The sequence below is a fragment of the Lynx rufus genome, unplaced genomic scaffold (genome assembly GCF_022079265.1).
Source record: "Lynx rufus isolate CCGP_SWC_20201006 ecotype Redwood Valley unplaced genomic scaffold, mLynRuf1.p SCAF_9, whole genome shotgun sequence".
NCBI classification, from domain to species: domain Eukaryota; kingdom Metazoa; phylum Chordata; class Mammalia; order Carnivora; family Felidae; genus Lynx; species Lynx rufus.
This window is the reverse complement of record NW_025814897.1, coordinates 91,056,756-91,128,844: the sequence shown is the minus strand read 5'-3', so window position 1 is coordinate 91,128,844 and position 72,089 is coordinate 91,056,756. Positions and strand designations below refer to the sequence as shown.

At 37.5% G+C, this 72,089-nt stretch overlaps 1 pseudogene; it reads right to left on the bottom strand.

Annotated features, from left to right (window-relative positions):
- Positions 1-25,646: 25,646 nt before the first annotated feature.
- On the bottom strand, positions 25,647-68,064 carry LOC124506013 (suppressor of SWI4 1 homolog; annotated as a pseudogene).
- Between the last annotated feature and the right edge of the window lie 4,025 nt (positions 68,065-72,089).

The window sequence follows — 72,089 nt, the reverse complement described above, 5'->3', positions numbered from 1 at the left end:
GCAGTATCTCCCTTTGTCTACAAGTGGAATTGAACCCATAGTGCACATATAGCATATTTCCTTTCACTTACAGAACTAACTTGCTCTCATTCATTTGGCTACAACTTCACTATTTACACTATTAAACACACCTATCCACCTCACCCTGCCAACTTCATTGATGGGCATGTGTTCCAGGCCTTCCAATCATACTACCTGTTCTCCCGCTTTAGCAATTCATACAAAGAGCGAACAGATGACCCCAAGGTATATACCTTTCTAGGGACTGATAGATGTCCAGGAGGAAGAAGCATTATCTTCCCTTATGAATTTGCAGTGAGATCATTGGGAACTTCCAGCAGCCATCTTTCCTAGCTGCATGGAGGAAGACCATTTACAGTAGGAGCGAATAAGACCAACAGGTGCACATGTATACATACACATGCACATGTGTACATACACATACACAACAAAGAAGCAGGGATATGAAGTGCTGAAAAAAGGACAAAGAGAGGGTACTCTAGAGGCATTAATAAATTTCCAATTCCTCTGAGGACTTTATTTCTTTGTAATTATTTCTTTGATTAGGTAAAGTGCATTTTTTCTAGATGAACATGTAATTTCCTTTTCACTCAAGCCATTTATTCTTTTTCACTTCCAGTACACATTCATTCAGTGCATATAATTTTCTTTGCCACTATTTTAGAAAATGAAAATAGAGCTACAAACAAAACAGACCAAGCCCTGACTTCATGGAGCTCATACTCTAGTGGAGAGATAGAGAGTGAAAAAATATATAAGTAATTATTTTAAATGTGTTAGGGCGTGATATATGTTAAGAAAAAGAAAATGAAGAATAGAAATATAGGTGCTGCTGATGGTAAGGAGGTGTTAAAAATGTATATAGTGTAGCCAGGAAAGAGAATTTTGAATTAAGGTTTTCTCATATATCACCACAAACATTTTATTACAAAGCCCAATATATTGTGTGGATCCATCATCCTATAAATTTTACTTATCACCTTTTATAATTTTAATCTTACATATTACCCTCATATTCCCATTAAAAGAGTCTATCCCACAAGATAATAGCATGGTCTTATATTGTAAAAATATGCAACCTTTTTAATGTTTTCATTTTATATGGTTTTTAACCCTGTAATCTTTATACTATTAGGCTCCTTCAAAACTCATTCATATTCTTCATCTGAAGCAACAATAACTATTTTCCAATAGTTTTTTAACAATGAGCACAGTTGCTTTATTAGCTTTTGCTGCAGTACCAATATATAAAAAACAATCCCAAGATCTCAATGGCTTACAACACTATATTTTATGTTCACAGTTTGGCAGACTTTTGATCTCTTGATGGATCAGAGCAGCTTACGAGACATGGGGGGCAACCTGCTAAGTAAGGACATGGCTCAGAAGTGACCATGTCCTTCCCTTCCAAATTCCATTGTTCAGTGCAAGTCATAAGGTCAAGTCCTACATAATGGGATGGATATTAATATTCTTTTTTTTTTTTAATTTTTTTTTTCAACGTTTATTTATTTTTGGGACAGAGAGAGACAGAGCATGAACGGGGGAGGGGCAGAGAGAGAGGGAGACACAGAATCGGAAACAGGCTCCAGGCTCTGAGCCATCAGCCCAGAGCCCGACGCGGGGCTCGAACCCACGGACCGCGAGATCGTGACCTGGCCGAAGCCGGACGCTTAACCGACTGCGCCACCCAGGCGCCCCTGGAGATTAATATTCTACTCATAATGAACCACTGCAAGGGCAGAGAGGAAAGGAAGAATTTTTAATAGATACTATAATCTACCATATTCACAAAGTAATTCTATAAACTGAGCACTAAAATACTAGGAGTGATCTAAATATGGTTACATAATGGAAATTCTAGAAATTTGGCCCTATTTGGGTGATACAGAAACAACTGCCAAAAGACAGAAAGGACTTTAAAAATATATGTAAAGGTGATATGCCCACCAATGGAATATCTCCGTACGGTTGCCTGAACATGCTATGTTATTGTATGCCTCCACTACCTTCTACCTAATTCTCTGCCCTTCACAATTGATATTCTCCTTTTGCAAAGCCCTGCCTTGCTCTCTCCAATGTAACTTTGTTTCCTATATTTACCCCTTATAATAGAATGTGTGGAGAATCATAATACATTTATTATTTAATATGTCAAAACTGTGCTATGATCAATAGCGTAAGAGTCTTAGGAGTTCTCTGAAAGAGAGCACTATACATTTACCTCTGTGCTCCCATGCCTAGCTCAGTCCCTGGCTATAGGGATATTCAAATATCATATAATCCATTTAACCTAAATGATCTTTAAAATTCCCTGCTCCTCTAATATTATAAACAAAGCACCATATTAACACAAGGATTTGAAATGTTGGTTTTTGTTTTTTTTTTTAATTTTTTTTTCAACGTTTATTTATTTTTGGGACAGAGAGAGACAGAGCATGAACGGGGGAGGGGCAGAGAGAGAGGGAGACACAGAATCGGAAACAGGCTCCAGGCTCTGAGCCATCAGCCCAGAGCCTGACGCGGGTCTCGAACTCACAGACCGCGAGATCGTGAGATCGTGACCTGGCTGAAGTCGGACGCTTAACCGACTGCGCCACCCAGGCGCCCCTGAAATGTTTTAATGAAGGGTCAATGATTCTCCAGTCCTACCAATGCCAAAAATCCTTAACAATAATCAAAACAGTTATTTTGTTTGCTGCATTTAAACAGCATTTGCTCCAACCTTTAGCTCCCAGCCCTGGGTTTCTCATCCTCAGGGTCCTCTTCTGCAGTTCAGTTGTGCTCGGTCTTTCGACTGCTGTTGGCGCTGCCGATCACTTCGCAGCAACGATTTTGGCAGACGAAGCAACCCCTATGCGCAGCCAGGTGTTCACTTTGGCACCCTCACCCCTGGAAGGGGTTGACTCAGATGTTTCCCACACCTGTGAATTGGCTGCCCAATCTTAGCCATCTCCCATGAACTTAATTATCATGCTCTATTTCAAAATTAAAAAAAAAAAAAAAAAAAAAAAAAACAGTGAAGAGAACGCACATAAAAATTCAGACATGGCTGCTTCCTGCCATCCCCGGCCACATCCTCCCCAACATAACACTACCGTAAACAAATCAGCATTTCCTCATCATCGTTTTAGTTTGACTTGTGGGATGTGGAAATGGATACAACTCATTTTCTCTGAAAAGCTGATTAATTCCACTGGTGAAAGCATCTCTGTGTTTGCCCACTGGATTGTGACTAAGGTGCTTAACATGTAATCCATGAATAAGTTAAGGGTCCATGATTAACCTTGACATTTGACATGTCTGTTTTTGAAGCCCACTACAGTTTAGACACCAAAAGGTGGAACTTTATACTAAAATAAAATTGTTGGGGTGCTTGGGTGGCTCAGTCAGTTAAGCATCCGACATCAGCTCAGGTCATCATCGCAGTTTGTGAGTTCGACCCCACATGCAATGGCAGTGCAGAGCCTGCTTTGGATCCTGTCTCCCTCTCTCTCTGCCCCTGCCCCACTCACACATGCGCACTCTTGCTCTCTCTCACTCTCTCTCTCTCAAAAATAAATAAGCATTTAAAAATCATATATAAAAATAAATAAATAATAATACAAAATAAAGTTGTAAATAGAATTAGACTTCAAACACATTCTCACAACTTTCTCTTTTCTGTCAGCAAACTATTTGCTTTATTTCCTCAAGGAAAAGTATTTTTGTATATTCTGAATAGCCATTCATTTGCTTCCTACTTTTCTTGCTGTTCCACTTATTTTATCTGTTGTACCAACCAACTGATCGCAATTCCACGTTTATTTTTCAGAATCGAAACTAGGGTACTGGGATAAGAACTGGCATACACATCAATGGAATAGGTTTGAGATTTCAGAAACAAACCCATATATGCACAGTTAAATGATTTTTGACAAGGGCCCTGAGACAATTTAATGAAGAAAGAATCGTGTTTTCAACAAAAAGTACTGGGATAACTGGATGTCCACAGACAAATTAAGTTGGACCTCTTCCCAAAATAATCAAAATTAACTCAAAATCAGTCAAAAACCTAAATGTAAAAGATAAAACTTAAAAACTCTTAGAACAAAACAGATGTAAATTTTCATAACTGAGAATTAGACAATGGTTTCTTAGAGACAGCACCTGAAGCACAAGCTAACCAAGGATAAAAACAGGTAAAGTACACTTCACCAAATTTAAAAACCTTTTGCCTCAAAGGATATTATCAAGAAAGTGAAAGGACAATCCCCAGTAAGTGGGAGTAAAAAATTTTCAAACCATGTATCTAGTAAGAGTCTTATATCCAGAGTATATAAAGAGCTCCAAAATAAAAAAAAAATAGTAACTCAAAAAATGGACAAAGGATTTGATACATTTCCCCCCAAGAATACATACATGGCCAATAAGCAAATGGAAAGATGTTCAACACTATTAGTAGTCATTAGGGAAATATAAGTTAAAAACAATAAGATACTACTTCACATCCACCAGGACAGCAATAATCAAAAAGACAATAACATGTTTTGACAAAGATGAACAGAAATTGAAACCCTTAGGTACTGGTGATGGGAATGTGAAAGGGGTAGAGCCCTCTGGAAAATAGTCTGATAGTTCAAAAGTTACACAGAGTTACATTATGACCAAGAAATTCCACTCCTAAATATATACCCAAGAGAACTGAAAACTTATTTTCATGTAAAAATTTATACCAGAATGTTCATGGTAGTATTATTCACAATAGCCCCAAACTGAAAACAACCCTAGTGACCTGACCATCAACTGATGAATGGATGATACATAATATATCCACACAACAGAATATTACACAGCCATAAGAAGGAATGAGACACTGATAAATCCAACCAGGATGAACCTTGCAAAGGTTATGCTAAGTGAAAGAAGCCACATACAAAGAACTACATATTGTGGGATCCATTTATATGAAATTTCTAGAATAGACAAGTCCATAAGACAAAGTAAATTAGTGGTTGCCAGAGACTTGGGGGAACAAGAATATAGGACTAACTGCTAATGCATATAGGATTTGTGGTGGGGTGAGGCAGATAAAGTTGTTCTGGAATTATACACTGGTGTTCTGGAATTAGAAGGTGTACAATCTTTTGGGGTGCCTGGGTGGCTCAGTCAGTTAAGCATCCGACTCTTGATTTTGGCTCAGGTCATGATCTCAGGGTCATGGGATCAGGCCGTGCATTGGCCTCTGCATTGAGCATTTAAGATTTTCTCTCTCTCTCTCTTTTGCTCTTTCTCCCTTTCTCCCTCTGCCCCTCTCCCTGTCTTGCATGCTCTCTCTCTTTCTAAAAAAAAAAAATTGTACAACCCTTTAAATATACTAAAAAAAAAAATCACTGAATTGTGTATTTTAAATGGGTGAATGGTATGTGAATTATATTTCAGTAATAAAAAATGAAAACCTATTGATACATTAAGCAATGTAATTCTGGACCTCAAAATAATTATGTTGAGTGAAAGAAGTTAGACCAAAAAAATGGTACATACTTATATAATTTTATTTATATATTCTAGAAAATGCAAACAAGTCTATAGTCATAGGAGGCAGATAGGTAGTGGTTGCCTGATGGGAAGCATGACGGGAGGGACTAATTTCAAAGGGGCATCAGTAAACTTTTGGGAAGGATGGATACATTATCTTGATGGTGGTGATGGTTCCACAGCTATATACCTATGACAGAACTTAGCAAATTGTTCACTTTATGTATGTGCAGTTTATTAAACATCCATTATTTCTTAACAAAGTGGATAGATTTTTAAAAATATATACTGAATCTATTGGTAGTGAGTAAATCATCATCTGGGAGGAGACAGGCCCAAACCTAGAAAATTACTATTAATATTTTAGCTTATACAATTTTTATGATGAGATAAATTGGACCTGATGAGTAGAAATCTTTTTGAGAACTTGTGTCTCTAGTACATGAGCTTCAAAATTAGATCTGTTCAATCATAAAAACCCCAGGTGCTGACTCGTCTCTTCTCCACAAACCTTCACCATTTTCACACAGATGGGATACAGGGAGAAGTAACAATAAAAAGTGAATTTCATCCCAAGAAGTCCTCATCAAGACCTCTGTTGCCTACGCCATGTCTGCAGTGTAGAGATACCATGTGTCCTGAGGAAGCTCTCCAATCACCACCAGTTGAGAGCTGTCGGCGTCTGTCTTCTACCTATGGATAGGGCAGGGCTGTGGCCTTTTCCATCTGGTTCTCCAAGCCAGGCTTCAGGTCTGGTCCTATTGTGGAAATGGAGGAACTTCCTCCAGACCACCAAATCCCAGGCTCCCTAGAGTTAACAGGTCATTTGTCACTGTTCTCTGTGCTAGTATGAAGTCCAGCTCTCACATGTGCTAGGATAGGTGATGTGGGCAAAGGACGAAAAAAGGAGAGAACTTCATGAAAACCATTTGGGAGTCACTAGTTGGTAGCCTCCATGATGAACTTGCTTCTTCTCAGAGGGACGAGGGACAAAAAGCAGACATTATTTTACTTCAGCAAACTCAAGGAGGGGGAATAACTCAGCTCCCTTAATTTGAATACCAGAATTACAGAGATGGGTACAACTTTCTTGTCAAGACAATAAAATAGCAAGATAACTGCTCAAAGTTAGAAGAACGCTGTATTTATGTCTCTTATTAGTAGGCTCCTGGAAGTGGGCAATTACTGAAATGTTTGGCCTGAAAAGAAGTGACAGCAGAAAACAAGGTCACAGGCGTTTGTAAAGTCACCTAAAAATTATGCCCTAGACAAAGCTCCATGAGAAGTAGGTCTTTGCATTTAACCTTAGTGCCTGAGAACAGTACCTAATAAAAAGTGGCATTCAATATATGACTGAATAAAATATTCTAGACTTCCAGTTATTAAATGACCTGTTGTCACTGAAGTCCAGAATTACTTTAAAAAGAGTAGATCTTGGGGCGCCTGGGTGGCGCAGTCGGTTAAGCGTCCGACTTCAGCCAGGTCACGATCTTGCGGTCTGTGAGTTCGAGCCCCGCGTCGGGCTCTGGGCTGATGGCTCAGAGCCTGGAGCCTGTTTCCGATTCTGTGTCTCCCTCTCTCTCTGCCCCTCGCCCGTTCATGCTCTGTCTCTCTCTGTCCCAAAAATAAATAAACGTTGAAAAAAAAATTTTTTTTTTAAATAAAAAAAAATAAAAAAAAAAAAAAGAGTAGATCTTGGGGCGCCTGGGTGGCTCAGTTGCTGGGTTGCTGACAGTGCGAGCCTGCTTTGGATCCTCTGTCTCCCTCTCTCTCTGCCTCTCCCCTGCTTGTTCTCTCTCTCTCAATCCCTCTCTATCTCGCTCTGGCTGTCATTCTCGCTCTCGCTCTGGCTCTCTAAAATTAATAAATATTTTTAAAAAGAGTATAGTGTGTGTGTGTGTGTGTGCGCACGCGTGTGTGTGTCACACATTTAATTAGAGACTCAAATGGATCTATGGCCTAAATACAGTGAAGAATCACTTGTTTAGACCTAGAAATTACCATTTGTAAAGCTTCCAATTTGAGAATCAGGAAAGAAGGAAAACTCTCCTACCTCACAGCTGATCCCAGCTTGATATAAGAGTTAAGATTTTATACGACTAGATATTTGTTCCCAATTCAAAATTCTTTCTCCACTTAAATCCTTCTTACCTGGAACGTTCTTTCTCTGGGATAGCAGGGTCTATTTCATATTCCAACAGAGACGAATTGCTAACCATGCTATACTAGTGCCTTTCCCCGCCCAAACTATACAGTATTGTATCTCTTTGCATCGTCCTATCAGCACTAACACATTCCACTAATATATTTTTAATTTGTTTTAAATCTGACTTCTCCAACTAGAATCTAAGCTCCATGAAGGGAGGAACCTTATCTATCTTATTCCCTGCTGAATCTCCAATACTCAGAGACCAGCACATTGTAAACATTTAATAAACATTCGTGAATGAATGATGAACGAATGAATGAATGAATGAATGAGTTTAAGTATAAGAACTTTAAAAGGGAAGCTAGTTGCATTCTTCGAATACCTTAAAACTCTGGCTGGTCTCACTCACAAAAATAAGTAAGGAATGTATCCCAGCTCAGGAATTACAAAGACCCTTTCACCCCACAATACCAAACTGTGACCATTTCATTCCAGGCTAACAGTTCAATATTTTTTGAACATCCACTATAATCCAAATCTGTTATTAGTTCTTGAAGATAGAAAGATTAAATAAGGATTTCTGTTGTTTTCCCTGTTTGGAGGACAAGTGACATGAAGAGATGAAACTGAAATCAAAAGACTTCATCTCCAGATAGTGTTTCCAACACACTTAGTGCAAGAGGAGAAGATGTAAGTGATTAAGCTCAAGTTTGGGGACAGTCTGTGAATTTTAATTCTCTCTACTATCCCTGTCTCTCATTGCCATGGATAATTGAAAGTTGGCCATATTGCTAGGTAACGCTTCATTCCCTGCATAACTTGGCACTTAGAAAACGTTTTGCAAGAGAAGCTATTACAGCAATTGTCCCATCTGGGGCGGGTGAAGGGTGGATATAAACTGACTCTTGATGGTATTTTTGCTCTTTCAATGTATTTATAAAATAGATTCTTCAAACTGGTTTTGAAAATCTTCAAACACACAGGCTTAGTTGCTACACCTACAAACCTGTGTGGGCAGAGAGGAATACAGCAAGAAGTTTGTATCACTCCAGGTAAAGCAACTTTCTTCAGTCCTTACATAAGGGCACTCTGAGCAGTAGCCACTATGGCCCCTCATTTCCCTCAACATATGTGTGCCAAGGTAGTTATGTTCAAGATATCATTAAACAAAGATCTGAAGACAAAAACAAACAAAACAAAATACAGAATGGTCTGAAAAGGTGCGGGAGTAGTTCTGTTTGCCCTGCAGACTTAGTGCTTTGGTGGAGAGGACTCACAGATTTTTCAAATTGTTTAAGCACCCCCACAGTTCATCTCATCAACTTTCTCTAACCACCTTGCCTCCCAGGTCACTGCTCTGTCACTGTGACACAATACGTTTAGACTTTTCTAAAGCATGGCGTTTGAGACAACCCTTCTGACGTGTGAATGCCTGGGAGGGTCTGCTGTGTTCTCCACTCCTATTATAACAGCCATTCCCACACAGTTTTTTTAGGAAGGGATCTGCAGAGCCTCTCAGATATCACTCTGACCCTCTGTGGCACAGGCAGAGAAAGATTTTTCAAGCAAGAGGGAGAAACAGGCATTTTAGTCCCGGACTAAGCAAGATCTATTTGGTGTTATCAATACAACCATCAGTGTTTACTAGCAAGTCAGTTGGGAAGAGGGTCTCTGCTGTACCTAAGGCATAGTTCACAAAGTATGATGAAAAATAAAATTCACTGATACCTGAAAACCCATCAGGATTTACAATTAAATAGGTCAGTATCTTCTGCTCATATTTATGTGTGCTGTTTCTGGTATCTGTATTTTTTTTTTATAATCCTTTTTCTTTGGGTAGTAGATTGAATTTTCAGGGTATATTTCAGTTCTCCTTCAAATGCTTTCACTTCTCATTAAAAATTTTAAAAAGAGGAAAAGCACTTTTATGTTTAAAGTTATCATTAGTTATGATATGGGTAAGATTCCTTGACATATCATTACCTAATGAGCTACTCTCAGGCAAGTGATTCCTACAAATTCATATGACATCTCCTGATTTCTTTCTTTTTTTTTATTTTTTTTTTAAAGAAGAGAAAACATCTAATATAATCACTGAAATCATTTTTCCTTACCATCCTCAGAAATTCACAGAAGTCTCCTACTACACTAAGGAATTCGTGGAAATGCTGGTGTGGATGGATGATTCAGAGTACTGGAAATATTTGCTGACCTTCCTGATCAGGTTCAAACCTGCTATATGCACCCATAGCATCTTATATATCTCCTTTGCAGAATTCAGGACAATGGCAATTGATTATTTGTGTGGCTTTTGCTGACTAAGCTCTACATGTATGTCATTATGCTAAGTGCTTTGCAAATGTTATATAATGTAATCTTTAAAGTAACCCTGTAAGCTCGATACTTTCATTAAGTCAGTATTATAGAAATGAAAAATGTGTCTGTGTGACGCTAGGTAGCCCAAGGTCACATGCTTTGTAATTGGCAGTGTTCTGAGTGACCAAGAGTTACTTGACCTCAATGGACATGATCTTAACCACTATGTAAAACTGGCTTTCCAGTTGATAAACTAATGCCGGGTTTTTAATTTTTTTAATGTTTATTCATTTTTGAGAGACAGAGTGTAAGCAGAGGAGGGGCAGAGAGAGGAGACAAAGAATCCGAAGCAGGCTCCAGGCTCTGAGCTGTCAGACGGAGCCTGACATGGAGCTCGAACCCATGAACCATGAGATCATGACCCAAGCCAAAGCTGGACACTTAACTGACTGAGCCACCCAGGCGCCCCAATGCCAGATTTTTTAAAATGCATTTTTAGTTGCTCTTTAGGGGTAGTAAATTGAAGAATGTAATCCAAGACAGCTGTCCATGTCTTGGTATGGACTCCTCAAGACTGAGTAAAGAAACTGCATAATGCAGCAAAGACAAGCAAAGTTCCAAAGAGTAATAGCCACAAGGCATGTGTGCAGTGTAGAGGATTTAGTTAGAAATGTATAATACAAACCTTCATCTAAGTTTGTTGTCATTTATAGATTTAGAAATAGATACGCTCTTGGGGGTGTGTGGGTGGCTCAGTCGGTTAAGGGTCAGACTTTGGCTCAAGTCATAATCTCACAGCTTGTGAATTCGAGCCTCGTGTGGGGCTCTGTGCTGACAGCTCAGAGCCTGGAGCCTGTTTTAGATTCTGTGTCTCCCTCTCTATGCCCCTCACCTGCTCACACTCTCTCTCTCTCTCTCAAAAATAAATTAACATTAAAAAAAAAAAAGGAAATAGATACGCTCTCAAGTTTTTAATAACAAAGGAATAAAGAAGGTATCAAATTACCCTAAATCTTACTACTGAAAAATAACAAGTTATATATATATATATATATATATATGATGATCTTGTATATATATGTATGATAATATATATATATATATGGTTATATATATATAGTGATCTTGTATGTGTATATATATATATGGTTATATGTATATATATATATGTGTGTATGTATATATATAAAGGTGATCTTGTAAATCATTCTATCAGGGTAACTAGACAGAATCAATCATAAGACTTCTATTTATAAAGACATTACTGAACATGGATTCATATTCTCCCTACTTTAAAAAATAAAATGTTGAGATTAATTTCAATTAAAATTAACATATGTAATAAAAATGTTGCCTTTTAGCTAAACTAAAATAGCTACTAAATTTAAAGAAGTGTTTCTTAACAGTAAAAGGTATTACTAAAGTATCTGGATACAAAATTTAATTAAGAACCGTGAGAAATATTGAGGTTGAAATAATTAGTTTTTAACTCCACTTTACAAGTTTAATCAAGTTTAAACTGTATCAACTGACTCTGCTATGAAAGATGAGGAGGAACAGTCTCCTTCCAATTTTCTTAACTATATTGAAATTTTAAACTGTCAGTGTTCTTAACATATATTATCTTGTGGAATCATTATTTTAAATTTACTTAAAATTGATTAAATGCTCACCACCAGTCCTTTCACATAGATTCAGTCCTAAGGTCTTTATTATGAATTAATTCCTCTGTGGGCTGGATTTCATTATCAAGATTTGTTATCCCCCAAGAAAAATGGATGGGTGCTATAATTGCTGAATTCCTGCCTTTTGAGAATGTCTGTCTCTTGGCTTTATTTAAATAATAAAGACAATTTGGCTGAGTTTAAATTATTTGTGATACTTTGTTTCATGCAAAAGATAATGTACATTGCTACAGTTTTTTGGTACATACTATTGCTGAAGAAAACTTAAGCTTAAAATTTTCCTCTTCCTTGGTAACTTCCTTTTTTCTGCCTAGACACTTTCTTCTTTGTCCCTGAAAATCAGCATCCCCAATATACGTCTTCATTTTTATCTTTCAGTTTTATTTCCACAACATGCACCAATAGATCACATGTACTTTTGAAATGGAGAATCATGATTGATTTCAAGAATATAGTTCTGGCATTATTAAACAAATACCATGGTCACTTTTGTTTTTAAGTATCTGTTTAGGTACAGTTTTTAAAATCTGAAGTAATTTTAATATTTCTAAGTATTTGTGACAATGTATTAAAATGGCAACTTTTTTTTAGATTCTCTCTACAAGACTCGAAGTGGTTTGATCACATCAATGGTACCATCAACTGAAAGATACAACATTGTTTTAAGTACAAGTAAGAATAAAGACATGTTGTCACCAATAAGGTGGTGTTTATAGTTAGATGTGTTCCAATTTAAAAGACGTGAAAATGGGGGTAGGGGGGCAGGCATTAGAGTTGATGAAATATGAAACTTTTCTCATTTTTCCAGTAAAAAAAAATCCAACCAGGTTCAGTAAAAAGACTTTACTGCACTGCAGTGACTGACCTAGTCACAGTTCCATCCAGAAGTCTCCACTCCCATGTCCTTTAATGCCCATCCTCATTTTTCATCCACCAAAATAGCTTCCTCCATCCTAAAGTATGTGAAGGTAGAGGGCATAGCTAGAAACCTAAGCTCACAATAACAACAACAAAACCAAATTACTTTCAAATAAAAATGTCCGCTTTCATGATTCCTAAAATGGGGCATTTTAATTTTTTTTAATGTTTATTTTTGAGAGAGAGAGAGAGAGAGAGAGGGAAAGAGAGAGCAAGCAGGAAAGGGGCAGAGAGAGAGGGAGACAGAAGATTGGAAGCCAGCTTTGTGCTGACAGCAGAGAGCCCAACGTGGAGCTAGAACTCACAAACCATGAGCATGACCTGGGCCAAAGTCAGACACTTAACTGACTGAGTCACCTAGGCACTCCAGATATTGGATCATCTTAAAGTTTATTTATTTATTTTAAGAGAGAGAGAGAGAGAGAGAGAGAGAACACTTGCAAGTGTGTATAAGTGGAGGAGGTGCAGAAAGGGAGGGAGAGAGAAAGTCCCAACACAGGGCACCATCCCACTAACCTGACCTGAGCTGAAATCAAGAGTCAGTCGCTTAGCCAACTGAGACACCCAGGCGCCCCGATATTGGATCATTGTAAACAACCCATAATTTTCTTCCTTTCATTTGTTGGTAAAACCGAACTAATGGTCTATTCAGTCTACTGTATACCCAGCATTTGGAATGACCCATTACACTGGGGTTGCACCTTCATTTTCTGTTATTCAATCTTAAGATTGATGGAATTAATATGACCTTTTGAATAGTGGGTCCTCTTTGGCCATTTGTAGATTATCATAATAACATCATCTGAATGTCAGGTTTAAACTATATAGGAATATAGGGTGCCTGGGTGGCTCAGTCAGTTAAGCATCCGACTTCAGCTCAGGTCATGATCTCATGGTCTGTGGGTTCAAGCTCCATGTTGGGCTCTGTGCTGACAGTTCAGAGCCTGGACCCTGCTTCAGATTCTGTGTCTCCCTCTCTCAGTCCTTCCCCTGCTCACACCTCTGTCTCTCTCTCTCTTTCTCTCAAAAGTAAATAAACATTAAAAGTAAAAAATAATAATAATAAAGTATATAGGAACAAACTCTCTTTATTGAGAATCGTTTTATTTTGTTCATAAACACCTAAAAGAAAAAAAAATTCTTAACATGAATAATAGGATCAGGGGCTATGAAGAATGAAATTCACATTAAGAGGAAACTGGCTAGGGGCATCTTCGTGTCTCAGCTCGTTAAAAGGCTGACTCTTGATCTCAGCTCAGGTCAGGTCATGATCAAGTTCAAGCCCAGGCGCCAGGCTCTGCACTGACAGTGTGGAACCTGTTTGGGATCCTCTCTCTCTCTCTCTCTCTCTCTCTCTTCCCCTCCACACTCTCACTCACTCACTCTCTCTCAAAATAAATACATAAACTTAAAAAAAAAAAAAAGAGGAAACTGGCTAATCTGGAGTGTAAACTATCCCTAAAGGATGGCTTAGGGAGTTATTTTAGCACCAAAAGATTTTATTAGATGCTAAAGATATGGTTTCATGTCCCAGCTCCACAAGAAATTAGTGTGTTAAGATATGGAATGTCAGTTAACCTCTCTGAGGCTGAGTTTTACATGGCCACTCCTGTATGCAGAGTAGATAGGAACAGTAGTTGATAGCTTCAGCAGGTATAAACCCAGGTAAAACTGAAGTGGTACTATTGCTAAAAGGAGGGTAAAAATTCATACCGAGATATAAGTAGAAGTGTCTGTCACAAAAATATTTAAATAAAAACAAAGCCTACAAATAAAAAAATACTTTAAAGGTACAATGCCTTTTTGGTAAACACTATATTTTTTTTTATCTGTTTTAAATTTTCAGGCAGGAAGTGATAGCTTGTTTTGTTTTTTTTGGTTTTATTGTGTGTTTGGTTGTTTTGTTACTGCTTCACAATCTTAATACCCTAGTTTAAGGAGGAAGCTCTGCCAAGCCAAGTTTAGTGACATACTTGAGTCAACCAGAACTGTAGAATAGTTCCATTTAAGCAACTTACAATGCCATTAGTGACACAGGTGAAGGCATTTAAAATGCATGTTAGTTTTTATCCTGCCCCATTCAATAAAGAGGCATTTTGTTGAAAAGCAAGGTGATTATCTCTAAGATATTGTTCTTTCATCAAATTTCCCAATTTAACCCACTTCTGAGTTCTCGAAGGGTTTGAGTAAAAAGTATCATAATTGAATTGCTTTAGCTAATGATATCCCCTGATGGGCAGGCAGGAAAGCAGAGCAAAGTTCTGCGCAGCTGAAGGTGCAATTTGGCCTGGCGTGAACACTCCTTTCTTGTAAGAGATGGAAGGGGAAACAAAACAAAACAAAAACAAATCGCTTCTTGAACTGATATGTATTAAAGATAAATTTAAAGATCTCCTTAATGGTAAATTTTCTTAGAATTTATGCTGTCATCGTATATGGTGCCAGCTTTGAGTTTATGATATATTAAACACGTTTTGCATTATACTTGAGCAAAAAAAAAAAATTGAGGGAAGATACAACTTTTCATCTCAAAATGTCCTACATGATAACCCTTTCACTTCACAAAGCAGTGTGTCATGCAGTATGAAGGAAAATTTTTTTGATAAACAGACCCACTGTAACCCAGTTAATTAACTGGTCCAAATAAAGTGGCGGGGGGTTGTTTTGGTTTTTTTATCTTGTTTTAAAGAGCGGCGGGAATTATGGCTATGATTGATTGAAGCGACTGGCAAATCCTCTCCCCAAAAAGCTATTATAAAGCTGAACAACATACCAAAAACATAACAAAACAAAAATGAGGAAAAAAAATTCAGTGCTCCAAAAATCAACCAAAAGCAAAACATAATCTTAGAAGTATTTATGGTTTAAAAACGGTTGGACATGAAATAAGAATAGTGGAGGTCTATGGCATTCTGGCCTGGGCAAGCTCCCATCTCCCCCACTCCCAACTCTGCACAGTGGTTCTGCTAGGATGGTCACGACACAAGGATTATCAGAGTCTTTGCAGCAAGAAGAAGGGGCTCACTTTATTTGGCTTGAGAGTTAACACCCATGCCCAGCAACAGTATCAGTGGATATGACTTCTCAGAGGTAGGAGAGTGGGGGTGGGTGGTCAGTATATCATGTCTACAAGCTTCATATTGTATACTATTGTGTACAATTGTACACAATATTGTGTATTCATATTGTGTACTAAGACTGATCACAGCAACAGGAAAGAAGCAGCAAAGTATTTCATAATATAGGACTAACAAAAAACTTCCAAATTTGATGAAAATAAAATTTACACAACCAAGAAACTCAACAAATCTAAGCAGGATAAATACAAAAAGATCCATATTTAAAGACATCATATTCAAACTATTGAAAAACAAGGTCAAAATCTTGAAATCGCAAGAAAAAACAATTCATCATATACAAAGGAGCATCGATATTACTGTTTCTCATCAGGAACAACTGAGGTAGTGGGATGGCACATTCAATGTGGTAGAAAAAAATGTGATTGACCAACAAAGACTCCTATACATTGCTAAACAATTCTAGAAAAATAAAGGTAAAATTAAAAAAGAAAATTTTCTGCTGGCAGATTTGCCTTACAAAAAATATTAAAGGAGTTTTTTCAGGCTGACAAAAAATGACACCAGATTGCAAACAAAAGCCACAGGAACAAATTAAGATTACAGGAAGTGGCAAAAACATGAGTTAACATAAACAATACAAAGTTGAATTTGTTTTCTATAGGTTTATATAAATATATAAATATGTTTTTCTCTCCTTTCTTAACTTTTATAGAAAGACAAAGATTATATAAAGTGTTAATAACACTGTATTGCTTGGGCTCATAATACATAAAAATATATTTTACAGTAATAGCAAAAAGGAAGGGAGAGGGAATGAACGTATTTTGGAATAAGGTTAGAGAATTTAACCAAAATTGGGTTAGTATTAATCTACAGTGGCTTATGATTAAGTTAATATGCATATTATAATCCTTAAAACAACCATCATAAAGTAACCAAATGAACGTACTGAAAAGTGGAAATTCTACATTAAAAAAAACTTATTTAGTACAAAAGAATGCAGTCTTGGAGTAACAGAGAAAAAATAAATGACAAGATACATTAGAAACTAGAAGGTAAATTACAAATGACAAAGATCAATTCAACCATATTAATAATTACATTGAATAGAAATAGTCTAAATACCCCAATCAATAGGCACTGGTTGTTAGACTGTATATGGAAAAAAAAAAAAAAAAAAAGCAAGGCCAACTGTAAGCTGTTTACAGGACATCTGTCTTAGATGAGGAAACAAGAAGAGATTTAAAATAAAATGATACAAAAAGATTTATCATGACAACAATAAACATAAGAGATCTAGAATGCTATATTAATAAAAAACAAAACAGACATTAAGGACAGAAATATTATATAATTTCATAATGATAAAAGGGTCAATACATCAAGAAGATACAACAATTATATAAGCACCAACAACACTGGCCCAAAATATGTAAAACAAAAAATGGACAGAATTGAAGGGAGAAATAGGTGATTCAACGATAGTTGTGAGAAAGTTTGATATTTTACTCAGTGATAGAACTGCTCAGAAAAATTAGAAAACTATATAGAAGACCTGAACAAAAGTATCAACCTAACCAATATCTATAGTTAATTCCACCCAACAGCAGAATCCACATTCTTTTCATGCACATTCTCCAGGATAAAACAAGTCATACTACATTTAAAAGTACTGAGGAGCACTTGTATGGCTCAGTTGGTTAAGCACCCAACTCTTTTTTTTTTTTTTAATGTTTATTTATTTTTGAGAGAGACAGAGACAGAATGTGAGTGGGTTAGGGGCAGAGAAAGAGGGAAACACAGAATCCGAAGCAGGCTCCAGGCCCCAAACTGTCAGCTCAGAGCCCGACATGGGGCTCAAATTCACGAGCTGTGAGATCATGACCTGAGCTGAAGTCGGACGCTCAACAGACTGAGTCACCCAAGCGCTCCAAGCACCCAACTCTTGATTTCAGCTCAGGTCATGATTTTGTGGGCATGAAATCGAGCCCCACATCAGGCTCTGCATCAACAGCTTGGAGCCTGTTTAGGATTCTCTCTCTCCCGCTCTCTCTGCCCCTCCCTTTCTCCCTCCCTCTCTCTCTCTCCCTCCCCCACCTCTGTCTCTGTCTCTCTCTCTGTCTCTGTCTCTCTCTCTCTCGTGCAAGATAAATATTTTTTTTAAAAAGAGAGAGAAAAGTACTGAAATCATACATAGTATGTTATCTGATGTGATACTGTGATTTATAGGAAATATGTATTTGGTCATTCAGATGACCAAAATATATTTTTCATATGTATTTGGTGTGCATCCATTGTTACTGGCTTACAGCTACCAAAACCCTTGGAATTTCCTAAGTGTTGAGAGTGAAACAGGTATCTTTTGTTATATTAATGAAGATTACTTTTGGACCCCACCCAAGGGCAGGGGCTGGTTGCCAGAAGGACCAACCATGTAATAAGAGGGTTGAAACCTTCAGTCCCACTTAAGGGGATACAGGTTGAACCAGCCAATGGCCAAGGACTTAGTCAATCATGACTATGCAATGAATCCCCCTTAAAAACTCAAGGGGACTTTGTTAAGAGAGCTTCTGGGTTGGTGAACATGTGGAGTTGAGGAGACAGTGACATACCTGGGGAGGGCACAGAAATTCCGTGCCCTTTCTCCACATGTCACCCTATGTATATCTCTTCTTTTGGCTACTGAAGTGTTTCCCTGAGTTCTGTGAGCCACTCTAGCAAACTGAAAGAACCTAAGGAGGAGGTCGTTGGAACCTCCAATCTGTAGTCAGTCTGTCAGTACATGGAACAGGCTGGGGCTTGCAACTGACATCTGAATTGGAGGGTGGTATAGAAAAAGTCTTGTAAAACCGAGCCCTTAACCCCTGAACCCGTGGAATCTGATGCTATCTTAGGGTAGGGTCACAACTGAGTTGAATTCTTAGACGCTTCACTGTTGTCCAAGAATTGCTTTGGTGTTATGTCAGAGGGGTGGAAACCATCATACACATATGGGAATTGGATCTGAGACCCCAAAAAGAGTTGGCAGGGGATCTGACCACAATAATACATTAGAAGCCAACAACAGGAAGAAATATGGGTAATCTCCTAGTATTATTAATTTAAACACTATTCTCACTAACTCATTGACCAAAGGAGAAATAACAGGCAAAATAGAAAACACCCTGAAATGAATGAAAATGAAAACACAATACACCGTAATTTATGTGATGCAGCTAAAACTTCAAATAGAAATTTACAGCCATATGGCCTGTATCAGAAAAAAAGAAAGGTCTCAATAATGACCTAAGCTTCCATCTTATGAAACTAGATACCCATGAGCAAACTAAACCCTAAACAATTGGACACAAAGAACTAAAATCTATTAGAGGAGGTATGAGTGAAAGAGAAAGCAGATAAATAATTGAGAAGTCAGTGAAACCTAAAGTTTGTTCTTTGAAGAGTTAAAAAAACACAAATTATCAAAATCCAGAAAGAAAACAGGAGGCATCATTAATGACCCTACCAAAATAAAAACCTGTAAGGGATTATGATAAATAACTTTGTACCAACAAATTATATAACTGAGATGAAGCAGAAAATTCAGAAAGAAATGACCAAAACTGATTTAGGAAGAAAAAGCAAGTCTTAATATACTTATAAAATATAAATAAATGTAAAGAAATTGGTAATTGAAAACATTCCCACAAAGAAAAGCTCAGGTCTGGGTGAATTCTATCAAAGGACAGAATTATTATAATTTTTTTTACAAACTTTTTTCTAACGTAAGAAGAAGAAACACTTACCAACCCATTTTCTAAGACTGGCATTACTTTGTTACTCAATACAAACAAGGATAACTCAACAAAATAGTACAAAACAATACCCACCTTGAATATATATACAAAATCCTTGATAAAGTGTTAGTAAAATAAATAAAACATTATGCACTAGAATTGTTTTAGTTAGCTCAGGTTGTTATAACAAGATACCACAGACTAAGTGGCTTAAACAACAGAAATTTATTACTCACGGTTCTGGAGGTTGGGAAGTCCAAAATCAAGGTGTTAGTCCATTTGGTTCCTGATGAGAGCACTTTTTATTTGGTTTGCAGACGGCATTTTTCTCCTTATATCCTGACATGGTAGAAAGCAGAGAAAGAAAAAATGATCTCGCCTGTCTCTTCTTATGAGGACACTAATGTTATCATGAGGGCTCCAATCTCATGACCTACTTACCTTCCAAAGACTCCATCTCTAAATACCATCATGTTGGGGGTTAGGATTTCAAGATATGAATTTGGAGTTGACACAAACATGCAGTCTATAACAATTAACCAGATGCTACTTAGGAATGTAAAATTGGTTTAACATATTAAAATGAAATAATGTCATATACCATAATAATAGAATGAAATACAAAAACAGATGACCATCTCATTAAACACAGAAAAAGCACTGGAAAAATTCAAAGCAAGGATCCATGATTTTTAACAAAATATTTTTTTAATATTTATTTATTTTTGAGAGAGACAGAGGAAAAAAAAGGAGAGACAAAGCATAAGCAGGGGAGGGGCAGACAGAAAGGAAGACACAGAATCTGAAGCAGACTCCAGGCTCTGAGCTGTTAGCACAGAGCCTGATGCAGTGCTCGAACTCATGAACTGTGAGATCATGACCTGAGCCAAGGTTGGACGCTTAACCGACTGAGCCACCAAGGCGCCACACCCCAAGGACCCATGAGTTAAAAAAAACAACAACAACAACAAAAAAAAGGATGAAGAATACCAACTGACTATGAATAATAGGAAACAACATCTTGAAGCTGATTTAATCTCTATGCATTCCCCATACCTAACATAACCCTTAGTGGTGAATATGAGCTTTCCTCCAAAAATAAGGAACAAGTCAAATATGTGCATTCTTGCCACATCTATTAACCTTGTACTGGAGGTTCCCACCATGGATGACAAGAAAAATTAAAAGTAAAATTATCTTATTTGCAGATGACATGATCTTCTTCTAGAAAATACTATGGAATCCACTAATATTATTAAAACTAATTAGTTCATCAAGATTGCAAGACTCAGGGGTGCCTGGGTGGCTCAGTTGGTTGAGCAGCCGACTTCAGCTCAGGTCATGATCTCGCGGTCCATGAGTTTGAGTCCCGCGCCGGACTCTGTGCTGACAGCTCAGAGCCTGGAGCCTGTTTCAGATTCTGTGTCTCCCTCTCTCTGACCCTCCCCTGTTCATGCTCTGTCTCTTCCTGTCTCAAAAATAAATAAAACGTTAAAAAAAAATTTTTTTTAAAGATTGCAAGACTCATTATTGCTGATAAATATATTAAAGCCAATTGTAGCAGTGAACATTACAAAAATGAAATTAAGAAAATAATTCCATTTATGATAGCATCAAAGAATAAAATACCTAGGAATATATTTACTATTCAAAGAAGAGCATAACTTCTACACTTAAAAGTATATAGCATTACTGGGGTGCCTGGGTGGTTCAGTTGGTTAAGCAGAAGCTTAACTCTTTATTTCTTTTCAGGTCATGATCTCACAGTTCATGAGTTCAAGCCCTATATCTGGCTCTGCACTGACAGTAAGGAGCCTGCTTGGGATCTTCCCTCTCCCTCTCTCTCTGCCCCTCCCCTATTTGTTCTCTCTCTCTCTCTCTCTCTCAAAATAAGTAAATTAAAAAAAAATATATATAGCATTACGGAATGGAATTTAAGAAGATCTAAATAAATCTAAATAGAACCATGTTAATGGACCTAGTATTCTCATAGGTCTATATGTTAAGAATTAAACTATAAAACTTCTAGAAATAAGAGAAAGTCACTGTAACCTTGAGTTTGCCAAAAAAAATTCTTATACTTCAAACGTGATTCATAAAATAATCAATTGATAAACTGAACTTCATCAAAATTAAAATTTTTGTGCTTAAAAAATATTATTATGAAAATAAAAAGTCAAGCCACATACTGGAAGAAAATATTTGAAAACAAAAAACAACTCAATGATAAGAAGACAAACAACCAATTTAAAAATCAGCAAAAGATCTGAATAGACATTTGACAAAAGATATATGAATAATAAGCACTTGAAAATATGCTTACATTATTAATCATTAGAAAAACGCCAAACTCAAAAAGAGATACAACTAAACACCCATTAAAATGGCTATAATAAAAAATTCAGATATTATGTCTTAGAATGCTGAAAAAGCGAAAACCATCAGGACTGTTTATGGGACGATTAAAATGATACAGCCAGTTTGGAAAATGTTTCTTAAAATATATAAACATTTATTTACCATACATCCCAGCAATTTCACTTCTAGGAATCTATCCAAGAAAAATGAAAAGATAGATGCACATGTGTGTGAATGATCATAGCATCATTATTCCTAATAGCCCCAAAATGGAGACGACCCAAATGTGTATCAACCTACAAAAATAAATAAAATGTGGTAGACCTATACAACATAATAATATTCAGCCATAAAAAGTAATGAACTACCAATGTATGCTACCACTTGGATGACCTCAAAGCCAGGAGAATAAATGACACAAACTAAATGTACAAAATAAAATGTATGATGTTATTTCTATGCATTTTCTAGAGAAGGCAGATTTATAAGAAATCAAAGAAAATCAATAGCTTCTTAAGGCTAGATGTGGGAGCAGGGATTAACTTTGGGGGATGATGGAACGTTCTAAATCTGGATTAGGGCAAAGGTTGTACAACTCTAAATTTGTTTAAATTGTAAATTTATTACTTTTAAAGTTAGTTGAGGGGGCGCCAGGGTGGCTCAGTTGGTTAAGCACCTGACTTCAGCTCAGGTAATGATCTTACAGTTTGTGAGTTCAAGCCCTGCGTCGGGCTCTGTGCTGACAATTCAGAGCCTGGAGCCCGCTTCAGATTCTGTGTCTCCCTCTCTCTCTGCCTCTTCCCTGTTTGCACTCTGTCTCTCTCTCAAAAATAAACAAACATTAATAAATAAATAAATAAATAATCAATAAAGTTAGTTGGCAGAATCTACTGTTAAGTTTGGTGCATTTAGACTTACAAACTGATCATTAATTAATTAATTAATTTATAAAACCCAATTTCTCCTTGTTCTCATGGTGGAGTGTTGGGGGCAGGAAGAATATTATCCTTTTCCTTCTCTATCTATAGGCTTGTTGTCTGCAATTCCTAGAATCTTTTCTTCTCCAGTTTGGGACTAAACCTTTTATTCAAAGATGATGCAGGAAATCCATCTTTGACAGTGAGCAACAAAGTAACCACATCAACAGAAAAGTTCTGTTTCATTGCAAGGATGCCTGACATTTGAGTCTATCTTTCTATTGTTGCCCTACTGTCACGGTCTACTTTGTAGATGAGGTTAAATAAAAGGCAGCATAATGTTATAGGCAAAAACTCAAGTTATAGAGACAGCCAAGTTCAAGTTTAATCATTTTTAATTCTGCCAGTTACTAGTGCAGCGACATTGAGAAAATTACTTGACATCTTTCATCCACAGATTCTGCCTCTAGAAATGAAAATAATGGATGTCTTCCTTATTCAATTGTTTTGAGGATTAAGTGAGATGTTACATATAAAGAACTTAGAATAGTTTTTGACGCTTCAAAATATATATGAAAAAGGACCACTTCTCACCTCTTCCACTATAATTCCCCTAGCCCTGATAGCATCATTCTCTCCTATAGAACTATAAAAATAGCTGTTGAATTGGTCTCTCTGCTTCTGCCTTTTTTCTCCTATGAACTACTATTCACAAGGCAGATGTTTCTAAAATGTAAATAAGATTATGTTCCTCTCTTGCTCTAAAATCCTTCAGTGGTCTCCTATAAATCCCTAGATAATCTGGCTCCCCTTACGTCTCTGGCTTCACTCCTACCAATATCCTCCTTGATCACTGAATAACCTGACCTTACAACTCCCTAAACTATAGAATAAATTGTACCTTGAAGTATTTGCCCCTCCTGTTTACTTTTCTGAAATATTCTTCCCCCAGATAATCAAATAATTTATTCCTTCACTTTACTCAAGACAGATGACACCTTCTCAAGGACACTTTTCCTGAGTCCTCTAACAGAGCAAACTCTACCACTCTATGTACCTTTAAACTTACTTTATTCTTACTATTGAATAATACACCTATTAATTTTTCTGGCAGCTTATAATTTTTGCCCCTTCTAGAATATAAGTAACATGAAGGAAGGTCCTTTGTATCTTTACTCTTGTTTTCTTAGGATCTACAACAGTGCCAAGTACATAGTAGGCTCTCAATAAATGTCTGATAAATGAAGGAATGATAGATGGCAATACCTCAATATAATTAAATATCATTAAAATTGAATAAAGACCTTAGATGATTTGACTCAACATTAGCAACTACACATAACATTGCAATCAATTTCCTAATCGCACTCAGGTGACTGTATTAAAATCCTCTTGTCTCTTAAAACAGGGGCGCCAGGTGCCTCAGTCAGTGACCAACTTTGGCTCAGGTCATGACCTCATGATTCGTGAGTTCAAGCCTCACACTGGGCTTTTCGCTGTCAGTGCAGAGCCCACTTCAGATCCTCTGTCTCCCTCTCTCTCTGCCCCTCCCCTGCTCCCACTCTTTCTTTGAAAAATAAATAAACATTAAAAAAATAAATAAAAACAACACAACACACACATGCAAAAAAAAAAAAACAACTTGTCATTCACTGGATAACATGTTCACAGATCATACAAACACTTCTATAAAAATTAAATGAGAGGGGCGCCTGGGTGGCGCAGTCGGTTAAGTGTCCGACTTCAGCCAGGTCACGATCTCGCGATCCGTGAGTTCGAGCCCCGCGTCAGGCTCTGGGCTGATGGCTCAGAGCCTGGAGCCTGTTTCCCATTCTGTGTCTCCCTCTCTCTCTCTGCCCCTCCCCCGTTCATGCTCTGTCTCTCTCTGTCCCAAAAATAAATAAAAAAACGTTGAAAAAAAAAAAATTTAAAAAAAAAAAAAAAAAAATTAAATGAGAAACAAAATAATTATCTATATAAATTCACTATTGACTTACTACTTTCTATTTCTGTTTCAATATTGAACAGTATAATTTATCCCCCTTAGGGAGTGTGTATATATTTTAAGACCTCTACACATACTACTACTACTCTGTTAAGAGAACAGGAATTTATACCTACACACAATTAATCATAGCTTCCTGGAAATGCTTTACAGACCCAATCATCCTACAGCTATTTATCTATTTCCTTGTAAATTACCTTCTTATAAAGTTTAACTGTTTGAAACCTGACTTTTCTATTTCATATTTATTTTGTAACTACAGTAAAATCCTTCCATAAATCACAAAGTATGACCTCAAAACTCAAGTCTACAAAGTTCTATGGGAGCAAAAAAGCAGCACCTGGTTGGTAGAGATCCTAGTCTGGGGTACAGGATTTAAATCCTCTTAAGATTCAGCTGACTTTTGGAGCCATTAAGTGAGAGTTGATAACTTAAATAACCACAGTGATAATTCTAGGTCCCATGCTTAGACAGGTTCACCTGGAAAGTTATATTTTTAATTGGTTCCATCCCAGGATAATTCACTGGGCAAACAGAGGGCCATTAGGACCCACACCTAACCTCTGTGCTCACCAAAGTGGGGTTACTTTTCGTGTTTGTTTCCATCTGGACTTGCCATCCTCTCCCCCTCTTATCCCACTATCCTCCACAAATATTTATACACCTTGGTTAAGGAGGAGGATGAGAAACAATCACCAAACTGTACCTTAATTTATATTAAAGAGGCTTTTGCTCAAATCTGTTTTAGTCTCACAAATGTTTTCCAAGGTAGGATTAGAATTTGTGGAATGTAAATAAATTACATACCTGTCATTTTACCTCCCACTCCAAGTGCACTGTCACCAAATGGAGATAGACACCAATTAAAAACAAAACTAAACAAACAAACAACAACAAAAAACCCTCACAAAAATATAAAAATGCTCTTAGTAGTATCTTTGAAGGCCTCTACTTCTTTACCAGCTGCATCTGAACTGGGGGGCCCAGCAGGCTGTGTCCTCTTGGCCATCTTTTAAGAATATATCCTCATCATGCTCCTTGCCCACCACCTGGTGGAAATATTCATCTACACCCCCAACCATTTCCTTCTCCTTCTCCTCTTCCTCCCCTTGCTGCTGCTGCCAAGTCCCCTCTGCTTCCTGAGCGGGCCCCTAGGGTCCTGGGTATCACTGTCCCACTGGCCTCTGCCCATGCCCTCTTCATGCCCACCAGGCTCTTCCTCATGAAGGCCTCTCACCCATTCCTGCTTGCACTGGATGTTTTGGGCCTGCTGGGCCTGCCTCTGGCCTTGAGCAGCAGCTTCTCTTCTTCAGCTGTGAGGGTGACCTGGTGCTCCTCCAACCTCTTGTGCAGAAGCTGACACTGGGTGTTAAATGTAGGGGATGAATCACTGGATTCTGCTCCTGAAATCATTATGCACTATATGCTAACTTGGATGTAAACTTAAAAAATAAATAAAAAGAATTAAGTTAATTTAAACAAAACAAAACAACAACAACAAAAACAGAAAGAAAGAAACTGACACCCTTCTGGATCTTGATGAGCAGCAACCCCATCGGAGACCAGACCTCAGTGAGCCACACTCAGCCACTACCATGGCCGCTTGGGGCAGCTCAGTCATGATATATGCTTACCTTGGGGCTCTGCCTCACTCTCTGGAAGCCCCGCGCCTGTGGCCAGCAGATCACCCATGTCCTGCGGGTGGCTCATGCTGGGGACCCTTCATAACCATCCCACGACTTGTACCCACAGGAACGACTTTGATGCTATGAAGGTGGAAATCCAGCTCCCGGGAGTGGAGTTGCAGCTGATGAGAAGGCGGTGCTTCATGGCGTTGTGGTTCCCCTAGTACACGCTCATGGAGGGGAACCGACTCTGGCACATGGTGGCCATGAGCTTCAGGCGCATGTCCTGGAGGTCAAAACTGTTGAGCACCAGGAGGGACAGGCGGGCGAACAGCTGCTCATGCATGCGGCGCCACTGTGGCGGCGGCGAGGAGACATCACCAACCACCGCGTACTTGTTGATTCAGAAAGTCAAGGTGAGGCTTTGTGGAAGCTGCATGGGCTTAAAGTAAATATTGCTCCCCGTTTAACTCAAGATTAGGAAGTGCGTGACTCTGAGGGGCCCAACTACTGCCACAAAATTATTCAGAGAGTTTTTCTTTGGAACCTATAGACAGGCCGCGGTGAGCGGCTCAGTAACTCACCAGGCAGAGCAGAGACACTCCCCAAACTGCTGCGCGCCAAAGGAACATGAAGGACTGCGGCTGCGCGGCCCAGACCTCCAGGGGGCGGAGCTGCACTTAGGCGCGCACTGCTGGTATAGACACGCCCATTCAGGGTACAGCCCTCTAAGTCAAGACGGCTGCTGTGCCGCTACTGCCTGAGCTGGGCTGCTCTCTTCTGGTGCCAGTAACGAGTAGGGGCCAGCCTGCTGTTACATACACATACGACTTTAAAAATCTCAGGAAACAGACACTTGTTTCCTGAGTGGTGCACAGGATGGGGTATGTTGGGGGAGACAGGTAAAAGCGGAGTCAAGTTCTTGTTAAACAAGGCATTGTGGCGCCTGGGTGGCTCAGTCAGTTAAGCATCTGACTCTTAATTTAGGCTCAGGTCATGATCTCATGATTTCATGAGTTCGAGCCCCACATTGGGCTCTGCGCTGACAGTGCAGAACCTGCTTGGGATTCTTTCTCCATCTCTGCTCCTCCCCTGCTCATGCTGTCTCTCTCTAAATAAATAAATAAACTTTAAAAATTAAAAAAAAAAAGGCATTTCTTATGGGAGGCTTGATAATACCTTCCCCTGGGATTCGAGTGGAATGCTTTCCTTCCTGATTACCTTCGCATGTTACTCAGAATCAACACATCTCCACCTTGCCCCATACAGCCGATGATACAGTGCTGCATGCTAGCAAGGATTTTCCTTAGATTGCCATTCCTGCAAACCCTGACCTTTAGCAGCTTATCCACTCAGGATCTCTGTCTTCCTGTCCCATCATTCATCTATGTGTTCTCTTGGTCAGTATTTTAAATGACTTCAGTTGGCTCTTTCTCCAAGTCACACACATCTGGTACTGGTGAAACATTTCCACTCCTTGTCCCTGGCCCCACTCATCACTTTAAGTATCTCTCACTCTCTCTCTATCTCTCTCTCTCTCTCATCTCAAGCTGACAGCTACAACCTCTTGCCTTTATATTCCTTAGTAAGACTCGACTGTGTTACTCCCCTACTATTATAAGAAACGTATATCAAGCACTCCTAAGGGTCCCATAGAAGCCCTTTTCAGAATTGAGGTTGGGGACAGGCACCTTCTGCTTTGCAGTGGCAGAGACTCACAGCACACACACAACTCTCCCCAAAGAAAAAGCCCCCAGGTATCCTCTCTCCATCCTCTCTCTCTCTCAATGTATTTATGTTCTTGGTGACTTTCTAGAACTCTGAACTTGTTTTTAATATTTCCCTTGAAAACTTCCCATTGCTCTGGCATACCACTTCAGAATTTTATGTTTGGTATGATTTAGTCTTGGTTTAACACTGACCTGCTATTATGTTCACGTCATTGAAAAGTGGTGGATCTAGGATTTAAACCTAGATATGACTCAAAAGTCCCCTGCTCTTGTAAATGTCCCCAAACACAAGTACACTGTCTCACACCCTTTCCCACCTCGATCTCCACATCTTGCCTTTGACATTTTTAAGTGCTCTGAGAAAGTGCTGGTCTTGCCTCACTCTCTCGGAATGGTTTAGTTTGAACTCTGAAGGAGAATTTATTCCAGCTCTTACCCATTAACTTTAAAGAACCCATTAACATTGTGTCTCCTCTTTCCTTTCATGGTCTTTATCTGGTAAATTTCTTTGTGGGGACATCTATGTGGCAACTTATCTACCCACACTCCATCTTGGAAAATGACATCAGTTGTTTTCCTTCTCAAACAGAACTGGCATAATCAGAAATTGGGTTAATATCAGAAGTGTTCACCTGATCGCTGTATATACCATTTTTTCAATAAATATATTTAGCAGCTGAGTAACATAATTTGTTCTCTTTTCCCTTTGAAGTATTTTTAATCACAAACTAGGGGGTTGAATGGGCTTATATTTACAGATCATTTGATAATTCCAATGATTCTACCACATTTGGTTATATTTTTTAGAAGCAAAGGATTGATAATTTAGTGTCTCTAAGAAATTTTAACTGGGAGTCAGAAGACTAACAATACCTGCCCAGACACCCAGGTAAGATGGTTGGTAAATGTATATAATAGCATTTTATAAAACATGAAGGGAATTTAATGCCTTTACCCACCCCCACACCTTGCTTCATAATGCACAGAAAAGCACTGGTTACACTCATCAAGAAAATGTATATAATCCAAAGGTATATAGCTGAAACAATATTTTATTAGTAAAAGTTCTATAAGTGCTGAAATTTCCTTTTATGAAGTTAGTGATACTATCTTAGAGAGGAACATTTCTTTTATTCTGATTCACTCAATTATTCGTAAACTACTGAATAGTTTGAACATATTCTTCAATACATTTGTAACATATTAGAAACATGATAGGTTTTGAGAAAGCAAAAGATGCAAACATCACCTTTGTATTTGAATTCTGTATGCAATTTTACTTCTTTTGCACTTCCCCATATTTCATTTAATGTGTTCTATTCAAAAAGTATCCAATGAGATCAAGCCACAAGAATTCCAAATTCTCAGTCTGTGATTACCAGCCATTGAATCAGTTGTCCTTCAACTTCATTTAAATAACAGATCTTGCATAAGAGACTCTTAAAAACTGAGAACAAACCAAGGGCTGATGGGGGGTGGGAGGGAGGGGAGGGTGGGTGATGGGTATTGAAGAGGGCATCTTTTGGGATGAGCACTGGGTGCTGTATGGAAACCAATTTGACAATAAATTTCATATATTAAAAAATAATAAAATAATCAGCAAAGGTCAAATTAAAAAATCACAGGAGAAAAATAAATAAATAAAAATAAATAAATAAATAAATAAATAAATAAATAAATAACAGATCTTGAGGGGCGCCTGGGTGACTCAGTTGGTTAAGCATCTGACTTTGGCTCAGGTCATGATCTCACAGCTTGTGGGTTCGAGCCCCACATCGGGCTGTGTGCTGACAGCTCAGAACCTGGAGCCTGCTTCGGATTCTGTGTCTCCCTCTCTCTCTCTGCCCCTCCCCCACTCACACTCTGTCTCTCTCTCTCTCTCTCAAAAAGATAAATAAACATTAAAAAATTGTTAAATAAATAAATAAATAAATAAATAAATAACAGATCTTGAATTTTAGTATATTAAATGGAACCTTAAATACAAAGATTGTTGCCCCTTAAAACACGTATCCTTCATAAAACCTGCATCTTTAAATCATTCCTTTGATAGTAATTGAATAAAACACGATTTCCAATCACACAAAAAAGAAATCACGTAAGTGCAGGGTAAGTCAATAATAGATTCAGTTAAAAGTGGGCACAGGTAGAAATAGCCATTTTTGGTTGGGGAAAGGGGCTGGAGAGAGTGGTCATTTCTTATAGCAAAGAAGTTAAATGGACAAAAGAAAGGACATTAATTAAAAAAAAAAAAAAAAAAACCAGGGGCGCCTGGGTGGCGCAGTCGGTTACGCGTCCGACTTCAGCCAGGTCACGATCTCGCGGTCCGTGAGTTCGAGCCCCGCGTCGGGCTCTGGGCTGATGGCTCGGAGCCTGGAGCCTGCTTCCGATTCTGTGTCTCCCTCTCTCTCTGCCCCTCCCCCATTCATGCTCTGTCTCTCTCTGTCTCAAAAATAAATAAACGTTAAAAAAAATTAAAAAAAAAAAAAAAAAAAAAAAAAACCTAAGGGGGTGCCTGGGTGGCTCAGTCAATTAAACATCAGACTCTTGATTTTGGCTCAGGTCGTGATCTCAGGGTACTTAAGTTTGAGCCCAACATCGGGCTTTGCACTGATAGCATGGACTCTGTTTAGGATTCTCTCTCTCCCTCTTTCTGCCCCTCTCCTGCTTGTGCACTCTCTCTCTCTGTCTCACTCTCTCTCAAAATAAATAAATAAATAACTTAAAAAATTTTTTTAAATAAAAATAAACTTTAAAAAAACCTAATAAGCAAGCTATAAATAAACATCTAATTTAAGACAATTTAAAAGCTAAATCTTTTTCCTATAATCTCATATTATTCAAATTTTCCAAAGATTAATTCTGCATCTTCTGAATGCATGAATTTCATAGACCTTGTCAAAAGTCAACTGGTAAAATGATAGTCAGGGGACTCAACACCAACCTAAAACCACGCAATGTATGTAGTTGACATGAACTATGTTAACTCCATATTTATTTTTAATTCAAACATATCATGGCAGAACCACTAGTAATATATCTATGTGCTTTTTCTGAATGCTGTTAAAGAAACTGCCTTTTGGTTGTGATTCATAGCACCTGCAGACGTAAATCCATTGTTATCCTCATGTATCCCATATGTGATAAATAGACATACAAATACTATTATTGATTTGGTTTTTACCCTCATCTTCCCTATTGGACTATAAACTCTTTGAGGACAAAGAGAGTGAGTTATCAACCTGTGTATACCAAGTTACATATAGTAAACATTGTGAACATTCTATAAATGTAGAATAAATATAAAATAGTTTCATAAACTAAGTATATTAATTTGAGAAACCTAATTGTTTAAATATTAGATCCATTTTGAGTTAACTTTCACACATGATATAAAGATTCAACTTCATTTTCTGTATATTGATATCCAGTGTTCCCAGCACTGTTTGTTGAAAAGACTGTCCTTTCCACATTGAATGGTCATGGCCCCCTTGTCAAAAATCATTTGACCTTATATATGAGGGTTTATTTCTGGGATTTCTCTCCTATTTCATTTATCTATATGTCTTTGTGCCAGTACCGCACTGTTTTGATTATCATAGCTTTGTAGTAAATTTGAAATCATGAAGTGTGAGACGTCCAATTTGTTTCTATTTTAAGATTATTTTGCTATTTGGAGTCCCTTGAGATGCCATATGAATTTTAGGGTGGATCACAAAAATACATACATTCATACACTTACAAAAATTGGTAAGTCAAATGTGGTCACTGTAGCACTCTGTAATAAAAAAAAATTTTGGTGGCACCCTTAATGTCTATCTTAAGGACATGGGTAAATAAATATTTTAGATATATACTATGGAATACCTTATGGCAAGAAGCAACCAATTAGATAATTGGCAACATGAAGAGATCACAAAGCAATATTTTTTTTTGAGTTAGAAAGAGACGCATCTTACTTTTTTAACTCGAATATTATTTTAAGATCTATGTTGCCACTTACATAATTTATTACTGGTTGTCTCTTGCTACTGTAAGTTATTTTATAGTATGGCTAACATATGCATCTATATATATTATATATAATATAAAGAGATATATATGTGTGTGCACATGTGTGTTCATACAGAAAGAGATTCAGGAGGATGAAAAACAGAAAAACTAGCAAGAGAAGAGGTTCTCCTACATTATTCTATTATCATGTAGTTGTAACTTTCACATTTAGGCCTTTAAATAAACTGAAGTCTATTTTTGTAAGTAGTATAGAGGGTAAGGCAATTTTTCTAACATCACTTCATAGGACCCATTTTTATAACACCATATGTGTAATACACTTTATATAGATAATGCATCATATACCATGTCTGCTTATTTATGTACTGCATGTGTGTGTATATATAACATTTAGAAAGGAAGTGCTAAAGTTATATACAATTAAATAATATAATGTTTGCCTGGCTAAATGAATTCATGCTGAGATTCTTTCACTTGAGTCTGAAACAGTCTTGAACTACAGAGATGTTATGAAATATTCCTGAGATGATACCATGATACAGATTTGTCTGTCATTGTTTCATCAGAATGATTTGAAAGAAGAAACTAGAAAAATAATTTAATGCCTATAGTAAAAGTCTTACATTGTGGTGAAATAAACCTCATGGAAGGACTTGGCTGTTGCCATATCTATTTCATAGAGAGGAAAACTGAGCCTATTTGTGCTAAGTAGCTTTCTCTGAAATCCCAGCTGGTGAAGAGAGTATCTAGGATTTGTATCCAGCTCCACTAGTATACTCTTACACTCAGGCTTCATCCATTAAACCAGGGGTCAGGAGACTTTTTCTAGAAAGGGCCAAATATTAAATATTTTAAGCTTTGCAGCCCACATTCTCTCTGATGCAACTGTTAAGCTCTGTCATCATAGGACCCAAGGAGCCATAGACAACATGCAAACAAATAAGCATGGCTGTATTCCAAAAAAAAAAAAAAAAACCCATTATTTGTAGACATAATTTTAATTTCATAAAATTTCACATGTCATGATATATTATTCTCCCCTCAATTTTTTTCCAGCTATTTGAAATATAACAAATATCCTTTGCTTATATGCTATACAAAAACAGGTGGCAGGCCGGGTTTGGCCTAGGGTCTGTAATTTTTCAACCTGTACACTAAACTGTGTGAAACAAGCAGTCAGAAAGGAAACTTGTATTTCAGTAGCAAGATCCTGCAATGAAATCATTTTACTTTATGAATGTACACTGAGGTTATTTTATGGCATCAAAAATAGTTGCCCAGCAGAGAGATAGAAATGCAAAACCAGAGTTCAAGATTTAATAATGGTAAATATTTTTTGAAAGTCATTTCCATGATGCTATAACTCAGACTGAGCTAGTAGTTGAAAATGTGAGTTTAGGGGCGCCTGGGTGGCTCAGTGGGTTAGGCTTCCGACTTCAGCTCGGGTCACGATCTCACGGTCCGTGAGCTCGAGACCCGCGTCAGGCTCTGGGCTGCTGGCTCGGAGCCTGGAGCCTACTTCCGATTCTGTGTCTCCTTCTCTCTCTGCCCCTCCCCCGTTCATGCTCTGTCTCTCTCTGTCTCAAAAATAAATAAACGTTAAAAAAAATAAAAAAGAAAATGTGAGTTTGGAAACAGCCAGAACTATGCAGTGGAAGGGGAGAAAGGAGCAAGACAAAGTGAGTTGTGTATGGAGATAGTAGTGAAAAGGATAGAACCAAGATGAGCAAAGTGATAGGAAATAGGGAAGGAGTTAGTTTCATGAAAGAGAAGGAGCAGAGCTAATAACAAATCCAAGAGGACAAGGAAAATCCATGTCTCCCTTTAGCAACTAAGTACGTCAACAATGAGTTTTGAAAAGAAGAATCACCACAGAAAGGTTAGTATGAAAAGCAAGTTACAGGTGCTTAAGTAGGAGGCAGAATAGAAGCTCTGGCTTCCTTTTAGAAATGAACTTTTGGGGGGCACCTGGGTGGCTCAGATGGTTAAGTGTCCTACTTCCGCTCAGGTCATGATCTCACGGTTGGTGGTTTCCAGCCCACATCAGGCTGTGTGCTGACAGCTCAGAGCCTGGAGTCTGCTTTGATTTCTGTGTGTGTCTCTCTCTGCCCCTCCTCCACTTGAGCTCTCTCTCTCTCTGTTTCTCAAAAATAAATAAAATGTTAAAAACAAATTTAGAAATGAACTTTTTGAAAGGAGACCCCATATTTATCTAAAATTTAATGCTTAATAAATACCTAATTCAGTGAAACCTTTATATTTCATAGGTAAGCATTGACAATAATAAGTAACTGAGAGACAATAGTGTTTATGCTCAGATCTGCAATCTTTGCAAAGATTAAGAAACTGCTGACATTCAGCTGTCATATTCTGGAGCTTCCATGAGCTATTACCTTCTCATTAGAAATTTTCTCATGTAAGTACAATTTTTATTCCAGTGTGTTTCAATATTTGAGATATATTGCTAATTTTGAAACTGTAGTGAATCTACCAGTCTTCCAACTTTAAATGACTCACTGATTCAAATTCTGGCCCTTAGGTCTATTTGCATAGGAGATGAAACTGTATAAAAAGTAGCTCCCATGTTTGTATTTATAAGGAAAGAGAAATTGGAAAGAAAACATGGAATGTGAAAATATACCCCCTCCAGGGTGGAGAAAGTTTTCAACAAGAAATACAATCTATGAAGGTAAGGTAAAATTGGTTTCTGATTTAGGATCTCGGAAGGATATACAAGGGAAATATTGGAAAGACATTAACTTACCGAATAATTACAAAGGTATGGAGAAGATTAAGAGAACACACAAGGCATGGTTAGCCAAAAGCAAGAAGCTGCTTTTATGCTGAGGACTGAAGGGGAGGGTGGACAAAATAGTTTCTACAATTCAATGAGGCTGAGACTATGGAGGAAGCTCAGGGTCCAGAAGTTCTACTCATGGAGGGATACAGCAACTGCTAGTGATTCAACCTTCTAGAAAAAGCATGGCAATCTGATAAGACTTAACTATTCTTTAGGCATTTAAAAAAAATGGCTATAAACAAGATCTTTGCCTGTAAAAAAAAAAATAAGAAAGAAAAAAAACTGATGCTGCATTTTTAGTCATCTGACAATATTTTAATATTTTAACCAAATGGCCTACATCATTTGATTAGAGTACATTTGAACACATTGTGATAAATACATATTGTTTGCTATATTCTGCACCAAAATACATCGTGGATTTGTTATTTCATAAAATACTAATTTCTTCTGTAATCTTCAACCAGGACTCTCTGCCACCTGTGTCACATATTTGGAAATAATTTTAATATCTTAATATACTCAATTTAAAAATATCTACCCCAACATTTTTCACATTGTTTGGGGGGAGAAAACTATACTCTATCAAACTTATTTATATTTTTCTTCTTTTATATTGTCTTCATTTAGCTTCCTTGGATAAGATTAATTCATTGACACACTGTAGTATTTTTCCTGGGCATCAGGAAGAATAATAATTAGAAAACAATATTCCTGGTTTACAGGGAATAAGACAATTTATAAATAAATGTATTGGAATTCACAATAGAGAAAGACTGGAGGAAAAGAGATAAAGTGACAACTTCATGAAGGATGTAATATCTGAGCTCAGCATTTAAGAATGAGTGACAGGATATTTTCCAATTACAGATAGCAAAGAGAATGCCTCCCCTCCTACTCTGACAAGTGAAAATAAGCAGGCCCTGGGTACAAACAACACCACCATAAATGGAAATAAATCAGCAATGATGCAATCCTTGGGATGGATTGCTCTATGGGGAAATACCATTCTACCTACTAGATTCTATAATAACGGGCAAAGTGACTACATCAAACTTTTACTAATGCTGAGTAAGCACTTTGCCCTAATATGCTGTGAGTACAGAATTTATGGGAAAACATAATACACACTATGTGATCATCTCCCTAGTAAATCCTTTCCAAACTGTTTGAACTCAACACATTTTTATCTAGTTTGGAAGAGTAATGGTATGTTTTATTCTCCTGGAAGCTTGATAAAATAGAACAAGAAAATTTACATTGAAAATGAAGATTGCACGTTCTCATAAACAGCTGCAAACTTATGTGTCACTAGTCAGTTCTTAACTAACTACAAAGAGGACTGATATCTGAGAAAAGAAATAGAAAGAATTTTGAAAAAAATACATATATTACAAGGCTGGTGAAATGATGCTTAGTCCTTAACAGTTAATTATCTTTTTACAAATATGGAAGTATAGGTTTTTTTTTAATTGTAGTTACAAATACCTACTATCTATTAGCTCTAGTTCATATTATTTTATTTTGTATTTATTACTCTGACAACTTCCTCAATGTTTGTTTGGAAATAATGTGGACCTGGTATGATATCATGCCATCACAGGCAAATTCTGAATATCTGTTCCTGTTTTAGAGCTCCCCATGCAATTGACTTGGGTCTCTGTTGAAGAAGTATCATGGGTGAATGTATTTCATTGTCCAGACCTGCTTCTCTATCCCTGAAGAACTGTTATTCTCAAGGACTCACTAATATCCTCATGGGTGCGAATATCAAGTGTCAGGGCCCAATATCACAGAGAATCCAACCTGAGACAGATGTCCATATTCTCTAAGTTGATCTGTAGATTCAATAAAATTCTAATACAATCCAAATTGATTCTTGATGAAATTGACGAGTTGACTCTAAAAATTTGTATGAAAAGGCATATGATTTATAATGGCCAGGGGTGCCTGGCTGGCTCAGTCGGTTGAGTGTCTGACTTAGGCTCAGGTCATTATCTCACGGTTTGTGAGTTTGAGCCCTTCATCGGGCTCTGTGCTAACAGCTCGGAGCCTGGAGCCTGCTTCGGATTGTGTGTGTGTTTCTGCTCGTCCCCCACTCATGCTCTGTCTCTGTCTCTCAAAAATAAACAAACATTAAAAAAAATTTTTTAGAATGGCCAATTGGGGAAGAAAAAGATGGAGAACTTACACTACTTGATTTCAGGTTTTACTCCATAAGCCAGCAATCAAGATATGGTGGTACTGTTATAAGGATAGACACACCGACCAGTTGAATGGATTGCAGAGATGAGAAAGAGAACCACACATGACTTTTAAACAAAGCAATTCAGAGGAAAGGAAAATCTCCCCAACAGAGACAATCTAAATGCATTAAAGCTGCATTTGTGGAAGCATGAAGTACAAATTCACTAAACACTGAAAAAGATGACAAATGGGGCTACTACCACTTCATACTTTGGTAATTATACCCATGGATTATACTTATTTGGGAAACACCATATAAGACCACAGAATTAAGGTATACACTGCATCATGGCTGGATGGAGCACCATTCTGGTAGCATAAAATCTCAAAGTGGGAACCTCACCTGTGCCTACAAAAGACCATTCCATCCACCACTCTACTGCTGTGGACCTATATTTCTATAGAATATTGTAAGTGACAGACCAATGGCTCCCATGGTCATGTGGCAACTTCATCACCATATTGGCTCCTATATGAAGGCCAACTTCCAAAAGGGTGCCTATTCATTTTTATTTCCATGTGCACATCCTTTTGTGCAGTCTTCTGTCACACCAAATGTGCCTAATTTCTATAAACAATAGGATATCGCAGAAGCGATGTTGTATGACTTTCAGAGCTATTCCACATAACATACATCAGCCACCTTGTTTCCCACGAGACCTTTGCTCCAGGGGAAGCATTTGTTAAGTTCTAAGAAAGCTCCAGCAGGCTTATATAGGCTCCAAGTGACAAGGAATTGGAATCCCCTACAAAGAATCAACACTTACTTGCCAGGTCTGTGAGTGAGAGAAATTGGCAATGGATATCCAGAAGCAATCAATCCTTCAGGTGACTATAGCCCCAGCTGACATGTTGAGTATAACTATAGCTTGTATAACTATCCAGCTAAGCCACTCCCAGATTCTTGACCCGAAGAAATTGTGTAATAAATATTTATTGTCTTAAGCTTTGTATGTTCTTTCTGTAGTTCCTTTAGGTGTGAACTTAAATTGAGAGTTTTCTTGTTTCTTGAGATAGGCCTGTATTGCTATGAACTTTCCTCTTGAAACCACTTTGCTGCATCCTATAGGTTTTGGTATGTTGTATTTCTGCTTTCATTTATCACTAGATATTTTAATTTGGGGGCATTTTTATTCAGCAATAGATAATTCATAAAGCTGTAAGGCAGGTACATTAGACTAATACAATTTTATGTGTAATCTCATGTGTGAACCAACCATAAATCCTCAGAAAATGGAGCTAGGGAAAACTCCGTGAGAAAAAAAGAAAAACCTAATCCTAGAATATGTGTTGATTCTAATCAAGATGAATCACTATCCTCTCCAAAGGAATCAAGTGACCATCCCTTAAAGGGTGGTATCATATTGGAAGCTAAATGCAAGTTTCTCTTAATGGCAGTTAGACATTTAGCAGCAGCAATAGCTAACTCAGGCTTGAAGCCCATGCTACTGGGCCTTCTATAGCATCCATTCCTGCCATCATGACTGTTTCTTTCATATACCCATTGTGGTAGCACTGAGGCGATCAATGAAAGAAACTAGCTGATATCAACTGGGTAGCTCATTTTGCTTACTGGTAAATTTAGCTCCAACTCTGTAGGCCAGTGAAAGGTATCCCTTTACTTTGAAGGAGACATCCTAATATGTCCCATACCACTGAGCCTCTAGAAAAATTGACTTATGTGTAAGTTACTGTTCTTCATGGTTTATTTTCTATTCCTTTTTTTTTTTAATTTTTTTTTTGAGAGACAGAGAGTGACTGGGGGAGGGGCAGAGAAAGAGAAAGTGACTAGGGGAGGGGCAGAGAGAGAGAGAGAAAGAGAAAGAGAGAGAGAGATACAGAATATAAAGCAGGCTCCAGGCTCTGAGCTGTCAGCACAGAGCCTGAAGCAGGGCTTGAACCCATGAACCATGAGATCATGACCTGAGCTGAAGTCAGACGTTTAAGAAACTGAGCCACCCAGGCACCCCTATGTTCTATTCTAAAGATTATACATGTCTTATCAAGACCTAGCATACTTGCCATATTTTTCTCAGTCTGATTGACCTGATATATTTATAGCGGACTAATGTTTTGTTCACAGAAATATCTAGGCAGACTAGATAACTTTGGACTATATTTTGACTCATGTTATGGTCCACTGTGTGGTCCATCCTGCTGTTTTGCATTTATACTTGAAAAGTACATGTGTTTTATAATTATTGAGCTTAATTTTGTATAAGTAAACTGAACCAAGTTATGTAATTTCATGTTCAATTTGTCTATGTCACTATGTCTCACTATATCTTCTATATACATATCACTACTGATATTTTTATCTATGTTCTCTATTAATTACTAATTAAAGGGTGTTAAAATCGGCATTGGTTTTATTATCCATCTAGTTGTGTCCAGATATATCTTATAGTATATAATGTATATTACAGTTCTGTCATTAGATTTATAGACATTTAGGATCTACATATTTCCTGAAGAATTAACTATTTTATGATTCTGATAGGTTCCTATTTATCTCTTGCTATACTCTCCAAGTCAGCTTTGTCTGATACTAATACAACCATATCATATTCTTATGCTTAGTATGTAGCTCTATCCTTTTATATTCAAGCTAGTTGTGTCTTTGTGTATAAAGTATATACTAACTCTTGAGACCACAAGATAGTTAAGTCTTGCTTTTTGTTATCTAGTCTAACCATCTCTGCCTTTTACTTAGAATGGTTAGTCTGTTTGTATTTAATGTTGTTATTTATATGGTTTGGTTTAATTCAACTACTTGCAATGTGTCCTATAGTGGTACTACATGTTTTTCTTGTTCCCTTTCTCCTTTCCTGAATTCTTTAGAGTTAATAAAAGAAGTTTTATTATTTAACCTTCTTGGTAGCTTTTGTAGCTGTATCCCTTTATACTATTTTTTAGTAGTTTGTCTAGAGGTTATGATATGTATCTTAACTTACCAAGTTTTCCTAGATTTGGTATTGTGAAATTATGAGTAAAATGTTAGAATCATAGTGATATTCCATTAAACTCCCATTCTTGGTACTATGGTTTTAATATGCTTTACATCTGCTTCTAAAATAAATCTTGTAATATAAGGTTACACGTTTGATTATATAGTTTTCTACATAAAAATTAAAAAGAAAAAATGTATTTTATATCTATATGCATATTTATCATCTTGTGTTCTTCTTTCCTTCTGGAAGATCTAAGTTTCCATTTGCTATTATTTCTCTTCAGTCTCAAAAACTTCCTCATTTTCTGAAAAGCAGGTATGCTAATGACATTTTTTCTCAGCTGTCATTGAGCTGAAATGTCTTTCTCAATTTTTAAGGAGTATCTTCATTGTTTGTAGAATAGTAGGTTGACTATTGATTTACATTCAGCACTTTAAAGATGTTGGTTCATTGGCTTCTACTTCCTTTGTTTCCAAAGCGAAGTCAGTAATCCTTCAGAATATTGTTCTTTTCTATATATGTTTCTTTTTCTCTGCTTTTAAGATTTTCTATTTTCAGTTTTCAGCAGTTTAAGTATGGTGTTCTATGACATGATTTTCTTTTTATTTACCCTTCTTGGGATTAGGAATCAATAGGTCTTCATATATAACTTGATGTTTCTTATGAATTTGGGAAAATTCAGCATTAGACTTTCAAATATTTTCACAGGCATTCTCTTTCTCATCTCTTTCTGGTACTTAAAATACACTAGCTTACATTGTTTGAGATTGACTACAAGTTAGTGAGTCAATGTTCGGTTGGTTTATTTTTTTTTCTAACATTTTCTGCAGTATTCTTCAGATTGAATAATTTGTATTGAATCTATCTCAAGTTTAATATCCCTTTCTATTCCTGATTCTGGTTCTAATAAGTTCATCATTTAATTTTTTTTCCAGATATATTTTCAATTCTAAAATTTCTGTTTGGTTCTTTATTATCTTCTATTACTATTCAGACCCTTGCCATCTGTTCACTCTTTGTGACCAATTACTTTTTATTTCAGGTTTTTAAATATATTAATAATAACTGCTTTAAAGTCTTTGTATGCTAATTCTATAATTCATGTTTATTACCTTTTTTAAAAATTGGCAAAGGGTTACATTTCCCTACCTCTTTGGTTACACACTAATTTTTCAAATTTTTATGCTTCACATCATGTCATATATTGAAGGGAGCCTCACTTATGCCACCTTTTAAAAAGTATTTAGACTCTTTGCACAGGCAGTTAAACTTGCTAGGCTTGGTTATATTCTGTTAGGAGATATCTCTTGCCATTTAGAACTTGGCCTTAAAGAATTCCCTTACTGTAGAAAGGGATCCTCACTACTAAGCACCTTTCTAAGACCTACATTGTATGTCCAAGGTGCTCAGTGAGGTTTTTCCATTCTGGTTGGGCTGGAATTCCAATGTCTTTTAGAACTGTACATCTAGTCCCAGCCTTGCAAGACCTTTGGTGTCATAATTCAACTTTCAGTCTCATAGCAGGAGATCTCTACTGGTCTGCAGCCTGAAAGAAATCTTACCTTGTCCATGTGTAGCTTAGCTCATGGCCAAGAATCCACAATGAATGACCTTACAGACTTCTGAAGTGATCACTCTTTCTAAGAGTGCTCACTCTTGAAGTGCTCTTTTTCAATGTATGCCCTGCAAATGCCAAGTACTTAAACAGTCCACGATTCCAATGTTTTATCCTCAGCTTGGGAAAACAAGGTTTTTTAGCCTTTATCTCACTGTTCTGTAGCAGGAAAATGTTACTAGTTGATCCTTCACTTTTAAGAAATCAACATATTTGCCAAGGCTGTTTAAATGCTACAAAACTTTTATCACCAGCACCCACCCAGATTTTTTTTCCCTAAATCTCAATACCCTTTAGTTAGTAGCTTGCCATGGCTGTGTGTTCTTGCTTAATATTCCTCATTTAAAGCAAGTTCCTCAAGGGCAGGTGTATTTGTGATTGTGAAATGGAGGGAACATGGGATTAAGTTTTGGGAGCTCATGAGATTTAGTATTAGAAATAGCTGGGGCACCTGGGTGGCTCAGTCCATTAAGCATCTGACTCTTGATTTCAGCTCAGGTCATGATCTCACGATTGTGAGATAGATCAAGCCCCATGTCAGGCTCCACGATAAGCGTGGAGCCTTCTTGGGATTCTCTCCCCACCTCTCCCTTTGCCCCTCCCCTATTCTCTCTCTCTCTCTCTCAAAACAAATACACATTTTTAAAAAAAGAAATAGCTCTATTATTTTTGAGCTACATATAGCTTACATATTTCCTACTTACATATAGCTTACATGTTTTTTAGAAATTTATCTAACCTGGGGTGCCTGGGTGCCTCAGTCAGTTAAGCATCCAACTCTTGATTTCAGCTCAGATTATGGTCTCACAGTTATGGGATCAAGCCCCACATCAGGCTCTGTGCTGACATGGAGCCTGCTTAAGATTCTCTCTCCCTCTTTTTCTGCTCCTCTCCCCAGCTCATGCTCTCTCCCTCTCTCTCTCTCTCTCTCTCTATCAAAATAAATAAGCATTAAAAAAAATAAACCTTTAGAAATTTATCTAACCTTTCATCAAATCTCAAATGTATAATAGGTACCTAAGACTAACTACTTCTATATATCAAGTTCCCATGGGGGTAAAGTGAGATAATATACATGAATGAAATTTTAATGAATAAAAGGTCCATAAAACTATCAAAGTACTGCGGGTGAATCAACATCATCTTTGTAATTATAATCATCCTAATTCCTCATAAGACAACATTTTAAGGTTTTTTAAAAATGGCAATAAAATTTTTATCCTTGGAATATTTAAATGCACAAAAAATTCATGACACTAAAGGATAATGGTTACTACTAAAATAAATTCCACTTTGCTTTTCATGTTATAAAAAATTGAACCTTCAAATAGAAAACAGAAATGTTGAATAATCTGTTTTCCTTGAATGAATGAAGAAGCAAATATATCAACTGATAAAAGGCAACATTTCTATAATGCTGCTCACATACAAGAATAATATACAGTAGTAAATATTTTTGTAACCTTTGTCATAAAATAGATTCTTCTGTTGTTGTTAATATACCCCTTCCTACACAGCTTTATATGTTTAAGACTACACTACAGTATATCTGTAATCTCTGGGGGCTCACAGCAATATAATTCCAGCAAAAATGGCAAAACTTGTACAAGTGAAGGTGAAGAAAAGAAACGAAACTTGGTGTTGTCAGAAAATTTAATCATTTCTTAATATACTATAGAAAAAGGGTTCTTCTTCAGTTCCTTAATAGAGGAATTTTTAGAAGATTTGCTTCACACAGTGAATAAAACCATTTAAAATTTCACATATTTTAGTTTCAAAGGCGGCTCTTATAAGGCTATATTTATAAAATGAGTTTTTATCATAACAGCATGACAATAGAGCACAGCTCTATTGGAGAAGAAAACTGGTTGCAATTCAATGCTATATGGCAAAAACATTTTAAAAAGTAAATAAGGATGTCTAACACGTTTAATAAACATACCAAACTTGGTAGGATACAGAGAATAAACAGAGAATACTATTTTTTTTCCACCAGGACCTTCAAATATGCCCTGAGGTCTTCATTATCTCTCTTGGATATCTTTGACAGATAGATTGTTTTTCTGATAATTTGTGGGTGTCAGAAGAGCATTACTTTTCAGCATTTAAAAAGTCTAGTTTAATCTGAATCAAAACTAAACCTCTCACACAATTCAAATATTTTTCCCCCACCCCCATTCAAGATTGACCAAATGTTTGGGAGCTGGCAAAGAGAAAGAAAGATTTTAGCATGGTGTCTCTCCACTCGACAGATTTTGTGAAGTAGACAAGAGGAGAGAAAGGGATGAGAAGGAAATGAACAAAACCTTTCTACTTAGTTAATACCGGTTGTAGTCCTTTGGTGACTGCAGAGCCAGAGATCCCAATGTTGGCTTTTCTGTGAATGTGCATTGGAGGATTCTTGGAGACTTTTCACTGGAGCCTTCACTCTGCACCATTCTGATATGGGTGATGCACTATATGGCTGACTTCACTCAAAATCCCCAGTCCCTTCCCCCATGTTATCCTCACCTCAACACTTTCAATATAGCAAACCCGTCACCTGAGCTTACAGGAGAAACACACACCCATCCTGCATCTTGCCAAAATCTCAAAGGGCAGACCGTTTCCAGTACAGCTTTCTCTCCTTCCCTGCCATCAGCAGTTGTGTCAACTAGCTTTAATTCCTTTAGGCTTTTTCATGCAAGAGGAAAGCATTCTTTTGCATACTCTCAAGAATTTTCTGGCACTTAACTCTAGTAGAAGTCTTGGTAATTTTGCCAGTGTGGCCATGATGTGAGTCGCTAGTCTCCCCGCTTGTAGACAATCCAGTATCTATTAATGTTTATCACTTGGGCCTAATCACTTGGCCTGAAACAAAAGGAAACACAGCCGTTCACTAATAGGAATGGGAAGGAAATGTACAAAACTCCTGTCTCATGTATCCTTTTCAAGGAAATTTATTTGGAAAACTCTCCACTTTACTCATATGTAGAAGGCAGATGTTTTCTATATGATAAATTTAGTTTCCTCTTCAGTTAGCCCAACAGAGATGTTTGTAGCCTCTCTTGTTAAAATGTATAAATACTTTCAATTTATCCAATTGGGGGGACAGAACCTAAAACCCCAGGACAACTACAAGGATCTCACCTTTTATTCCATTACTCATGTGTATGCAAATAAATATTTTTGCTTCTAGTTTGCTAGAATAAGAGACAGATTTATAATAAAGTTAATGATGCTTAAGATTCAGGTCTGTTTAGTTGCATGGGTGCCTTTCAAATCCTATACCTATTTGCAAATTTAAATTTTATTTTATTTTGAAAAATGGCTCCCATATTGTATAAGATTGAGAGACATATTTGTAAAGTGTTTAAAGCAAAGACTAAAATGACTTAATTTATTCAAGGGTGGATACCAATCTTTATCTTTCTCTTACCAACTCCTCCCTCCAAATTCCTACCTATTTGTGCACATCTAACTCTTCCTGGACTCTGGAACATGATATAATGTAATAATCAATTGTGAGAGTTGATTTAACCATATGATAATTTGCGGTGCCTAGGTGGTTCAGTTGGTTAAGCATCTGACTTGATCTCAGCTCAGATATTTTTTTTTATTGTTTTTCATGTTTATTTATTTATTTTGAGAGACAGAGAGACAAAGAGTGCAGAGGAGGAAGGGGCAGAGAGAAAAGGAGAGAGAATCCCAAGCAGACTCCACGCTGTCAGTAGAAATCCCTACGTGGGGCTCAATCTCACAAACTGTGAGATCATGACCTGAGCTGAAATTAAGAGTGAAGCCTACTTAAAACACACACACACACACACACACACACACACACACGCACAGAGTAATTTACTCAGGTACAAATTTACATCGATGTGCCAGCACATCATAATCCTGGTGACTTGAGAGGTTTTGCGTATTAAGATGGCTTTTTTCTGCCACAGCTACCTCTAGATTCAGTCTGAAAGCATGCTACAGTCACTCAGTGAGGCCACCATAGGTACTGCAATGAAAGTAATATTTATTCAATGTATCCTCATTCATGTATGAGGATAAGCAGATTCTCTGCCTGGCAACTAATCTTAACATTACATTGTCCTCCGTCAATACATCAAGATACACCCTACAGTCAGTAATGGCATTTTTATGAATACATTCTGTATAATAATCTGAAAGAAATACAAAATATCTACGTTTTGTGTATTCATTTTAAAACGTGTGCAATACTCAGCAGAACATCATAGCGAGCCATGATTGGAATGGAAATAAGTGAAGAGGGCCTTTTCTTTCCCCATTTCTAATTCTTCTGCCTCAGTGTATAAAATGTAATAATACCATGTATTATTTATCAACAGCAGTTCAGTACTGCCACACAAATGTCACTCAGCGAGATTACCATATATATCTGGCTGTACATCAAAACGTTTTTATGTGGTTTGCAATTATCGAACATTATGGAAATGTGACTAACACGAGTTAAAGCGAGTAAGAAATTTTCAGCCCAGTGGTGAAAAGGGAGGAGAGACTTTCCTGAGAGCAGCACTGTTAGAAGAACCCAGGTGAGGAGAAAAGACTTCTTCTAGCTGCCACGCCAAAGCTGACAGAGACTGTGGCAATCCAAGTTGGTTGACATGTATCTTAGCCAAGCTCCACAGGCACCACCACCTCTTTTCTGGCATCAGCCATGACGACTTGTATAGCTGCCTCATGATAAAGCCAGGGACTTGACAGACTCATAAAATAAACTCCTGAGATAAGAGAGAGAGAGGTGTTTTCCCTTTTTTAGTTAACAGGAGTTTCTTTGCCTTCATTTAGTACTGCAGTATTTAAAGTCCTTGAGAGGGATGGAAGAAACTAATGTATTTAAGACCAACTATGTTTCAGGCACTGGGATCAATACTTTATACATATTAATATATTTAACCATATATCTGTATACATTTAATTTTATGATATCAAATTATAATTTTTTTTAATTTTTTTAACATTTTATTTATTTTTGAGACAGGGAGAGACAGAGCATGAACAGGGGAGGGTCAGAGAGAGGGAGACACAGACTCTGAAACAGGCCCCAGGCTCTGAGCTGTCAGCACAGAGCCCGACGCGGGGCTCGAACTCACAGACTGTGAGATCATGACCTGAGCCGAAGTCAGCCACTTAACCAACTGCGCCACCCAGGCGCCCCTCAAATTATAATTTAAAGTATACAAGGGGCGCCTGGGTGGCGCAGTCGGTTAATCGTCCGACTTCAGCCAGGTCACGATCTCGCGGTCCGTGAGTTCGAGCCCCGCGTCGGGCTCTGGGCTGATGGCTCAGAGCCTGGAGCCTGTTTCCGATTCTGTGTCTCCCTCTCTCTCTGCCCCTCCCCCGTTCATGCTCTGTCTCTCTCTGTCCCAAAAATAAATAAACGTTGGAAAAAAAAAATTAAAAAAAAAAAGTATACATAGTGATACATGTAATCATATCTGAATATATGTATATTTATATGTTATAGATAAACTACAGATCAGAAAGCTGAGGTAATTTACCTGAGGTAATTTACCCAGAATTTGAACCTACAACTATTTAGCATTAATTTGTTTTTTCTATTATATTAGTTTATCTCATGATTTAAAAATTGCATTTTCCTAATTATTTGTCTTTTTGTTTGTTTTATCTCCCTGAATCTCCTCAGCTATCTTCTTCCTACCACTTCTTAGAAGGTGAAACTGATTTCTCACCATGTTTTGGAAACTTGACATACTTACAAAGAAATATAAAGTAAGTAATTTTCTGTAATTTGGCCATATTTCACAATCAATATTTTCCAAAGGTTTTCCTCTTGTTGCTTTTAAGTTAAGCAGCTATAATGACATTTAGAAACTGGGTGAGATCCATGCTCACCTAAGGCTTTATTCCTTATGTTCTAGAAGAGCAGCAGAACGTCAGGATCATTCTCTGTAGGTATCTCAGGAGTACTAACCCTAGAAATCCCACGTCCCCTTGTAGATGTTTAACATCAATAACAGCTTTTGTTATGGTAGGAAACTCCTACTCAATTTGTTGCTTTCCATTTCCAAGGGCTGACCTACTAAGATGTTATCTTAGTTGTGACCATAGTCTTAACCTTTCATATTTCCCCCATCTTCATTTCTCCACTCCTGCACAGTGAATCACTATGTCACATAGAGGCAGTCATACCTATGGGCTCCTGTATGGCATCAGATACAGATCTAACTCCATTTGTAGTAGAGATCACAAATACATTGTTTTAATAAAAATAGCCTGTAACTATTGAGTATTTACTTGGTGCCAATCATTAAGTATTCTCCATAGATAGAATCATTTAATCCTCAAAACAGTACTGTAATACAGATATTAAGATCCTGCATTTCAGCAAGCCGTGGTTCATAGCTTGCAAAGTTATCTATGCAAGGTTACATAGCTCGCTCAAGGTCTGACCTTCTATTAAGTGCAGAGCTACGTGTGAATCCAGTCATTCTGACTATAAGCCTTGTATGCTTAACCATTACAATGATAGCCTGCATTGCCTAGTAACCACTTCACCTGAATTATCTAATAAACTAGCATACCTCCTGTGAATTAAGTACAACTACTGGCTATATCTTCTATATTATTCACATAAAGAATCTGAGGCTCAACTTTTATCTAAAAGTTATTTAGTAGAATGAAGATTTAGACTAGATTCGTTTTCACTTCTGATCATGCTAACACCCTAGCAGCATGTGTCATGCATTATATATAAAGCTCTTTTCAAAAAACGAGCAATATGATCTCAAAGGAAAATGTTCATAACTATTACATGGTAGTAAATATTTTGAATCAACCCATAATTCCAGAGCTCCAAATAGCTGGTTTTAAAGACATATCTTCTAAATTCAAAACAAACAAACAAACAAACAAAATAGTGCTTTGTAATTATTTGTCATTTAAAAGAATAAAAGAAAAAGAAAAGAACTTTTAAGCTGCCTAAGTATTAAATCTTCAGGTATTCATATTCCCCACAGGAAGACAAAGTAAAACAACATGAGGGAACATGTTGGCAGGAACAACATGAGGTTCAGGAACTGTCATTGTAGGTCTCTAAATTGTCTTTATATACTTGTTAAATGGTTTTACTTTTTAGACATCTTCTTTAATTAGAAACCTCACATTACAAAATATTCTTTATTGTCTAATAAGATCCTTACTGTATCATTCCTACGTACATGAAGTGTGTCAACTCTCAGCTCCCCCAAATGACCTTGAATTATTCATTTTAGTGCATCATCATCTATATGGAATAGGATTTTTCCTGCATAGTAAGGTGGCAATGAAAATGGGATATGGTGTCATGCAGACTTATGTTTTTATCACTTATAGACATTTGGTCTTAAGCGAGTTACATAATCTCCATCCCAATTTTCTCACCACTAAAACGTGAATAATAATACCTATAATTCATGGCTGTTTGGGAGTTAAATGAAGTGCTTAACAGGTATTAGTTTCCTGCTCTTTTTCCTACCTCAGTGCCTTAGTCAAGGTGATTTGATGACAAAGTACAGAAACTCACTTCAAACTAGTTTAAGCATGAAATGGAAGTTACTGGAAAAACATTCTACAAACTCAAACAACCCAAGTAAAAGATAATAAACCAGGTCTCAAGACAAGTGGGAAGAGTAAACAGCAGGCTACCAGGAACCTAAGCAGATACTTTTAAATTGTCTCTCTCTGATGGATGCCAAGTAGGTTCTCAAACTGCTTCTGTCTACCTCGTTTTCTTTTATCTGTATAGTTCATCTATTCGCCTTTCCATATACATCTTACTCAGAACAACATGGATTTGCACTACATGGGTCCACTTAAACACTGTAAATGTATTTTCTCTCCCTTATGATTTTCTTAATATCATTTTTCTCTGGATTACTGTATTATAAGAATAGTAAAAAATACATGTGACATCCAAAATATGTGTTAATTGACTATGTTATTAGTAAGGTTTGTAGTTAACAAGTTTTTGTTTTGTTTTGTTTTGTTTTTATTTCTTTTTTTTTTTTTGAGGGAGAGAGAGAGAGAGAGAGAGTGCATGGGGGAGGGAAAGGGGGAGAGGGAGAGAGAGAATTCTAAGCAGGCTCCATGCTCAGCTCAGAGCCTGAGGTGGGGCTCAATCTCACAACCGTGAGATCATGACCTGAGCTGAAATCAGGAGTCAGATGCTGAACTGACTGAGCCACCGAGTCGCCCCAATAGTTATGTTTTTGAGGAATCAAAAATTATGTGCAGATTTTCAACTGCACAGGGGTTGGCTCGTGGTGCAAGGGTCAATTTTATGTGACTGGCCCAAATTTTTACATTGATACTTCCTCAAAATCCATACAGAGTCTGATTCCAAATTCTAGGGGAGAGGATCTGACACCCGTTGTACCTGTTGCCTGGCACTGATTCAACTGTCCAACTGTGAAGTATCAGAAGCACCAGAATCCACCCCTGTGCTTAATACAAATTGATGGGTGTAAAGCAAGAACTGTATTTGATGTTATGTTTTACAAATAAGCGCTCATCATTTTTATATTCTCTATTTCACCTAGCACAGAACCATATACATAATGATCGCTTTTTTTCCTAACCCTGCTGGCAGAAATAGAAGTACATCAATATGTATTGGGCACCTACTAGGAAATTCACACATTGTTATTTAATCCACAGAAAAAACTCATGGGGCAAATATTATCCTAAAATTCTTGCATATTTATATACTGAGTCACAGAAATACCAAGTAACTTGCCCACAGTCACACTATTAATAGATAAGAGGGCCTCCTGTCTCACTCTAAAACCATATACAGTCACCTCCAACTATCAACCATTGCCTGCAACCTCCACCAACCCACTGAAGGTGGGTTGAAAAAGATGTGGGATAGATTTAAGAAACCCTACGATTCTCTTCAGCTCTACATTTAGAGCAGCGGCTGTGGGCACAGAATCCACAGTACTACTGATAGTGTGATTTTGGATCAGTGACATCTCTCTGTGTTTCAATTTCCTCATCTGTAAGAGAGAGATAATAGTTTCTATATTATACAGTTGTGTGCATTTAATGATATATTCAAGTGTCTTGCATGTAGTAATGACAACATCTATTACTGACCATCTGCCCTTGGACAGATATGTTCTAATTGCTTTTCTTGGTTAACACTTTTATTTTTATTTTTTTTTTAATTTTTTTTTCAACGTTTTTTTTTATTTATTTTTGGGACAGAGAGAGACAGAGCATGAACGGGGGAGGGGCAGAGAGAGAGGGAGACACAGAATCGGAAACAGGCTCCAGGCTCCGAGCCATCAGCCCGGAGCCTGACGCGGGGCTCGAACTCACGGACCGCGAGATCGTGACCTGGCTGAAGTCGGACGCTTAACCGACTGCGCCACCCAGGCGCCCCTCTTGGTTAACACTTTTAATACAGTGACCCTGTGATACCCATTTTATACATGAGGAAAGCAAAGCAGAGAAGTTCCTTGGTCAGTTTCACATAGCTACAAAGTTACGGGGCCAGCATGCAAACCTGGGAAATCAGGTTCCCCAACACCAGGGCTTTCAGTGACTGCATTATGCTGCCAACCTTTAAACAGTAAGGCCTCCGTGATACTAGCTGGTCTTCTGACTTGTCCTGTAGTTATTCATATCATATAATGCATCCCTTTAATGATCTTTCTTTAATTATCTCCTTTAACTTGGTACTAACATTGCTAATCTTAAGATTGTTAATAATTATCTCTTGTATGGCATTTGTCAGAATCTTTGCATTTTTCTTCTTTTATTTTTTAAAGTTTTATTTTATTCATTTTGAGAGAGAGACAGAGAGACAAAGAGAGAGAGAGAGAGAGCACACAAGCAGGGGGAGGGGCAGTGAGAGGAAAAGAGAGAGAGAATCCCAAGCAGGCTCCCCACCACAAGCACAGAGCTGGATACAGGGCTCGAACTCACGAACTGTGAGATCATGACCTGAGCCAAAATCAAGAGTAGGGTGCTTAATCAACTGAGCCACCCAGGTGCCCACAGGGCAGATCAGCTACTTTGGAATCTTTCAGGTTCCATGAAAGGCTGTGCAAGCACAATGCATTGTCATGCATTTGGAATGTCTTTGGGCAAGGCAGCCCCTTCAGTATTTTCTCAATCAACTGACAGTGAGGAAACTTGGACTAGGGGATGTTGAAGAGTGCTTCTAAGCCAGCCACAACGTTTGCCATTTTAATTCGATGTGATTTATAAATTGCTGTTATTGTGTTGTTGCTAGTGAACCCCGCTGCTATAGAAGGCAGCTGCCTTCTGTAGTTGAGGTATGCCTGCATCCATTAATGGATGTCTCGGTCACAGCTACAATGTTATAACAGATGTCATTTACCTAGACTGACATCCCATATGAAATCCCTGCTGTTTCCCTTTTGCACACCAGTGAGAGGAAGCTGTTTTCTTGCTGCATTCAAAGCTGTATTGCTGTCGGCTAATGATTCAGAACGCAACAGCTACCTTTTACAAAAAATCCCACCAAGAGACATTTCTTAGTATGGCAAAAATAACCATCTCTGCATCACACTTCTCGTGAAGCAAAGAAACTTAGCCTAATATGAGAGGGAACAATGATCAAACACAAAGAGTTATCCATCTCAAGTCCAAATTCTGTATGGGCTGACCATTTCCTAAAAAGCATTGTGGTGAAAGCTCTTTCATTTTTGATAGGACACTTCATTTCTTTTTTCAACTCGCCTTTTTTTTCTTAAGAACACCAAAAATTTTAAGATACATAATTTATTAGCAGCTTTTCGGGAACAAAAAAATTTTTAAATGGAAAAAAGGCATGTCATATTTACATTCAATTGGCTATAAAATACAGTACAGACTAAGAAATGTTAAAATTACAAAGAGCCTTAAATCAAGTAAATATGGTCCATTCATTCCTATATTCTTTAGACTGTCTAAACAATGTCTTCAGGTGCCAAGAATCAATTTATAATTGTGTTAATAGGCCTGGGGTTAATTCTTCCAATCAGAAATTAAATTTGATCTGCCACAGCTCCAATTTGACATGCTGTGTGTAATGTGTTCTATTTTTCCTCTTTAAGGAACAACAACAACAAAAAAAAACTTGTAAAAAAAAATTAGGGCTGCTTATTATTACCATTAATGGCCAACACTTACTAGGTGGCTAGTACTTTCTAAGCACGATCTCATTAAATATACAAAATAACCCTATAGAATACATACTATCATTATTCCCTGGAGTATTAATTAGTGCTATTCACCAAATGTTTCTTGTTAGCCACCTTCTGGGCAATTGGTATGATTCCACTCCCCAAATTCCCTGCCTCCTATGAGACAGGCGTGTTGATCAGCCTGAATCTTGAGTGACCATAATGAGCAGAGCACCCTGCCAATCTACCTGGGACATGTGAAAATCTTTTATTTTGTTAAAACACCGAGATACAGGGGTTGTACCTCAATATTCCCATCTTCAAAACATGGCTTATCGAATACTAAAAGGGTTTTTGTGATGAGAGTTTATGATTATAGAGTCCCTGAAATGCCAAGTAAGTACTATATAAATGTTAGGTAATGCTATTTTTATTAGACAGAATAGTACCTTAATGAATTCTTTAATTTAGTGCTGTTTGAGGCCTGCAAGGGATCTTTAAAAACTGTCCAACTGACTCAGTAAAATGAAACCAAATGTACAGTTTGGTCTGCATATGAACGTACCACAAACTGTTATACGATGCAGTCACATACAGCCTTGTAGTCAGGATGGTCAAAGGAAAACCTGTGGTCTCCTTTGAGTTTTTCTTCCAGGTGCTGATCTGCTGTGTCCCACACTAGAATAGTCCTACAGCTATACATGGTCCTAGTCCATTATTTTTTTCAGAGTATCCATGCCGGGTTGTACCCTTCCTTATTTCAGAGTGATATTCTATTTGAGGAAAATCTTATTTTTACACTAGCCTTGACTCAAAGGTTACTTTAAGTGCTAGTTTAATCAATTTCTTTTATCTCTCTGAGATACTCTCCTCAGTCTTCTTCACTTTGCAACTTAAGAACAACCATGGTCAATTTGTTTGGACTTAAATTTCTTGGCAATATTTATGCTTAACGTCAAGGACCCCCTTTTCCACCTCAATCAACACTATTTTACATTCAGAAGATTATAATCCATACCATTTCTTGTGTCACATTTATCTCTCTGTGGGGGCTCACCCCCCCCCTTAAAAAAAGATAAGAATATTGGGGGGGAAAAAGCATGGAAGCCATTACATGATACCTGAGTATATAACTAAACCCGTTTAGCTGCTGCCACTGGGATTTTTCTTTATCTCTACCATTTCTTATCTGATTACACTATGAGAACTTTCTGTCTCTAAACTTTGTTTCCTTCCATCATATAAAATGTGGCTGAACGTAGTCAAAGATTCTGATCCATGGTTTAAGTAATGGCTCATAACTTATGATGACCATGAAAGTATTCAGAAGGCAAATAATATCTTAGAGAAGAGTGTTTCTGGGGGTACGTCTTCCATTGGTATCCATATAGCAGTATACACATTGAAGACAGAGTGTGGTCCTTTGTGGATGTAAGGACAAAATTTTCCTAAGTGATTGGGGAATGGGGGGAAAGAAAGCAAGAAAGAGAAAGAAAGAGAAAGAAAGAAAGAAAGAAAGAAAGAAAGAAAGAAAGAAAGAAAGAAAGAAAGAAAGAAAGAAAGAAAATTTAGACCTAAGGTAGGGGAATAACTTGCTGGTCAACACAGAGAATTTCTAGAATTACAAAAGCAATCTTGTAGAATTTGGAGAAATTATACAGTAAAAAATAATCAAAAGCCCTCAATCTAGGGATGATAAAACTATTAAGCATCCATTTTAAGCCTCTTGTTACATTTTGCTCTGGATCAGCTGCCAGGCTGATTTTTGGCATTAACTTCTATACCTTCAGCTTTTGATAGACTAATGAGATAAGCTTCTTCCCGCCAAGTAGGAGAAATACTTTGTTTCTCTACATTCAGTAAGAATAAATTAGTTCATTAAGGGGAGAATAAATTACAAATTACTTCCTAAGGAAAGATCTGGAAAAATATTACTATATCTTTTCCAAATAAATGTGTTTGTCTACCACCTTTTGTTGTTGTTGTTGTTGTTTTGTTGTTGTTGTTAACTCAAGGAGACATTCCACACTATCCTTCTAAAGTTAACATATCCTTCTTAATTTTTTCAACCATATTTCTGTCATTTTCTAAGGCCCACATCCACATAGCTCTATTTTCCATTTCTGGTCTTCCTCTATTCTCTCCTTCACTCTGCCACAGACGGACTCAGTGACTGACACTTTTGATGAAGTTTTTACTGCACAAAAATGTCTTTGCACCATTGTTTTCAATGGCTTTTATAACTCAAACCATCTGCTCTTCCCCCACCCTATTCTCGTTGTGTAAAACATTTTTGAAATACAGTGCAGAAAAGAAATGCGATCTTGAACTGCCTGGTTGTGCTGCACATTAATTTTCAAGCTGCTTTGCTCTGCAGCATTCATTTCTCCAGTAAAATGGCAAAGCGTTGATGCCTTGAGGGCCTGACTTTGCTTTTTTCTTAATCATAAGTAATTAGAGAAACTGCCACATGTTGTTTTGGATAGTGTTTAAGTTCAGAAATGCTTTGAAAGGGGGATATATACACCCAGATTAAAGATATGCAAAGGAAAATTAGTATCTTCAAAAGCTCAAATGGGTTGATTTGTTACTTCACCCCACTCTACAACACCTGGCTCTGCATAAAATTGAAGACTCAGCCTAAGAGAAAAATATGTAAGGAGGCACCAAGAGGAAGTCATGGTTCAGCCTCATTCTCTCCTGTACAATTAACCTTCTAGACAGGAAGATGACTGTGTGTGGGATGAGGCATGCCATTAAGGTCCCTCCATAAAATCTCTTTCTCCCACCTGCACAGTCCCAAACTGCCCCTCCAGGAATTATTCCTTGAGGTCTCGAAAGCATCTTAATTACTAAAACCCCACTTTTAAATTATAAGTGTCATCCTTAGATGATACTTCTGCAGGGTTAAATTTCATTTAATTGTCTCAACATGTTGGCTGGCCAGGACGGAAACTGTTGAAACATAGGTTTAAATAGTTTTCTAGGTTGGGGGGAGTAGGAGCCCAAGATAAATAAACAGAGCTGAGAGACTACCAGTGAGTCACCAAAAACCCAAGGTAGATTCTTAGGATCTCACTGAGGGGTAGAAATTAAAGACAATCTCAAAAGCACTTTTATTCCTTATCCATGCAACAGATGTCTACCTAGCTTACAGTTTTTCCGAATGCAATTAATTACAATGAATATGCTGAAAGTTGTCTTTTTTTTTCCTGCCTACCAGTAACCACTATTAAATTCAATGTGTCTAACAGGAGAAGCCCTTTAAGATTTGCATGGGCATAAGAATGTTTCCACTACCCTCCCAGTTAAGCACCAGAACACTCCCGGGGAGTTGTAGTCATAGTCCCATTTGGGCAACACGGTTAGAAGGAGGAGAATCAAAAAAATAGAGAGGAGACTGATAGCTTTCAGGGCATACTACCTTCAAATATTGGCACATTGAATACTTTGAAGGAGTCTGAGAAAATGGCAAAAGCAGGGAGACAACTCTGGCCTCCTTCCCACAAGGCCATTCTTCCCTGAAACAGGTCATAAAGTCCTCATGTGAAAGGCACCTCCCTATCTGAGAAAGAGAGGCACAGGGACACCAAGACAAATTTTAACAAATAGGCCTTTCTAAGTCTCTCGCCGTTTACTATAGATTACTTCATGCTTCTCAACCTATCACATTCTTCCACAACTATCCACTCTTCATCAAACTTGCATAAACACACACAGATTCGTCTCTCTGGGTCTTCATTTCCTTATGAAGTTTCTCATGTCACATAAAACTTACATTAAATAAATTTGCATGCTTTTCTCCTATTAATCCACCTTTGTCAGCTTAATTGTCAGACCCAGCCAGGATCTAACAGGTCACCAAGAAGGTGACATAAATTGTTCCTCACTTTGCACGCCATCACAAGAATAACGAACAACTCCTCAATACAAGACACCCCCTGCATCACAGAGACCAAGACAGACTCATTAGAAAGGGTAAGAGAGGCACCCCCACCTTGACCACATTGCCTCTCCCCAAGGCCAGTGCAGCACTACATTCAGAGCTCTCTCCTGAGCCTCCAGAGCCTCCAGTGAGAAAAGAGGGGATATCTAGCTCACCGCCAGTGCCATGGGTTCCTTTGGAGGAGCCCCTACTCTAATCCCGCACCACAGAGATTACAAGGGAATCTGCGGGTCTCAACTACCGGGAATCTGACTGATGGAAAAGTGGGGAGGCTTGCAACAACCCACACACTGATCTTGGCGGACCTAGTTGATATCTGCAGTGCCCAAGTAGGAATCTCAACCAGCGGTTCTGCTCATTTGCAGAACCATGTCAAAAGTACCCTCTGACCAGTGATCCTGGTGGGATGCACATCCGCCTGATTCAGGTCCTCAAATGAGTAGTTTTGTTTTGACATCCAAAGTGTGGTAGGGTCCCCTCCCAAAGGAAAGAAAAAAAAACACCTCAGGGCAACTTGGCTATACAGGTACGTGACAACATCCCTCACGACCTTGTAACATGAAACCACTTAATCAGACTACATGTTTGTGTGTTACCATATATGGGAGACAAAGAAGTAGAAAATAAATAAAAAACTACACCACATGGCATTTGGGTCTCAGTTCTTCAGGTATAAACCCAACTGAGCAGTGCAGGCATGAATAAAGTTGCTTCCTGGAAGGAAAAGCCTTGGGGTCACGACTCTCCTGCTACTAAAGGACCTAGTTTGCTCATGTTCAGGCAAGGAGCTAAATCATAGCCCTACCTGCTGTGGAGTTTTCTACTACAAAAGAAAACTATAGACCGATATCTCTGATAAATGCAGATGTAAAAATTCTCAATAAAAAAACCAGTAAACCGAATTCAGCAGCACACTAAAAAGAACATTCACATGATCAAGTGAAATTTACCCTTGGGATGCAAGATGGTTCAACATACAGAAATCAATCAATATGACATATCACATTAACAGAAGAAAAGAAGCATATAATCATCTCAATAGATGCAGAAAAAGCATTACACAAAATTCAACATGCGTTCATGATAAAAAAAAACTCTTAATAAATTAGGTATAGAAGGAACCTATCTCAACATAATAAAGGCTATATATGACAAGTCTACAGCTAACACATACCTAATGGTGAAAGACTGAAAGCTTTTCATCTAAGATCAGGAACAAGAAGAGTGTCCACTCTCACCACTCTACCCAACATACTACTATAATAGCTAGAGCATTCGGGCAAGAAAAAGCAATAAAAGGTATCTGAATCAGAAAGGAAGAAGTAAAATTGTTTCTGTTTGCAGATGACATGACTTTCTATACAGAAAATCCTAAAGACTCAACCAAACATCTGTTAGATCTAATCAATAAATTAGTAAAGTTGCAGGACACAAAATTAACACACAAAAATCAGTAGCATTTCTACACAGTGATGAATTTTCTGCAAAAGAGGTAAAGATTTACAATGGCATCAAAAACTATAAAATACTTGGGAATAAATTTAAGGGGGTGAAATATTTCTACTCTGAAAACTAGAAGACACTGATGAAAAAAACCAAAGACACAAATAAATGAAAAGGCATCCCACATTCATAGAGCAGAAGAATATTATTAAAATGTTGTAGTACCAAAACCATTTATAAACTCAATGCAATCCCTATCTAGAGTCAAATGTCATTTTAAAAAATAGAAGTAGAAAAAACTTATATAATTGATATGGAAACACAAAGACTCTGAATAAAAAAATCCTAAGAAACAAGAATAAAGCAAGAGGCATCATACTTCCTGATTCCAAAGCGTATTATAAAGCTATTGTCATTAAACAGTATGGTCCTGGCAAAACAAACAAGCAGATCATCAAACAGATCAATGGAACAGAATTAAGAGCCCAGAAATAAATCCAAGCACATACAATCAACTAATATTTGACAAAGGAGTTAAGAATACTCAATGGAGAAAAGACAGTCTTTTCAATAAATGGTGCTGGGATAACTGGATATTCACATGTAAAAGAACAAAACTGGACCCATATCTTACACCACTCACAAAAATTAACTCAAAATGGATTAAAGACTTAAGTGTAAAACCTGAAGCTATGAAACCTCTGAAGTAAAAAAGGAATACAGCTCCTGGATGACAGTCTTGGTGATGGCTTTTGGGATATGCCACCTAAAGCACAAGCTACAAAATGAAATGACCAGTAAGTGGGACTACATCCAACTAAAAGCTTCTGCAAAGCCAAAAAACCCAACAAAGTATAAAGACAACCTACAGAATGGGAAAAACTACATGTTTTGCACCATGTATCTGATAAGGGATTAATGTACAAAATATATAAGGAACTCCTACAACTAAATAGCAAAAAATAAAATAATAAAATAAAATAAAATAAAATAAAATAAAATAAAATAAAATAAAATAAAACCCAATTTTAAAATGAGCAAAGGACCTAAATAGACATTTCTCCAAAGAAGATATACAAAAGGCCTACAGGTACATGAAAAGTACTCAACATCACTAGTCCTTAGGGGAGAGCAAATGAAAACCACAATGAGATAGATATCACTTCACACCTCTTAGAATAGTCATCACCAAAAAGATAAGAGATAACAAATGCTGACATGGATGTGGAGGAAAAGGAACACTTGGGCACTGTTGTTTGGACTGTAAATCAGTACAGCCACTAAGGAAAACACTATGGTGGATTCTCAAAACAATTAAAAATAGAACTACCATATGATCCAGCATTTCTACTTTTGGGAATACAGCCAGAGGAAGCGAAAACACTAACACTTCTGCACCTCCATGATTTACAATAGCCAAGACACGGAAACGATCTTAAGTGTCCCCTGATTGATGAATGGATAAAGAAGTTGTGGTATATATATATACATATATATACACACATATATATACATATATACATATATATGCATATATATATGCATATATATACATATATATATACATATGTATACGTATGTATATGTGTATATACATATATATGTATACATATATATACACACATATATATACATATATACATATATATGCATATATATATATGCATATATACATATATATACATATGTATATGTATGTATATGTGTATATACATATATATGTATACATATATATACACACATATATACATATATACATATATATGCATATATATGTATATATACATATATACATATATACACACATATGCATATATATACATATATACATATATATGCATATATATATACATATATACATACATATGTATATGTATGTATATGTGTATATACATATATATGTATACATATATACACATATGTGTATATATGTATATATATGCATATATATGTATATACATGTGTATATATATGTGTATATACGTGTATATATATGTGTATATATATATGTATATATATACACATATACATATATATGTATGTATATATATACGTATATATATACACATATATACACGTATATACACATATATATACATATATACATATGTATATGTATACATATGTATATATGTATATACATATATATGTATATATATGTATATATACATATATATATATATATATATATATATATAAAGAATCATTCAGCCACCAAGAGGAGGAAATACTGCCATTTGCCATTTGCCATTTGCCATTTGCAACAACATGGATAGACCTTGAAAGCATTATGCTAAGTGAAGTAGGTCAGAGAAATATAAATACTGTATGATCTCATTTATATGTAGACTCTAAAACAAACAAAAACAATAAAGTACAAAACTCACTGAAGAAGAAAAAGAGACCACACTTGGGGTTACAAGAGGATGGAGGGAGGGGAATTTAGAGGAAGGTGGTCAAAAGGTACAAAGTTCCAGCTATAAAATAAATAATATTAGGGATTCAATGTACAACATGATGACTACAGCTAACACTGTTGTGTGACATAGAGGAAAGTGGTTAAGAGAGTGAATGCTAAGAGTTCTCATAATAGGGAAAATCTACCCATTTTTTCATTTTTTATTTTTCCTTTTGAAAGAAAAATGCGGTAAGATGGATGTTAGTTGAACCTACTGTGGTGATCATTTCATAATATATATAAATATATGTATATATATATTTCATAATATATATAAAGCAAACCATCATACTGTATGCCTTAAATTTATAAAATGACATATGTCAATTATTTCTCAATAAAACTGGGAAAAAGGTATATATTCAAGAAATAGGTGTGCTATATATAAGTATATGTTTTGTGTGTGTGTGTGTGTGTGTGTGTGTGTGTGTGTGTGCGTAAATAAAACAGACCTGCCAAGGACACTAACAGGATCAAGAAAAAACCTTCTCCTCCAAGACTGAAGCAAAAGCCAGCAAGATCAGGGATCTTCCCATTTTTTTCAGTCTCCCATACATTCCACGTCTCTCATTCAAATCAATGTAGGATTCTGTAGCTTGCAATGCCAATGATTATAGACAATTCCAACCCATGGATCATCTGTGGGTTAGGTGTGCATGAAGAAAACCGCATGACGGTCTGATCTTTAGAGAATTTAACGTGCTTATAAAGATACATCATAGTGCAATGTAGCATTTGCTTTGGATATAAATAGGATATTACTGTGTACTTCATTCTGAAAGGAGTTGTGAAAATCCAAATGTCTCCTCAACTGTACAATTCCAACCTCTGAATCTTAAAAAGTATTAAATGCCAAGCCCCTTCATGACTCTGAAAACTCTGTCACAGCCACTATTCCCCCACATAAGAACAACAATGACAATACATATAATAATGGTCGAGAATGTCTAGAGCTTGGGGCACCTGGGTTGCTCAGTCAGTTAAACTTCCGACTTTGGCCCAGGTCATGATCTCCCAGTTTGTGAGTTTGATCCCCATGTCAGGCTCTGTGCTGACAGCTCAGAGCCTGGAGCCTGCTTCAGATTCTGTGTCTCCCTCTCTCTCTCTCTCTCTGCCTCTCCCTGCTTGTGTGCTCTCTCTCAAAAATAAATAAATAAAGTTTAAAAAATAAAAATAAAAAAGAATGTCCAGAGATTGCAACAGCCAGTGGTCTGCCAATGTTCTTGCCTAGGAATGCTGATTTCCCAAAAGGACTTTTAATTTCATGGAAAACTGAGAATATCTGCAGGAAAAGCAGATTGTGAAGGTGTGAAGTGAACCAGGAGAAAATATCTTGGGGCCTTTTCCAGTCACCAATCTACAGCTGAGGGCTGAGGAGCACAAAGCCCAGGAATGGATTACTATATCATCTTGCCCAAATCATTCATGAACTTTAATCCTAAGTGTCTTCAGTTGTAAAAACTAGAAGATGGACTCAACAAAAGCCTTCAAATTCTGTTTGTGGAGCCCTCTAGTTCCTGTAAAGTCATCTTAAGGGTCACTGCAGGGCTGTGGAGAAGGAGCCATTGGGTGAGGCCCCAGTCACCGTCCTGTCCCTTGTCTCGCCCACCCCACCCCCTCCCCACCCCACTATCCTTCCCAGGGAAAGGGCCTCTTCAGATGCAGGAACAATCTCTCCAAAGCACAGCTTTCATTATCAACAGCCTTCACAAAAGGCCTTCACACACACTCTTCTTTTTTTTTTAATGTTTTTATTTTATTTTATTTACTTGAGAGAGAGAGAGAGAGAGAGCACATAGGGAAGAGGCAGAGAGAGAGGGAGACAGAGAATCCCAAGCAGTGCAGAGCCCCATGCAGGGCTCAGACTCACCAACAGTGAAATCATGACCCGAGCTAAGGTCGGACACTTAACCAACTGAGCCATATAGGCGCCCCTGGACCCACACTCTTCTTAAAATAAGGTGGGACTTGAGGCCTGTATATCATGGCCCAGACTTCTCAAGTGTTTTAAGCCTCTGCCTTAGCTCATATTATAATTGTGTCAAGAATAACTTATTTGATCATTTCTGACTTTGAAGATTTTCCCCATCCCCCAAGTAAGCCCCAGGTCAAAAAATATTTGTTCCAATGAAACATTCCCCTTTCCCATTTTCCTACATGCTCCCATTCTTTCCCAGCCTTGCCCCTCTGTCCATTGTATCATGTCCTCCTATTTATAAATTTGTGGAACATTGTGGTGTGCAAGAGTGAAAGAGTAGAGAGAGATCCCTCTAGTAAACAGAAACATTTCTGAGACAAGCACTCTATCTTACTGATGTTTGTATTTATACATGCAGGTATGCTCAGTAAGTGTATGTTGAATAGAAAAGCATTTTTAATGTTTATTTTTTTTAGAAAGGGAGAGAGAGCAGGGGAGGGACAGAGAGAGAGGAAGACAGAGGATCCAAAGTGGTCCCTGTGCTGATAGCAGCAAAGCCCGATATGGGGCTCAAACTCATGCTTTGAGATCATGACCTAAGCCAAAGTTGGATGTTTAACCATCTGAGCCACCCAGGTGCCCCTAGAAAAGCTTTTTTGACAAAAAGTTCTACAGCCCAAATATATGTGAAAATATTTGGATTATTTTACCAAAAGGCTCTTTCTTAGTTCTCAAGCTGTGGAGTTCAGACAAAATGTTAATTCTGTATAAACCTATGCACATTTATGCACCTGTGCCTGTAATGATACATCCGAATGCAATGTTCTTGTAGGGACTAACATGACACTTATTGGTAATGATTTTTGTGATGACCTTTGGGCAAAATAAGTAACAGAAAATTAGTTCTTGTCACTAGAGTTAACTTCTATGAGGTTATACAGCTAGACAGACATCTCAGACTGCCCTGGTTCAGCCCTGGATCTCATTTTCTCACCCAAAATGCCAGACTCGACAGTCTCAGCTCTCTAATATTTCCCATAGGCCCCAGGGGACATTGTATATTCGGCCATGATGGATCTATGCCATCTGGGTACTATGTTGTCCTGCCACATCTCCACTGGAGATCTGCTGTCCCCATTGGGTAGTACAGTGCTCCTAGACTAGCTGCAGTCACCTGCAAAGGTTCTGCTGCATTGGTCACCCTAATTACCTAGAAAAGCAATGCTCTGCCTGGGGTGATGAGTGTTGGTGTTTTCCAGGCACCAAAGCCAGCACTCATTTTCTTTGAGTTCTCACTAAGTCCTTTATGAGACCCATTTCTTTACTTTCTGACTCTACCCTTCTTCTTGGAAGGACTGAGCAATAATTCCTGGGTCCATGAAAGAGGAACAAGTCTCTCTGTCTCATGCATAACTCCCTGTCCAATAGAAAAAATATATATCTTCCCTTTGTTGAAAAAAAAATAAACTACACAGTAATAGTAGCCACAAACACAACAAAGCCAGAAAAGAAACAAAAAAATTCATGGTTATCTACCCATGTTAGGAGATACACAGCTGCCTCAAAAGGTCAACACTCAAAAGGAAACCCAAGTTCTGAATTCCAGCTTTGACTTAGCAGGAACTCCTATCTACAGAATCTACCTCTGTCACGAAGAACTCTTCATTTTGCAAAGACACTCAAGCTTCCTCTGAGTTCGTTTTACTGCTATGAATTTAACAATTATTTTGTTTCATATGCCTTACATTTAACACTCAAAATAACCCTGTGAGCTTGATGTTAGTATCTTTACACACTTGTCATTCAAACTCTGCATAACTTTAGTTTGATTTTGCCTATTTTAATAGCAAACAAGTAGAATCCAAAAATTCGTATGCAGAAGTCAGATACTTCCATGTAAATACATTTTCACGCGAGTTTACACTGCACTATACCATCCAAATCCACATAAGAAGAATGAAGATGTGGGGCACCTGGGTGGCTCAGTGGATTAAGCATCCGACTCTTGATTTCAGCTCAGGTCATGATCTCACAGTTCTTGATTTTGAGCCCCATGTCAGACTCTGCACTGACAGCACGGAGCCTGCTTGGGGTTCTCTCTCTCCCTCTCTCTGTCCTTCCCCTGCTCTCTCTCTCTCTCTCTCTCTCTCTCTCTCTCAAAAAAAATAAAACTTTAAAGAATTTTTACAAAAGAATGAAGATGTATATATTGATGTTTTCCACATTTGTTCATATTGTTCAACTTGACCTGATTTTGACTTTAGCCGGAGGAAAGGCATTAGTTGTGCACGTGATGAATAATGTAAGTAATGCAAACAGAATTAGAAAAGGAGTGACTGATTAAACTATTGATTACCTCCACTGCTTAAACTAACACGTCGGATAGTCCAAACCCCAGAAACCACATTCTGGCAATTAGGTAGAGAATGTGATCTATACCCAGAGGAACATAAGAATATAAAGAAAGTGCTAGAATCCACTGCAGCAGCCTGCACAGGGAAGGTTACCCAATCTGATAAAATTGGAGCTAGCTAAAGAATAAGAGTACAGACAAAGCCAGGTATATTCGTATTACAAAGGTGTCCTTTTCTGAGTTAATTCCTAAGTTGGTATGAGTATGTTTTATTGGAAGAAATTATGGGGATAGAAGAATTCTATTAAACCCCCCAGATACTGGTCCCCAATTCTAGGTCAGAGAAGAGAAGATAAAGTTGATTCCATCCCAGGGGTGGTAATAAACTAGGTATCTGCTGAGGGCAAAAGTAGTAGCTGGAAGGAAAAGTGAGCCAGTCTTAACTGCAGAATGGGGTAGAGCTTAAAAGGAAAAGACGATTGGTTACAGAAGGAGAGACGATATGAACAGACCCAATTGACTAGGGTATGTGACTGCCAACTTTGGAATTTTTGTCTAGATGCTCAGACGGAGGAAATCACAGTTCTTTACTCTCACTGTCCCCTATAGTATTTCCTGCTCAATTCTTGCTCCGGTTTCCCCTGTTTCACACTGTTAATTAGATCCTTTTTAAAAACACCTTTTCCCTTTTCTCCCATTCCTCTGACACTCACCATGTAACCCCAGATAACCCTTACCTTTTCTTTTCATCCCTCCTGTGATTTCTCTGCTGGTAAAATCCCTTTTCAAAATTAAATGTCAAATCAAATAACTTTTGAGATCTCGTAGCCTTTCTTGCTTCAGATAAATATGAAAATCCCCTTCTGACAGCCCACAACCACCATTTGGGGATTTTCCCTCTCATGAATGCTTCACGTTGAAAATAAATCCATATTGGTCATCTGACTGGCTCAGTCAGGTGAGCATCCAAGTATTGATTTCGGCTAATGTCATGATCTCATGGTTTGCGGGCTCAAGCCCCACAAGGGGCTCTGCACTGACAGCACAGAAGCCTGCTTGAGGTTCCCTCCCTGTCTGTCTGTCCCTCCCCTGCTCATGTTCAGTCTCAAGTAAACAACCATGAATTTTTTAAAAAATAAATCCATATCAATCATCAAAAAAGCAGAGCATTTCCCCTCATTGGGATGCTTTAAATTTGTCCCTCCAGTTTGAAAGTAAATAGAAGTATCAGGTACTATTCTGCTCTTGGTGACACTGCCCAAAACAAAGAAACTAAAATTCTTCCAGTACCCATAATTGTGACGATTTAAAAAAATGAGGTCCAGAAAAATGGTGAGCTCCCAAAGTTTGATATTAACAAAACAACTTTCAATGCTCCAGAAGCCTTAGTGCAATGTCTTTGATAACAAACGTTGGGAGGAGGAGTTTAGGGCAATAAATTTTCTTCTGATTATTTTCTGGCAGAAGTTCTTTTTTAGAGAAAGAGGTTAAATGATATATGAAAGCGTGTCATTCAAAAGTGTTGCATTTGTCTGCGTAACTCCAACAACCACGTTCTCCAGGGCAGGCTGCTGTTTCCCTAGGGCTGGCTGGCTGTCAGGAGAGCAGTGACACTCATCCTGTTTTTATTATTCCAGTCGTGCAGAGAAGCTTATTTACCAGACAATGAGGTAAAATGGAAGCAAGCAACTAGTAAGACTATTACCCATCCTGGATTGTGCTTTTAGGCACAGCCTACTGTGAATACTGGTTTTTCAGGTAAGTACTATCAGCGTAAACAAAGACTTGTAGAACTCTGAAGATGATACATTTACTGACACTCAGCCAGCACATTGCTCCTGCCAGCAAACAGCTTCGCCTAAAGAAGAATCAAATCCACATTTCACTCAACCTGCCCCGTCCTCGTGCTTCCTCATTAGTAGTGTGGTAGAAAGGATATTCTCTCACATTTATAAAGAGCTGTTAGAGCCCTTCAACAGACATCATCTTCCTCCTTCTGCTCCTCTATTTCTATTTCTACTATTCCTCTTGGTCCCAGTAGTTCATTATGTTCCTGCATCTACCACCCAAATGCCACTGGAATTTATACTTTTATCTCTAGCACTGTCACCCCCATGATTCAAGTTTTCAAACTTCACTATGGAATTAATGCAATTGTTTCCCAAATAGTCTTTCACCATATCCCAGCACACCACCTGTCCTGGAGCTAGAATGGTCTTTTTTTTTTTTTTTAATTTTTTTTCCAACGTTTTTATTTATTTTTGGGACAGAGAGAGACAGAGCATGAACGGGGGAGGGGCACAGAGAGAGGGAGACACAGAATCGGAAACAGGCTCCAGGCTCCGAGCCATCAGCCCAGAGCCCGACGCGGGGCTCGAACTCACGGACCTCGAGATCGTGACCTGGCTGAAGTCGGACGCGCAACCGACTGCACCACCCAGGTGCCCCTAGAATGGTCTTTTTTAACTGACAAAACCAGTTTTGCTACCAGCACTGTTTAAATCCTTAACATCTATATGATAAAGTCCAAAGACCTTAATATATAAAATTGACCCTGATATAGCCCTGGGTCAGGCTCCGTGCTCACAGCACTGAGCCTGCTTAGGATTCTCTCTTCCTTTCTGTCTGCCCCTCCCCCATGCTTTCTCTCTCTCTGTCTCTCTCTCTCTCTCTCTCAAAATAAATAAACTTTAAAAAATGTATATTAAGTCAAATGTGATAAAGTACCTGCAATTCCTCAAAACCACTGCTCTTTATCTTGTGTGCAGACATTTGCACATTTGCACTCTTTACCTGGAAATCCAGCTCTTCTTCTGCATACCCCAGGCCTACATAGTGAACACCCTACACATCAAATCATGTCTAAAATGTAAGTACATCTCTAAAGTGTTTTGTAGCAGCGAGCTTATCTGTGTATTGCTGCGGTAACGAACCCGCAGGTTAGGGTTTTATAGCAAAACTTTATTTTGTGCTCATGTTTGTGTCCATCATAGGTTGACTGTGGGTTCACTATGGCTCAGCTTCATAGTCGAAGACCAATACCAAAGGAATACCTCTTACCTGGTTCATGCCGATCTCATGGAAGTGTTAAAAGAGAGATGGCAGGACCATATAATGGCCCCTAAGGCTTTTGCTGAGAAGAAGTGTAACATATGACTTTCTCTCATATTTCCCTCTACAAAGTAAGTCATGTGGCCAAGAATGACATCAGTAGGGAAAGAAGTATAATTCTCCTTCATGGAAGGGCTGGTAGAAAAGAACTGGTGAGAAGATAAATATTTTAGGAAATATCTCCCAAACCCCACTATGGAGTGCCATCTTTTCCTTATGTTTTTCCATAACATATTTTATATTATAGCACAGTGGCTAGCTCTAGAAAACAGTGATGGTGATTACAAGTGTGTGTGTGTGTAATTTTCTACACCTGGAATGTTGTATACATGAAGGAACATGATGCAGGGATAAGAATCACCACTGCATAAAGCAGGTGTTCCAAAGGTTTCTTCCATCAATGTAAAGCTAAAAGATGTGAGGTTTAAAGACATTTAGTGACTTGCCAAAGGGCACAGGACTTAGTAAATTCAAAGCTCTGCATAAGAATTTCAATTTCTTAATACCTAGTCCATTTTTATGTGTGTGTAGTGGAAAAAATACATTTTTTAACAAAGTTCACAATAAGTGTGATACCACACTACAGGCTGGTATTAGACTATCAGCAATTTGAAAAGTTATAGATATTCTTATTATACAATAGTAACATGATATATAATTTAAAATAGTAAAAGTACTATTATATAATAATTAAACAGCAAAACACACTCTCATATATTTGAGAAATAGCCTATATTATCTGGGCTTCTGTATCTATTGGTGTATTGTTGCACCTTCTTGGTTTTATTAATGGGAAGTAAAATGTAATCTCCATTAGAATAAGGACTCAGTTCCTCCTATATTCTCAGTGTCTAGAATAATAATTATAGTAGGTGTTAAATATTGTTCAATATGTTTAAGGAAACTCCATAAATAGCTTCATAACAAAAGTGTTATTTATTCAAACAAGTTTTGAAAACAGTATCTAAATTATTGCTCTTATAGAATATGCAATACAAATTTGAGTTTTAAAAAAATTTAAGAAGTCGTGTAATGGAAAAACCTATTTAAATGTGCTATGGCTTTTCTTAAGCCTGTGTGTTATAGAATCCCTCTCATAGATTATACCTGGTAATAGCTCCTATAAACAGCTTCAAATGGAATATTCCTTGGGAAACACTGCTGATGGTCCAAAACTAGTTTGTTAAAAGGAATACTTTTTTTTTCTATTGATCATTTCTGTGTGATTAAACCTATTAAAACACAGTTCCACAAAGCTGTGTTTTTGTGTGTAAATACTCATTTCTCTTTCTAGGTAACATTAGCAAGAGACAATTTCTCTACTGTCAGAGACTTTTTTCTATTCCCGTCTCCATGTGTACTGTCATTGATAGACCCAGACAGGAATTTTTAAATGACTGGTACAATTGCACTTTGTGTATTGCATTTATTTAATAAATTCTTACCAAACACCTACTATATATCAGGACTCATTTTATCTGCTGGGAATGGAACAGTTAAAACAACAACAACAACAGAAGGGCACCTGGGTGGCTCAATTAGTTGAGTGTCTGACTGTTGATTCCGGCTCAGGTCATGATCCAAGCGTCATGGGATCAAGTCCTGCATCAGGCTCTGTGCTGTGTGTGAAGCATGCTTAAGATTCTCTCTCTCTCTGTCTCTATCCCTCTGACCCTCTCCCCCTCTCCTCTGTTTGCACTCTCTCCCTAAGAAAATAATTAATTAATTAATTAATTAATTTTTAAAAATTTAAAACAAAGATACCTGACTTACCTATTACAAATTCCAGTAGAAGGGAGACCAACAATCTAAAGTATATATGGAATATCAGATAGTGAACTGGTAGAGTACAATAAAAATTAAAATATGGAAAGGAGATAGAAAATGATATGGGAAGAGGAATGCAAGTTTAAGTATGCTGTTCAGGAAATGCTTCCCTAATGTGAAAATATTTGAACAAATACCTAAAGGAGATGAGGGATAAAGCCCTGAGATTATATGGAAAAAAAAATCATTTTAAGCCAAGGAACAGCAGGTGGAAAGGCCCTAAAGTAAAACAAAACAAAACAAAACAAAACAAAACAAAACAAAACAAAACAAAACACTTGCCCATTTGAAGAGCATCAGGGATTGTGGCTGGTGTGGACTGATCCAGGAGGAGTGTGGAATGAGGGGAGGTCAGAGAGGTAGCATAGGGCCTGGTCATGCAGAGCTCAGTAGGCCATGGAAGGATATTATTTTGTTTACTGAATGATACATGAAACCAAGAAAAAAAGTTTTAAGCATGGAAATACACTGAGCTTAAATTTTACAAATAGTATCTTGGCTGATTGGTGGACTGGGGAAGGGAAATGGCAGCCATCAGGCAAGCCAGTTGGGGGCTACTACGTTAATCTAATACAGAGATAGTGGTGGCTGAGACAAGAATATTAGTGGAGGAGACATTAAGGGAGAAGGTAAAGGATACATTTTTATGGTGGATAAAGGAAGACCTACGGGTTGCTTTTAGAGTAGAGTTTTACAGATTTCAGATGCTACTTCAAAGTCTTTGGCCTGCGTTATTAGACAGTCGGCAGTGCCATTTACTGAGATGGGTGAGGGATTAGAAATCTGGTTTTAAATATGTCAAGTATGAAAGGGCAGTGAGATGGACCCACACTGGGAATTTCATTGTTCAAATCTGGAGTTGAGTGTAGGTGCTCAAACTGCAAACATTGATTTCAGAAATAAAAGCAATCATAGTTAAAGTCATAGGACTATAGGAAATGGAGCAACCCAACACTACTAGCATAGAATCGTGATGAGGATCTAACAATGGAAGCCAAAGGCATGGCCAGATGGAAGCCAGAACCAAAAAGAATTAGGGTATCCCTGAACCCATATGAGGAAGGCTTTTCGAGTGGGAGCAGGGAATGATTAAGTGTCAAACGCTGATAAATCTGAGAATTGGTCCTCAGATTCAGTAACTGAAAATTCACTGCTTATATTCACAAGGGGCATTTCAGTGGGATGGTAGTGGCAAAAAACCTGACTGGAGTAGGTTCAAGAGAGAAAGAGGATAGGAATTGGAAATAATAATTATATTCATCTCTATGTCATTTTGTTCTAAAAGAGAACCAAGATGTGGAGTGGTAGCTGGAATGCAAGGTATGGTCAAGATATTTTAGGGTTTTCATTTGATTTTGTGATGGAAATTAACAGCTTATTTAGAAACTGTAATCCTATTTTCCAGTTGAAAGAGGAAATTGATCACACAAGGAACAGATTTACTGTTGGATCTATGGCCATGAGTAGTTGAAAAAGGAAAGAAAGAAATGTTCAAGTAAAGAGGCTTCCTTAGGAGTACAGAGTCCGTTTCTAGTAATGAGAAAGAAGACATGAATTTTGGTTACAGATGCAGAAAGGAACATAGATGTGACAGTGGGAGCAGAAGGAAGGGCTTAAATGTTTTTTCCCCCTCAGTATAATAGAAAAACAAACTCTTAGAAGGATTAGAGTGTAGGAAGATTTGGAAGTTTGAGGAGAGAGGAGAAAGTATAAAATAGTTATTTAAGATAATGGAAAAGTGAATGAAGTAGGAAATTTTAACGGAATTATGGGGCTCATGAACGGACAATTTCTGGTTAGTGTCATAAATCTAAACCTGTCAGCACATTTGTGACTTCTTCCTCTCCAACAATCAGCCACTTGAAACAGGTGCATGTAAGTAGGGATTTTCATTAGGGTTGTAATTTTGCAGGTGAGTATGATGAATGACGAGAGAGACAAGTGTGTGATGCTGGAGCATGGATCTAAACTGGTTTAAAAATTAGGATGTTGTGGAAAGAAACATGAAAGGTAGATAGCAATAATGAATTGCAAACCCTGGTTCTGGTAAAGAAATGTTAGAATTAGATTTCCTGAAGGAGTAGAGAGTCAGGAAGTAGTAATTTGAAATTGAGTGAGGTGGAATTGAGATTGGAATTAAGATTGCAGAGGAATTG